This window comes from Sylvia atricapilla, chromosome 1 (genome assembly GCF_009819655.1).
Source record: "Sylvia atricapilla isolate bSylAtr1 chromosome 1, bSylAtr1.pri, whole genome shotgun sequence".
NCBI lineage: Eukaryota > Metazoa > Chordata > Aves > Passeriformes > Sylviidae > Sylvia > Sylvia atricapilla.
In genome coordinates, this window is record NC_089140.1 from 138,599,787 (window position 1) to 138,671,875 (window position 72,089).

Genomic DNA, 72,089 nt, shown 5'->3' on the forward strand with positions numbered 1-72,089 from the left:
TATATAATAAAGTCCTTCACTATAGGAAAACTGTTACTCCTCCCCAATGTTATTCTGAACAAATCTGTTCTGACACGTTCCCAATGGTCACCAATATGAACTCCTCTACACAACTGTCCCAGCTCCAGTGTACATCAATGCCACTGTCCTTGCCTTCACCCTGCAGGTCAGTCAGCATCTTCCTACACTCCACACATGGGCAGTACATGAATGGCTCCCTCCCAGAAAGCTTCCTGACACAGCTGTACTGGAACGAGATGTTTTCCTTCCCACTCCTCCTAAGACCAGAAGTACCAGGTTCTTCCATTCTTCCCTATGTTCCAGACAACAACAGATAGCGTTTTGTACCAGGGAACAGGCTGTGCAAAGAATGCTATGCACTCATGGAGGCTTTCAGCTTGACAGACAATCATAAAAGCTGGAATGCCATTTTAACACTGCTTCCATTGAACCTAAAAAAGAAAATGTCGGGGTCGGTGCTCTGGGAGTTTCCTCCCACCTTGCCTCGGCCAGCCCTGGCACCGGTGACAAGCAAGGTACAGCTGGGTGTGCGGACACACCTCGCTGATCCTGGGAGTCCTTGGCTAACCGCTGAGGGACTCCGGCGAGGGAAGAAAGGAGGACTCTGCTGAGGGTCTGCCACAGAAGTTTCCTGGCGCCTCAAGAGGAGCTACCTCAGCCTCAGGGTGTCCACCTCAGGAGAGCACAGACAGCCCTGTGACACTGACTTTTAACAGGGGGAGGAGTAAGGGGAAGGAACCAATCAGGGATACACTGGGAGTGGCTCTGGGTTGAGGGACTTCCCAAGGGACCAATCCTTGGGGGGAAGGAGGGAACTTCTTGGATCCTGGCCAATCACATGATGCTCTCCCTGGAACTTTCCAGACTCCAGGAGGGGCTCCAATGTGACTGAAAGGACCCAGGGGTAGGGTAACCAAAGATTGACAAATAACTGTAACAAGGGGTAAACCATAGAACAAACCACTAACATATATTTAACAAATGAAACTAAAAAACCACACCACTACAAGAAAACTAAGAGACAGTGTTTCATATAAGGAAAATACAGGAATGAATTATTTCGTGCTACTGGAACTGAAGTTGTGATGCTTCACTAAGCTAAGCATGGCCATGAATAACAGATCTGTGGCAGAAGTGACCTGGAATAGGAATTTATGGCCATGGAGAGACAGAAATTGCCACAAATGGTGGGAATCATAGAATCACAGCTATAGAATGGTTTAGATTGGAAGGGACCTTAAAGATCATCTCATTCCAACATCCCTGTCACAGGGAGGGACACTTTCCAGCTCAATGCCTTGTCCAGTTTGGTCTTGAATGCTTCCAAGGATGGAGTCTCCACAACTTTTCTGGGCAACCTGTCTCAGCACCTTCACAGAAAAGAATTTATTCCTTTTATATAATCTAACACCCTTAGAAGCACAGCTCCATCATCAGGAATTTGGTGTCTCCTGTCACTGGGAGTTGCCACCACATTCTTAGTGTGTGGATGACCTTGGCCTCTGGGATTTCAAATGAGGACTCCAAAAAAGCTAGTTAACCTAAATCCAAATCAAGCAACTGGACAATTACTTTGAAAGTTTTGTCACATATCTAAATTACACGGGAGCATTGTTTAGATGTGGTCTAACTAGCTGGGTGAAGAAACCTGAGAAAATTCTTTTGCCTAGAAGACCTTTCAGATAGAAGAACAGAAGAGAAAGTGAATAGAAGGAGTCTCACAATCTGTTTTGTATACAACTAAATCTCTCCATGGCAAAGAAAGCATATGGTATGAATGCAGAAACTCATTAGTGCAGACCTCTGGGAGACACTATGATTAAGCAAAACAGAGCCAGATGAACATTTGAGAGAAACAACAAATTGCCAATGTTGGAGAAAAATAACTAAAAGCCGTATTACTGCAGTCGCAAACTCACAAAAAGGATATTCAGGAATGTAATTTCTGGGAAATTCCTTTTCTGAGAAAGGTTTCTGGCTTTTTGAGACCAATCCAGACATGGAGGGATGGTTAGCTCAGTCCTCAGTGATGAAGCAGGGAGATATTTAGGTTGTGAGCAAGGAGCTGATGATATTTTTCTGTGGACTGTTTCCACCTCATAGACTTTAAATATTTCAAGAATGTAAGAGCCTTCCCTGGGTTGCTCAGATTCTTGGTCCTTTTTACAGTGAGATCTTCTGAAATTAAAATACCCTTGCAGAAATGTCATGAAGACAACTATCCTTCCACTTCCAGAAGGGAATATGGAGTCACAACAGAAGATTTGACCTCACACATATCCTTCAGGCACCAGGAAATTAACTGCTTTAAATCTTTTCCTGGCTTTTTGCCCACTGTTACATGGCTTTCATCAAGAACTGATACCTACCAGACAACTGAGCTTCTATACCCTAAACCTGAAAAAGCTCTAATTTAGCTGATTGAAGGAAAAAAAATTATGGAGGAAATACAATTTGTAGGGGACTAGTTTAAATGCTAGCTGCTTCTATGACATTTAACTGGAAGCTGTGGAGGATATGTTTTAAACATGTACAGACTACATTATCGTGATGATATATCAAATTATATATTCTGCAATCAAATATGTTGTGCTTTGCTATTTGTATCTTTTGGTTAAACTGGATTTCTCGATCCTGTGTTTGGAACAGAATTCTTTTGAACAACATTAATTAGAAGCTAAAGCTTTCAAATAATATATGGTTTTTATAGTAGGTTTGTGCAATGACCTTCAAAGACTAATTTTTTTCTTTAAAGTCAGACTCAAGTTTACTGTAGCATTTTAAGTGATGTTGTTGTATTTAAAACTTGGTGCCAACTTGTAACTTCTCCATTGGAGTAGGTGGAAAAGAATCATGGATGAGCATTCATTACTCCCATCTGTGTAACTTTCAGATGAGAACAGCTTGATTTTTGCTTAGAAGTACCTTGTCTTGGTACTCTAGTCAAAGCCTTTCCCAAGTGATGAAGACCTTTGACCTTTCCCATCGATTGTGTATCGATGCCTTTGGTGCAAGGACTCTGTCTTAACTGTGAGGCTCCTGGTGAGATGATCTCTCCACCCTGCTCCTCACCTCTGCCACTGGCAGGTTGTTCTGTGATGGGGAACGGAGTAGTGGCTCTCCCGTGCAGCTGTGATGTGCTTGAGGTGATGGGATGTAGGAGAGGAATATCAGGGCACACAGCTCAGTTGTCTTCACAGGGTTCTCTCACATGGGCTTCACCCTGGGTAGGCACAATTGGGCTTTCTAGTAGGACAGGCTTTGAAATTCCTCTGCTGGAGGGGAAGGAGGAGAGTGGAACTTCGAAGTCCAGGTGGTTTGCCAAGTGCTGTTCATGGAGGAGTGTTTATACTTGCACAGTGCATCTCTGAGGAAAATGTCTGCTTCTGTGGAGCTGGCAAACCCTGAGTCTAAGGCTGCCAGGGAGCTCTTGGCAGCTCACAGCTGACTACTAGACTTGGGGCCACTGTATAACAGCATCCATTTTTCCTCTGGGCAGAAGAACACTCAGGCCAAGATTTTGACCTGTGTAGCCAGGAATGGTGTGTTTCATCCAGTCACTACACTACTGCAATCCAGCAGTTCTGGTACCCTTCTCACGCACTGCTGCCTGCCTCAACCAGGCACAACCACTGATGCCATGTCCCATTTTCTTCACAGATCACAAGTGCTGCCTTGCCATTTACTCAGGCATTTTGCTGCTGAGCTCCTCTTACCATGAGAAGAAAGTGTGAAGTTCAAAAAAATTACTGTTGTTTTTTACTAAAACAACAGACATTAATACAAAAATAGAAGTACCACACTTAGGAGATAAGAGCGTGTAACCATGAAAATCTAGAAAGAGTAGTCTCGCCTTTCCTTCCAGTATGGTAAGCATGTTTTGGTTGTGGTTTTCCACTGATGATGCTTTATTTTGCACATGAGGTAAGAGTGTGCTTTGCTTTGCAGTATGGAAGACCTATGAGCGCACATAACCTTGGTTCCAGAAATCTTGTCACAGAAGCACAGGATCAATTAGGTTGGAAAAGACCTCTGAGATCATTGAGTCCAACCTATGACCAAACACCATGTGAACTAGACCATGGCATGAAGTGCCACATCCAATCTTTTCTTAAATACCTCCAGGGACTGTGACTCCATCACCTCCCTGGGCAATCCATTCCAATGTTTAATTACCCTTTCTATCAACATCTTGCCCCTCAAATTAGGCGGAAAACTTTGTTACTGCTGAAAACCTGGGCCTCCGGACGACAGAAACAGAGAGGGGTTTTGAGGAAAGACCACAGAGACAGCATGTTCATGTTTGAACTAGTGATCCTTTGAGCAGGTGGGTAATTTTCTCATAGCCTTGTCCCAGCAGCCAGACTGAAGGCCCCGTCTCATCCACCACCACAGCTGGCAGATTTTATGTCTCCACCTTGTTTGCAATGAAAACTCAACAGTTCTCTCACTTTCAGTCCAGCCTTAGGGAATCAGAGTCCTATTGCTCCATTTCACATACGCCCAGCACATCTGTCTGGATTTGGTACCTGCTGTATTTCCCTCAGGGCATGAATGATCTGCACATCACACTGAGCCAGAAGGGTCCTTCCCTAACAGAAATGGCACTACTAAGTCATAATAATAAAGTACCATGAATGCAAAATAATTTCATGTAAGGCTATATGTGCACCCCTCTTGCTGGATTTAACATTGTTCTCTGGGGAAGGCTCATCCTCCTCTTCCTCAGCTCTGTCTGTTGAAAGTAACATGCATCAGCCTCCAGGGAACAGCTCTTGCCCAGTCAGGTCAGGAGTACAAGTGAGATCTTCCTGCGCAGCTGTATGCACTGGGGCCTGAGCTGCTTGCTCAGCTGTGCCTCTCCAAAAGCAGCTCCTTGGTGATCAGCAAAACCTGTCCAACACGCCAATGGTCATGTCAGAATAACACAAGAGAGATGGGAATGATGGTGGCTTTGCTGCTGACATGAGGATTATTTAAATATTCCTGATAGATTCCTCTTGCCTGCGGTGGGTCTGCTCTTTTTGGGCTTGATTTTTAATTTTTTTTTTAGCAGAGAGCCTCTCTATAATTCTACAGGCTCAGTGGTGAAGGCAAGAGATCCCAGAGGTCTCAGCCCCAGCTCACACCCCAGGGAGCAGCCTGCCACAGTTAATGAACTGGAACTGCTTCTCACAGATGTGGAGATGAAACAGCAGTGGAAGCACTGGTGTCTCCTGCACTTATTTCAGTCTCGAGACATGATCAAGGCTGCAGCTTATGTTGCTAAGTAGCTGCCACCATAACAAATCTTTATGTGCCTTTTGTAGCTCATTGCTGCCTCCTTCAGTATAAGCAGGACGAGGTGCAAGTTTACATTCACGTAATTACAAAATGCAAAATGGTACCATTAGTTTATTTTCAGGGTCTCTCATTAGTTACTTGACCAGAGAAACATTCCTAAGCATCAAATTTGGCTTTGAAATCCAAATGCTAAGCTGCTTCTCCTTCTATTTTTTCTTATAACATTGACTGTGGTTTCTTATTCCTTAAACATCAGCATTTCTTTTATTTTGGAGATTAGTCCCATAGTCAAGAAATATGAGAAGCAGCTTAATTTGTACAAAGACAAATTTAGCTGAACTTTTCTGCAAAAATGCTCAGCAGTGGAACATTTTATGGTAATCTGATCCCTTCGTTTCAGAGCTCTCAGTCCAGTGTGATGTGTGGTACATGCTGCCTGTGAATTGACTCCAGTTCTGGCTTCCTCTCCAGTAACGTGAAGACTGGATATATTAACTTTCACAAAATGAACAGAAAATTAGTGCAGACACATCTGCTGGCAGAGGCTGGGCTTGGGCTCTGTCATAGAAATACCTGATTTCAGGGAGAACTTTCAACATCTGCCTTGGAAAAACAGAATATTATTAAGTGGTGTGCAAGCTGATGATGAACAGGCCATTACAGTTTTAGCCAGGGCTGGGACTCCTGAATTCAAACTGCAAGTTTGTGCATAATTTTCTTAGACTGATTTAACACACATGCAAAGTTGGCACAGCCATATGAAAAAGAAATCCTCACTTCCTTCTCTATTCTCCTGCCTAGTGCTCCTTGTGTTATGCTGGCACAAGTTTCTGTGTGGCTGCCCAGTGCACAGGATGTAGAAATTGATCCAGCTGGGGAAAAAAAAAAGTGTTTCTTTTGGTGGGTTTTACCCTGAATCAGTTCCCAATATCCCCAAACCTAGAAAACTAAACTGTACAATAATTGCCAGCAGTACCTGGGCACTGCAAGGCAGGGAAGGAGAAGGTGTTTCATGAACTTACCAAGACAGTTTAATTTAGAGAGGAGTCCCTGCATTGAGAACACTACTGGCTTTAAACCCCCATCTGCTCTAGAAGGATCCCAAGTGTCATGAGCAGCTCTGTGTTTCTCATCACATGTATTCTTGATCAGTGTCAAACATTTATAAACATCCATGATTAAAGGTCAACCATACACCCTCAATTATTTAGTGTTAGTTTCAGGCTATGTTATGATGTTTAATGTTTTTATTGAAAAGAATAATTAGGCAAACAAGAAAAGCAGGGGGGGAGCTGGGAAAGGGGAACACTGAGACTTCAGCTCATGACAACCAAACTACCTCTTGTATCTTTCCTGGCTGCTGGGGAATATCTAGGGCCAAATGAAATTGGAGGGTGTGTTCTCCCAGGAAGTTTCTAGCACTTTATTCTACTTATAATACCACACTAACATTAGTGTTTGGCTAATATGAGTATTTTCTCTGACCTGAGATTTTGGAATTTTTTTTATTCTGCATAAAGAAGTTTTAAGCTAAAACAAATATAAAAGCAGCTCCTGTTATAAGAACTAGAAAAAATCTTCATTCTACCTCCTGTCCTTATCTCTCCCATGGCTTTACTAGACCTTCAGAGGTCAGCAAAAAATGCAAAAACTGTCCTTTCTTCCTTGTGTGTTAGGACAGTTTATTTCTTGGTAGTTCAGCTTTTCTATATGTTCATGTTGTAGAAATTCACAGTATATACTCCAGCCACTTCCTGGAGGTGAAACAGAACAAAGGTCTGAAAAAGCACAAAGATAAACACAACTACTTGAGGAAAGATGTACAGCCTATGGATACTTAAGAGGTTTAGAAACAGAAAAATTTACCTTAACGGGCTAAAAAAAGTAGTATTAAGTACCCTCCTCCCAAAAAAGTAATATTAAGTACCATGACACAGACTCAGGTGTAGCAGTGGAGCAATAGGGAGTGAAAAATAACCCTTGGAAATTTGACTTCCCTTGATTTACCATTGTAGGATGTCAGCTGGAATGACCCAAGCAGAAAAGGTAATTTCATGCCCACAGGAGATGGGCACAGATCAACATCCTCAGCACCATATACTCAACCATCGAACAAAGTCCCTGAAGCAAAGTTGCACACAACAGCTGCCAGGTCATTGCCTTACAAGCTGGTTTAAATCATATCTTGTAAGAAAGAATCCTCTACTCATACCCTTCCCAGATACAGAGCACTACTTAACCTCTAGCTGTAGATAACATTACCTGCCTTCTTCCCTTCCACCCCAGATGGAATAGAACAGAGCAGTGTCTTCAAGGTGATCACACATGTAGAGCAGGAATTCATTCAACAACTGTATCTCACTGAATACTTCCTTAGATTTCTGAACAGTTCCCTATTTTACACACTAAGGAGGAGTAATTAGGAAAGCAGGGCATGCGTAGTACCCCAGTGTGAGCAGTTGAGCTTTGCAAACAGAACAAAACTGCCACCAACGGGGAGCACAGAGAAGCATTCACAGCAGTTCCTTCCCCTCACTGCTGCAGTGCAGCACTACAGTCGAAGGCTCTAGAGCCAATCCAGCCTGACTGGGAAGCAGTGAAGTAATACTCTCGATCAAATCTAAATCCCTCCCAAGACAGCTTTCTGGAGAGATGTTACTCACTGAGCTGTGACAAAATGTCTTCCTGCTATCCAGTAAACACTAAGTGAATGCTTATGGTTAATTTCTATAAAACCATTTTGACATTTGTTTGAGGAGGAACTGTAATGAAATGCAGATGCTGTACTTCTTTACCAAGATATTGAAGGCACTTAAAGAAAACCCAAACCAACAGCAGTCATAGAGAAAACAATGAATGCTGTGAAACAGACAGCTCTTCTCCATCTCATCATTTGTGTCCACAAGAGAAAAGGGAAATATCCTTCTTGTACTCACAGGAGCTATATAAGAACACCAATGCTCTATCACCATTCCTTAGACCTCATTCAACAGCTGATCAATGCATTACCACAGCGCCTCCTTTCCAAGAAATGCAAGACTGCTGGTACTACTTTTAAGCCACGGTCAGAACTAGTAACAAATCCTGTATGTGATAAAGCAGAGCTTGCATTCAGTGCCCCAGATTAGTGTCACCAGGCATATGTTTGAGCAAAATCAACTTGTCATGAGTGTTGATCACAGTGGTGCAACAAAGAGCCAAATTGGAGATAAAACCATACCAGATTATTAATAGAAAGAAAGCCAGAAAAGCTTTCATCCTAGTCCGAGCACCCAAATTCCCACACTTCCCTCTCACAGAGCTTGAACCAAAGGAGTGAAGGTCACTTTTCCAGTGCTGCACCTGCACACACACACTTGGGCTAGCACAGGACAGACCAGCCTGCATCCCACAGGAATTCCAGAACACACAGGATGGGCCTGGCTGCTTCCACAAGTCACTCAAAGGCAGGACAGTTCCTTGTGTGTGGAGCCCAGACTAAGTCAGCTCAGCCTAGGTCAGTCAGAATTCACTGCCCCTATTTATAAACTCTAGAGGTAACCAACTCACTCCATGTGCTGCAACCACAGGCTTGGATTCAAGTGCCTGGATATACCAGGAGCAGCATGCAACTTCAGAGGCACTGACATACATGCAGAGGCAATTCCAGAAGCAAGTGAACAGCAGAGCTAAAAGAATCCAAGCTGGATATGTTCTGGCATTCAGAAGGGACAGGCATGTAGATGAATAACATTTTAAAGAGAGTCCCCCATAATTTTCCACACACACGTTCCTAGCACAGAATCCTTGAACAAAAGCACAGTACAGCCAGTAGAGTTACACTTCCTTCCTAGTGGCAAGAAATCTATTTACATATTCAAATTTAACCTTTTGAAGAATTGTCTTTCCATACTTAATACCAAAATAACCAATCTCTTAGTGCTCACTCTCTCCTACATAAATGGGAGGTGTTCAAACAACATACAGAGCTAATACATAACAGCTTATAACACAACTTTTATTAGAAAAGTTATACATAACAGCATCAACTATTTTCAAGAATATTAACCTTGAAAAGCAACAAAAACAGACTAAAAATGTGTAACAAGAAACTAATGACCTTTTCTATAATTAAACATTCACGTTATCTACAATGTCTCTTTTTACAAAGGGGAAAATTATGGTTTTACAGGCACATCATGTTGAAAATAAAGCTGCAGTAACTTTACACAATTAACTTTTTCAAGGATTATTAAAACATGGTCATTATGTAGTCTCGGAGTTTTTTAAACATTCACATAATTTTACAGTTGAGTATACACTGAAATTTCAGAGTCCCAAAATTATTTCACGAAAGTGCCAACATTAAAACCAGAACCTTCAGTGTGAATAATTTTGCCCTAAAAAAAGTTAAGACAGGTCTCCATAATCAACATATTCACATAATTTCTGGTGCTACCTGGTCAAACAGTAAAGCTTCATTCTTTAGAAATAATATCAAACCGGATTTCTTTCATAAAACTGATAAAATGTTTTGAACATGGGAGTGTACATTATCAGAAAAAATTGACACTAAAACCATAAATATATCCAAAAAGCCATTAACACAATTAAGTGGAACTGTGCCCATCTGTACTCTATATTCAAAATTCGTTGCCCTTCTGGTACAGGTGCTATCTGAATTTAGCAATTTTTCTTATTCTTACTGTCAGATGCCTGCTTAATAAAAAAATCAGATAATTTACAATCTAGAAGTCTGTTTTAAAAAGTTTGGAGTTTATATACAGCTCTAACAAACCTAAAGCATTATGATTTCTTAAATGGTTAAATGAAATTACTAGTTTTCATGTGTCACTTATTAACAGTAATTAGCCATTATCAGTAGTGGACCATAACAAGGTGATAAGTGAAAAGGAATGTTTCATCTAAAATGCTTCACGTCCTGTCCTTTCATCTATCATGTAGAGGAAGTGCTTTCCACAGACACTCATTTCCCCTTAGCATCAAGGGCTACAAAAATCTGACTGCAAAAATGCAGTGACACAGCAAGCTGACATATCAGGCACTACCTTTCATATTGGCAGCTTTAAGAGACCCACGGTATGCACAAAGATCTAGAGAAGGGGAGAAAAAACTACTACTATGAGAAGCAGACCGAACATTTCAGATGGGTTTGGCAATGTTTTTGATCAGACAAAAGGTTGGCCATTCAGATTTACTTGTGTAGGTTCAAAATATCTCTATTGAATCACCTAGTCAAATTATTTTAAGACATTTTCATTGATACTCAACATCACATGCACCAATATTGCACACAACTGCTCTGAGCTGCTAAAACAATCTTTATCTGGGCGCTTGAGATGTCTGGTTTCTGCAGCTGGAACTCAAGTCACCCAACCCAGCCAGCAGTTTCACTAAAATTTTGAGTGGTAAAGTTAAAATACAAACCCCAAAATAACCCCAAGAGAAAACCAAGGACTTTATACAGACAATAAAATCTAAATTTTCTGCAATGGTCTGGTGGGCCCTACGGACGGGGCAATACACGCGCACTGGCGAGACGAGCGCTAGCTCAGCTCTAGGGAACCATTCAGATAATGTGAAACCTGGGACCAGGGGTGGCAATGATGTCACTGTAGGGCTCCTCCTGTGTCAGCTCTATAGCTTGCTGCTTCTTCAGTACCAGGAAACTGTAGAACTTTGCAGCTGCTTGTTTTCTATTCGTATTTCTGCACAGCTCAAGCAAACTGATAGATTCTGCTCCAGTCTTAGCAAGAGCTCTCTGAAAAACACAACATTGATACCACAAGTTAAATAGAGAACAACACAAAAACAACGAGGTCCCTTGGCAAGATTCTGTTTGTTGTCAACCCCAGGACACTGAGGGATTCAGAAGAATGGGAACATTACAACATGTACATAAAAATTTCTTTATGCATCTTAGCTAAATGAAACCTAGTAGGCTTCCCAGAGATGTGTGAAAAATCATTCTTAAATCTGCTGAATGTATTACAGAAACATCATTGTAGAGCACAAGATTTTATTTCTGCAGCAATAGCTACCCAGTCTTTTTTGTCTACAGGACAATTTTTTTCTAAATAGGAATAAAATAAAAAAAAAATCAAGTTTTATTTCTTAAAATAAATGTAATTTCAAGAATAATAAAGTAACATTTCAAGAGCTAACGTTCTTCAGAAGATGCATATGTGAAAGGTGAAAGCCTGTTTATTTCTAAAACTACTCTGTCTTAAACAAAGTAAACAAAGTCACTTAGATTTTCTCAAAGTCTTGGCAAAAATATATATTAAAAAAAAATCATGATAATACATCTTTTTGCTGGCCAGGACAAGAAGTGTTCGATTTAAAGAAGAACTGTCTGCCCTGGAATGAATTTCAACCAGATGAAAAGATATTTGGCTGGCCAAACCAAATCACTTTATATTAATCAGATCTTAACTCCCAATCTCATTGCAGAATTAATGTTTCAGCCATCCAATGTGGTACACTGGGTACACAGAAGAAAGAACTGAAAGAATCTAGTTATGGCCAAAGAGAATTCCAAAGCTCTCTTCAGAAACTGTGATAAAACATTCAGAGAGGAAAACATGACACAACACTACCAACTCAACATCTATATACCTCAGAAGTTATTTTTAAGCTATTTTTTATTTTAATCAGTTGTACTGATCTGGTCTGGGACAGAGTTAATTTTCTTCACAACAGCTTATATGATGCTATGTTTTGCATCAAGTAGGCTGGAGGTGCACGAGAAGTTGGGAGAGGCCACAGCCAGGACAGCAGACCCTAACTGGCCAAAAGGATAATCCATGCCACGTGGCATCGTGCTCTGCATTTAAAGCTGGGTGAGAGAAGAGACAGGTGTGTGACCATTTGGGATGTGGCATTCAGTGACAGCCAGGTCTCACAAGTTGCCGAAATGTTTAAGGGAACAAAGGAGCTACAAAACCAGCCTGAAAGGCAAAGGCAGTCCAAGAATATGTGGAGGACAAACAGAGACCGATAAGCAAAGGAACAGTTTGCACTTCAGTTCAAGGTGAACATTGTGGTGATCAGCCAAGTCACATTTCCAGGTTTTAAGTGATTCAGCTTCTCATGGCATTCAAGTTTTCAAACTAGCCTAGCTAGGAAGTAAATATCCTGTACAATGGTGTTGTTATCCCTAGATCCTCATGGATGTTTGCCTAAAGACACATAGCAAAGTCAGAGGTGCCATGGTTTCATTAAAAATACAGTCAATTATTTTAAAATTTAAATTTCTGGGAATCATAGTTGCACACCAAGTATGAACTTCAAGGTGGAAAAATATTTAAGTAAAAAATTTTACTTCAAATGTTCTCTGAACAGTAAGTGACAATTATAAAAGCACAGAGTCAATTTTAATACAATTATTTGATACAGATGTAATCAACTACATGCATTCTTCCCCCTCTAGGACAACTGGTATTTTATGCTGCAACATTGACTGCAAAGAGAGCTCCTTCTTGACCTTTTAACTCGGCTCAAAAGCATCAGTGGACACACTCAAAAGCTACTTTAAGAGAAAGCAAATGACCATGTGTACCTGAAGGCCATGGAGCATTTGCTGAGTCCTCTTGTTCCATCTCCTTTCTTCTTGATCCTGATCACCCCCAGTGCCGTCTTCTTCCTGGAAGCAGGTGTAAAATGAAAGACATCAATGAAGTTTGTTCTGTTTGTTACCACAGTATATTAAATACTGTAGCTAAGAGACAACTTAAGTTATCCCATTTGAGGACATGGCTGATTTTCTTGCATAAAGCTACTTTCATTAAGTAGCATGAGCTATTTAAAATGAACCACACTATTAAGTTCAAAAGTTCTTATCTAAGGCATTGCAAACATACAGAGTGGTTTAATCAAGCCATGGGTGAGAACAGAAGAACACTAATTCAAAACAGAACATATATGGAATTAACAAAATTAAATAATGTAAATATTATTAAATGGTCATGAAATAATTTAAGAATTACATTTCCAAGGTCTATTAATAAGGACAGACAAGTTATTTCTTATGCCTTTTACTGAATCCACAGTCAAACATTCATCCACTTCTGGGAAACACACAAACTGATTCTACACAGAGTTCTTACTTCTTCTTCTTCCTCCTCCTCTTTCTCCTTTTCCTTCTCCTTCTCTTTTTCTGGCAGAAGTTCTAGCTCTGGTATTAGCTGGCAGATGTTTTGGGGCTCCTCTGGAGGCATTTCTACAGGTGGTATTTCCAGCTGCTGTGATGGTGGATGCTTTAAGAGCACACAGTACAGTTAAACAGTATCATTTTGTCAGTTTTACAACAGAATGATGGTGCTACAGACCAGTTTAATAAAATCCAAGTATTTAATATTAGCCATTTGTCAGAATTTTTCATTTTTGAAAACCAAAAGCAATTTTGTTTTGCTGTCCATATGTGTATTTTCAATCCTTTAGATTCTACTTAAACCAAAAATAATACCACTGTAAAGTAAAAAGTCTTTCCAGTAACTTCACTTATGCCACCATCCAAACTACTGATCTCTTTCCTTGGATCAGCACATGCAAATTTAAAATCCCCCATCACCAGATGCAATGCTACATGAACACACTTTAACTCACTGGAACCAGTCATCTTCAAAATATCAAAATGCTGTTCTCATCAGTACAAACATGAAGGAATTAAAACACTGGGATCTGCAGTTTCTGAAAATGTAAGAATTGCTTTGCTGCTGAAGTATATTCTCAGAAAATATTTAGGCCAAGAGGAAAATACAGAAAAGCAATTTAATGGGATTTAAATTGACAGTTTTAATAAAAAAAACAGTAGACAGTTTTAATAAAATTAATACATGGTATTCTCCCCCCGAATTTATAAACATTAAGTGCTTGCCAGTAAAGTTATCCTGACACCTGAAACTGTTTCTACACATACCCTAAAATGGCTGAGCAACTTCGGATGTAGTCACACAGCAGGTATAACTACACGCTGTAGTTGCTGGAGGCCTGACCTGGCCTCTAAGATGATCACAGAATTCCCAACACACCAACACCCCCAACTACACCGACTTAGCACAGTCGATGCCAATTTCACCCTGTGCCATGGCCAAGAGGAGCAGCAGCTGCCACCCTAACAAGATCATGTAACATCTAGTAGCCCCGTTCTAGTGGACAACATGTTAGCCAAGAAATGTGAATAGTGAGGTTAAAAAATGCACAAATATGAGGCACAGCATAAACCAGGACTGTTCTCACCCTGCAAGCATTCATTTTGCCTATTTCCTTCCTCTCCCCTTCAGAAAAAGTCTCCTTTCACACTGCATCACAGCTAATGTCTATGAGTACTCACAACTAAACCAGGAAATCTCTTTAAAGTTTTTCTTTGAATTCTTAAGCCTGGAACACGAGGACTCCCTCAAAAGACATTTATGCAGCTAGCACAATCCTTGCTTCATGGAAGCTGTTCATATACATTTACCAAGCAGAACCTGGTAAGCAATACACTAGACTCCTTGAAGACTTTTACTGGAGGAAATAGTGTAATTTCTTTATTCTAGCAGCATTTTAAACGTTTCAGTAAGATTTTCACCTAACAAAGGCACCAGAATGACTACCCAGGGACAAATATTCTGATACTACCACAATGAATCTCAAAGGACCATCCAAAGCTAGGGCCTCAAATCTGTGTCCTTTCCTACTCAAAGACACTGCCCGCTTCTCATTCCCCACAAAAGCACAGCAAGAGCTTACTCACAGGTAACACTGGCTCTGGTTCAACTTGCTGCAGTTTGCGTTTCACACCGGTCTGAGCTGGCGGCGGTGGCATAACCGATTCATCCAGGTTGGTTCTGCTGCCTTCCATCATCGACTCCTGCAAACGGCTTGGCTCTTCCAGAATAGGTTCATCTGTATTCCACAACAAATCTTCTTTTAGATACTTAAGAATGTAATTAGAAACTGTACTGAAGTCCAACCTGCTATAAGAATTGAGCACTCTCAAACAGCCTGCACTTTTAATCCACTGGTCCAAACAATTCCTAAGCATCCCCTATTTCTAGGAAAAAAAGTTGTTTTATGTCACAGGTTGTACATCAAGCTAAACAAACTAAACTACCATTACAAAGCTCATTGCTTCATACATAATCTTTGATGACTTAATACAAAGCACAGATAAAGGAGAAAAAAATGCTCCAAGGGAAAGCAAAGCATCTTTGACAAGACACAAACCAATGACATCTCGTTGCTGCTGCTGCTGTTGCTGCTCCTCTCTGGGAACCTCTGGGTTTTCAAAGTCTTTAAGGAACTCATCAAGATTGTCAGCTTCTCCACCTTTCCTCCTCTTTCTCAGGTCTTCTGGTACCAGAGGTGTAAGACAGCGAGTAAAGAGCTACAGAGGAAAGGTTACATTATTCACTATTGCAGTTCTCGGTGTCCTTTTATTTCATTATGGATCAAGTAATCATGGGCCATCTTTCTTAGTTTTTAAGCTCCTCTCCAACTAAATTATCTTCTAAAAAGATAATTTATTTTTGTAATTAATAACAGCAACGTTTAAAATATTTACCTTAGTTATTTTAATGTTTTTTCTTCCAATTATGAATACTGCCACGACTCTATCAATATTTATATGTAATGTTTGCTACACATGAGGCACAATCCTGAATAGTCCATTTAAAAATGAACTTGCACAAATTACCTTTAGTAGCCTGTTATTCCACAAAGGCTGTGCAGGCAGAGAGAAAAGCTTTTCAACTCCACCGGTTTCTTTCCACATCATCAATTTCTTAGTAGGAGGTGCCAAATCCAAAGTAGTAACAATATCAGAGTAGTCACTTAATTGGGCTCGAATAGTCTTGCTGTCCAGTTCTTTCACACTGTCCACAATCAACTTTCTCTTCCTCTTTGCTTTGGTTTCCTTGACTGTTGAGATTTTAACAAGCAATGAAGGTTAGCTCAAATAGGTACCATGCTGTAGAAGAATCCTGCAAGTTCTCTATAGGTCTTACATGCTCATGTATAAAGCTGCCTCAAGAATCTAAGGCAACACTAGCTTTAGGAAGATTAAAACCTACGTGCAATATAAAATGTCAAATACTATGAATGCTGTCCCATAACCTACAAATTCAGTGGATTTCAATATACCTAAGTCTCAATGTCCTCTGTCCCATTACTTGCTTGTTAGGCTGGTGCAAACACTGGCCACTGAGTCAAACAGAGGATGGAGCACCTCTCTTATGAGGACAGGCTAAGAGATCTGGTTTCATTTGGTCTGGAGAAAAGGGAGCTTTGGGATGACCTAATTGTGGCCTTCCAGTAGCCAAAGGGAGTCTACAAGAAGATGGAGGAGACTTTTTACAAAGACATATAGTGACATGGTAAAGGGGGATGGCTGCTAACTGACAGAGAGTAGGTTCAAACTAGGTATTAGTGAGAAATTCTCTACTCTGAGTGTGGTGAGGCACTGGAATAGGCTGCTCAGAGAAGTTGTGGATGTCCCATCCCTGTCAGTGTTCAAGGCCAGGCTGGATGGAGCTCTGAGCAACCTGGTCTAGAGGAAGGTGTCCCTGCCCATGGCAAGAGAGTTGGAACTAGATCTTCATGATCCCTTCCAATCTCAGCCATTCTATGACACTAATGACAGATTTAGAATACCACACCCACTTTTTCTCCTAAGTCCTACCTGAGCTTTGGCAAAGTTAATATGGGTGGCTGTTTTAACTGTAGACTTCTGACCCTGTTCTAGGATAACATTACTGTGCTCACAGCCTGGTACTCTGCAGCAGACCCTGAGGCTCTGGCAAATGCTGTCTCTGCTGGTCCCAGCAGATGAACTGGTCCCCTGCTGCCAGCCTGCCACGAGAGGGCAGTGCCAGGGCTCTCCCACTGGCCAAGCAGGGAATCAGGGCCTGGAGCACAGTCTTTTATAAAAGCATAGGACAAGCTACCTTCTTTACAGATATTAGTTTTTTAATAAAGCAGGGGTCAGTATATAATGAGCCAAATATATTGTCAGTTAAAATAAGCAAGTTTCTTGCACTAAAGAAAAAGACAAGGAAAATCCCTACTTAGCAGAAATGCAAATACAAAGGTGTACCTCCTGAAATCGGCAATTCATTAAAGCTACAAATCACTAGAACAGCACTTGTTCTCAGTGTAAACAGTCACTCCTGCCCTTCAAACATAGCTTATCAAGAACTGTGCTGCACTACAGATACTACATTAGAATTAAAGACATGCTGAGCACCTTCCAATTCAGTGCATTTCAACCAGCATGTTTATCTAAAGCTACAGTATCATGCTGTTACATGCCCTGACTGCAGAAACTACAAACTAGTGTTCTCTGACACCATTCATGTAAGCTACTTCTCTGGAAAGTACTAGAGGGCTACTATTAGAATAAAAGGAATTCAGAACTTGATCCCTGGTTTCTCTTCCAAGTGAGATGCAGAGTCAGCAGCAGTGCTAGACATTCATTCCCACTCCATCAGGCTAAGGTGGTCTCTGACAAACTGTGTAAAATACTCCCCAACAGCTCACTCACCCGTTATGTCAATAGGCTCCAGAGCAAAAGCCTCCTCTTCATTGGGAACGAGCGTTGTCTGGTCAGTCATGGTTGGCAATGGCTCCACCGGATCCACAGAGTCCGGGCTGTCCGGGCCTCCCACTGCCAATTACAACAAGAACCTTGCACTAGGTCAGAACATTAACAGCCTGTGCTGCCCCTCCCATCCACTCCTCCACACCTTCAGGTGGTTCACCACATTTCATACTTTTGAGCTTAGTATGCTTTTAAGGAATTAGAATCCAAACGACATGAGTTGAAAGTAATTCCAGATCTGGTACCAGATCATACTCACTCGATACATTATCATCATCATCCATATCGTCATGGGGAGGCTGCTCTGGCATCATTACTCCACTTTCTGAGAGTGCAGGTGGGTCATCGAAAATACCACCATCATTATTACTGAGAAGTTTGTCATCTGAAGCAACCATATGAAAGAATCAGTTTTGCATCCACAAATTAATGAAATAAGTATAGACAAACTTACAGAGAAGTACAGACAAGTTTATCATAACACAGATGAAGATAGTGCAGAAGTTAAAAACCAGTACTTTCAATGCTGACGTAGAAGAAAGTAGCAGTGCTCTTTGAAGGGGCATTTAAGCTCTAATTCTGAGCTTACAGATAACCTCTATTACAATATACTTGCCACACATTTGCATCTTACATCTAATTTTTTAGAACTTTGTTTTAAATATGCCAGCACTTAATATGCTGTGAGTCATCTATACTGGTGTAGTACTTACAAACTGGAATTCCATGTACAAGGCATAACTTTGACAGGGATCTTGGCAACAAAGGAAACAAATTCCCCTCATCTACCCAAGAAATCATTAATTAAGACAAGAGGTAGGATAGAGGAAAAACAAATTTCTCAAACTTACCCAATATTCCACCATCATTTCCTTCTCCAAAATTATCATCTTTGTACTGGTCTTCATATTCCAGGTGATTAGATTTCTCATTGAGGTGACTGGTGCTCTGTTCAGGTTCCAGTAGGAGATTGGAAGCACTAGTGCTCACCAGCATGTCATCCTCAAATGCACTACCTTCTCTCATCATCTCACGATCATCCATCCCAAAGTCACCTGCAAGAATACAATTGCACTGAGTTAAGTGCTAAAAAACCAAGATGCAAGAGACCTTCCTAACTGATCAACAAAGGCCCATATGTAGGACCAAACTTTAATTTAATTTATCCTATCTGAGGAGTTAATGGCAAGATGTAAGGAATTGTGCCCTGCAATACCATCAAAATGCAGTGTGCCCTGCAATACCGTCAATATGCAAAAAATACTGTTCAAAAATTATAAAAATAACTATCTCCTTTTCAAAGCATCTTCTTGTACTTATTTGAATTGATATTAGCCAGATCCTACTAAACTTTATCTACACAGAAACCCACTGAATTCAAAGACATTTTGCCTTATGTATCGAGGCTGGGCTTCAAGTACTCATTGGGAACAAACCAATTCCCAGTCAAATCAATTTCTAGATTATTCCTTCCAAACAATTATTGATTTATGGATTACAATACTGTACGCTGGGAACCAGATATTCAAATAAAACTGTCTTTAGGCTTTGATTCAGATGTTAGAACATTCTCCTTGAAAAGATACCTAAAGTAGCAAACTTTTCACCAGTGACTGATTCAGCTTAGGAATCTCCCAACGGTTTCTGACTGAAAGCGTGCTTATGATTAAAGCAACAGCTCACTTCATATTCACACCGCATTTTTAAAATTATAATTGTCACAGTACTTCAATGATTAACTTGACTAAATATTCTTCAGCTTTTCTTTCTGTCTATTCTAGGCAGCTAGAAGTTTGCTGAATATTAGAGGACACACTTTCTGGAAAAATTGACATGAACAAACAAAAAATTAAACATAAAAATCCTGCAGCATGTTTGATCTAATTTGTTTAGTGCTTATTGGGCATTCCATAGTAATTGCAAAACTGTATCTTGCAATAACTGAAATTAGCTAGTAACACATAATAACACATGAGATCTTTACCAAAGTCATTATCCTGGAGGATACTGATGTTGCCTACTTCTTCTCTCATTGTAATTTCTTCCACTCTACTCTGGTTCAAACTGAACTGCTGAGCCACATCAATATCACTTAAACAAACAGAAGGCAATTATTAAAAATCTCATTAAAAAACGAACAACAAATAAAGCCTGCTAAAAGAAACATGACATTATTCAGTAAAAAGCAATTTTACATTCCAGCCAATTATTGAAAAAAGTAACAGTGAACACTGAATAGAAACTACTACCTAAAACAGTGAGACCATTAATGGTTCAAACCTATCGTCTAAATTGCATTAGCTTCTGGGAAATGTATCAGCAACCTCTCTTACTCCTTGCTGTATTGGGATTACTAATTTCAAAATCCAAATTATCAATTAAGAAAAACCTTCCACCTCTTCAACCTCAAAAGCTATTAATATAGTTTATCAAACACTGTATTTTGCACCACTGCCAAGTTAACACCCTTTGTGGTATATTAAGGTACATTTCTTATAAATATAGAAATTGTATGCAGTTTCAAATTAGCATGTACTCTACTTTGAATTTAAACTAAATTGAACACTGAATAAGTTCTATTCTAAAAACTCCCTTATGAATAACTCAAATTAAAAGAAAGGAAAAAAAAAAAAAAACTACACAACAGATTTTTAAAGATTAGGAGCTATTCCGGTTTATACTTGTTATACGTACAAAGTAACCCATGAGTATTAAGAACTTTGAAGAATTAAAAATGCCACTTCAAAAGGTCAACAACATTTCCATAAAAGTAATCTTGCCTAACCCAAGGATGTATGTGATGTAGGGTGACTTGCATAGAAGAAAAATAAAGTTAGTACAGGTATCTGAGTTTTTAAAAGCTCCTGTAAGGACACCTTTAACTTCACTTAAAGTCAATGCTACTATGAACTTAAAATCAACACAAAGAGGACTGTACACTTCCTTATCAAAAGACCTAATAATAAAAGTTACCTACAGACTTTTTTTATTTTTACATTCAGCAATGACTTAGCTGTTTAAAACTAAATTCTCCTCAACTAAAACCAATTATTTTCATAGAAATGAAAAAAACCCCAAGCTTACTCCAGATCAGGAAGCGGTTGGTCAAAATCGTGAAACTCCTCAGGTAAGGTAATAGCATTGTAAGCAGCCTCTCTGTTTTCCTCAGGCAAATCAACAACTCCTGCAAAGAAGAACACCCAGACATGAGTTCCCATTCCTTACAAGGACAGCATTTTTCACCATGCCATTAGCATTTCCTCTCTGCATAAGCCTACTGTCTTTAAATCTGTTGAACTGAACTGATGCTGAGACACCTACAAAGAAACCTTAGTTTGAATTTCACTTACTAACGTTGTCTAAATTCAAAACATATATCCTCAAGCCCTTGCAGTGTCTGTATAATCCCAGAAGCCTGAAATCAATCAGTAATGTTGGTGTGGCCCTCCGCAGAGCTGTGCAGCCAACACAGGCATCATGTGTTTCACAACACTACAGGCACCTGCTCCAAAATAATTTTATCATGATACACGGTATGAGCTGCAGGGTTCTACATTATAGCAGCAGCACAGTGTGACTACTTTGCTACTGGTCCTTTATTCAATTCCATCAGCTCCAGAAGCCCTAGAACAGTACTGATTGCACTTGGGGCTCACTAACTCCTAGGCATCTGCACATAAAAGGGCTGTATTACCAAAACCACACACATACCTTTTCTTACCCTTCAGAGATGCTTACTCTTATTCAGCAGGCATCCTCAGAGCATGACTATTAGACTGGGCATCACAAAACCAGTGCCAGTAGTTGGTCCCTCTCTTTTGTTCAAAGTCTTGAAAGGTCAGGGCACTTGAAAGTGCATGGGAAATGCAGGTTCAATTCCTTCTGTAACTTGCAGAAGATTTGAGCTCTACGCTCTGCCTTCTGACCCACACATACAACACAAGCAATTCTGAGTTACAGATACTTCAAAAACACTCTGCTCATTGTGCTCCCCTCTGCAATGAATAATCAAAGAACCACTGTCCACAGATACCAAGAACAAGCATGAGTATGTAGCTTACTCATCACAGCAGTTGACTAGGAATGAAGAAATCTAGTCCATCCTTACAGGGCTGTTCAACATTTTTACTTGTCTGCTGCTTAAAGTGAAACATGTAAATGATTCTCAGAACAGAAAGACTCAATGCCTAAGGCACGAAGCTGATAAACTGAAAATAAAGACCAGGGCCTCAACTTCTGTCAGGCCAGCATGCCACTTGTTGTAAATCTTGATTTTAAGGTGCTTCACCTTTGACATGCACTCTGTTAGGAGAGGGGAAATTGGGAAAACAGATTGCCTTTTGATAATAAAATAAATTGATGTTCTTATCACTCAGGGAAGTTAAACACAGTAGTAAACAAAAATTAGCAACAGTCAACAAATTGCCACTGAAAGCTATATAGCTATATAAAATTTAGTACTTGAATTCAATGCCTGAATCACAACCTAGATCAATAAATGAAGATAAAGGCATGACATACCTTAACTTTTCTCAAGTTACTGCTGCACTGGCTCTCAAGAGTTGCCTTTTTAAAAAACAAAAAGTCTCCTTCAAGTTCAGCTTTTAAATCTATTGCAATCACTAAATTAAAAAGGCAGAATATGATTTAGCAGCTGTGAGCATCCAGCACCATCACTGCACTTCAGCTGAGAAAATGTTCCCCAGGCCAAAAGTAAAGAGAACTATCTTTAAAGCCATGAAAGAATGAAAGCTGAACAATTAATTGACTACTGGATGGAAAAGTAATTTCAGATATTAATATGTCCCCCCATCTTCATGGAAGATATTTAAGTAAATGACTGTAGAGGGAGAAATTAAGTCACAAAATACAAGAGGACAACTATCTTTGATGCCCACATTACAGTTTACATTATTTTCAGAAACTAAAACGTGAAAGTGGTAAAAAAATCAGCTTAATTTCACAGTTTCTTTTGTAACTCACAGCAAAAGAATCCTCATCGTTGATGGAATCCAGTCCCTTCTGTGCTTCTATCCAGTAGGGCACTGGCCTTTTTCAGGCAGAAGGCAAAACTCATGTAGTGTATATTTCCATTTAACATCATACACCAGCAACAGTCAAAATCTTATGCGGGATTTTGCTGAATCAGCATCAATAGGAGAAGTTTTTGTTCAGAATTCAGTTAAAATGAGTTTTTCAGCAGACAACTCAGTCAGCCAGGCAACTGCAATAATTACTTCTCCTATAAGGTGTACCTTTCTAATTATACAGACACAAGAAGGCAGAATTGTATGCCTTCTTACTAAATACATTTATCAATGTAACTTTTCACAGAGCACTTAGATAAAGACAGATACCTGGACGAAAAGCCATCTTAATCTTAATGAAAGCCTCATTACAGTCTGCAAGAAGGTATTTTGCTTTCCTGTGGTAGATTCTAACAACGCCTAGTAAAAGATGTCCTGAGGTTCGAAGTGCCATCTTCACCTGAAAACACATTGCACAATCAGTAAATTAGACGTATCCTCACTTCTCCCTTAAATGACACCTCAGTCAGTTTCACATGAATTTTCACAATAAAATCAAGTATCCAAAACAAGTATAAAAATCAGCAGAAATCTGAAGAAACAAAGAATGCAATGTCTACAGTTCAAGATGATATGCTATTACATTATTTATGGATGACCTGGCAAATATCACTAAATTAATAACAGCTCACTCCAGGAATTTCCAAACACTGCTCTGTCTAGTTAAAAAATAAGTGACAAAGCCTATTTTTACCTCATTTCCTTTTCTACCACCTCTGCTACTTCAATTGGGGAAAAAGTGAAAAATACAAAAAGTTGGACAGCCAGAAGTGATTTGGTTAAGTAAAATCTGATTAAAAACTGTTAGCAACCTGTCAATCTTCTGTCCTGCAGTTAAAAAGAAAATCTGAGAGAAATAGTGGAAGATGTGGAGTGCCCATAAACAAGCACTGCCACACTAAAACAACTTTAAGTTCCTCTCCTCTTTAATCTCACTGCTTCACTATGTACTGAAGTATCTACTGTGGGAACATAAAACTGAAAAAAAAATAATTCACAGAAGGACTGTTCTTTAAGTATTTTAAGCTGAAAGAGCATGAAATTTGTGTTCAATGGTACATGGTATAATTGTTTCACAGAAAGAGTAAGTCATACAGGATCTAACATCAATCTGTAAGAATTCAAAATTTTTATTTCCTCCACTGTCTTTTTAATATTTCAGCTAACGAATTGTCACACAATGTTAAATACATGAAGAAATGCATATTAATTTCTCCTTTCTCTAAAAGAATGCTCTAGCTCACTTGTGAGTCTGTGAACATTATCTTCTTCCTAAATCAGTCCAAAAGTGATAATGAAGTAAATCAGCATTCTAGAAGAGTAAGCATCTCTGTGATTATACAATACACTTTTTGCTTACACTTAGCAGTTCTAAAATCTAGAGTAGCATTATAAAACCTTGTAACATTTATATTAACCAAAATAAAAGATAAATAAGTTCTTTTGTTTTCAAGTAGTTGTTTTTTAATAAGACATTGACATCTGTTAAGTGACAGAAGACACAACTGTACCATCTATTCTAAGATGAAAAATCTCATTGTCATCAGTAGTAGAGGAAAAAAAAGAAACATGTGAAAACATCAAGCTACTTAAAATTTCCTCCCGTTTCACAATAGAGCATTCCACATCTAAACAGACCTTTCCACCCGTTAAAACAGCAACATTTAGAACTTATTTGCCTCAGTGACCCAAACAGTAATTACCAGCTGCACACTCAAGTTCTTTTCACTACAAGGTAACATGACATTAGTGTAAAATAGGTACCTTTGGGGAAATGATGCTCTCCACACTGCTCTCCAGATTACATTCAAACACATGGGCCTTGGTCAGCTTCTTATCCCAGTGGGCCGCCAGCCAGATTTTGGCCAGCGGTCCACGTTTACTCAGGACAAAGTGGGCATAGAACATGGTCCCAGATGTTTAAAACAAAGTGCAAACCTGTAAAGAGAAAGGCAAATACTTCTTTCCACATCTTTTATTTTATGAGGAACATCCTTGTAAGCACGCCCCTTATCCTCAGAAAAAGTGCACATTTGAATTTCAACCACTGAGCTCAGACTATTTGTTTAATATGTTTATGAAGCCAACACTTACAAATGGTGTCCACGTAATAGCATATATATATATTTATTACAGAAGAATTATAAAACAGAAGTAACACGCACCAACAGCCACATACACAACTTAGAAATGTTTACCATCCCTCAAGAAAAAATTATCTGGTATCTTTTCACCTTCAGGGTAATGATACCAAACTCTCCTAATGCAAAGAAGCACATCTCAGTTTTCACTGCACAGTAGTTTTCACCGACTTCCATTTCTTTCTACTTTTAATTCAGTAGCTACTACTCTACTATACCAGTATATATTGTAGATTGTTCCAGCAAAAGATTCACCTTTATAAAATATATAGCCTTCAATCTTTTTTGACTTCACTATAATTTCCTAAGCAGAAAGCACCATCATGTCTTCATTTCTGAACAGACCGTTCTCCATTTCATTTTTTTAATCAAGTGTTGATAAAAGTAATGAGAAAACTGCATTATTCCAAACTTCCTTAAGATTCCACTTTCTCTCTCCTTCACTAGAGGGAAAAAAAAAAAAAAAGACATTCTTATCTATTTATCTAGTAACTACTTGTTGGAGATAATAAGATGCCAACACATCAAACCATGGGGAATCAGAACAGCATGATGTCTTATGATCTAAACATGCCAGTTCCATGCATGAGGTAAGCATATGATTCAGTTAACTGCAAGTAGAGAATAAAAAAAAGTTTGTTTTTAAAAAGTAGAAGACTCTCCACAGTTTTTCCAGTAGTTCCTATAACCCAAGAAAATGGATCAAAAGATAAGAACAGGAAAGGGAGAACGAGTGCATTTCAGTTTTTACCTCCTCTACGCCTACAGAAAAACTGCCAGAGGAAGCACAGCAAGTCCACAATTGTTACTGGTAGGAATTTAAGTACAGGGGCGAGAGAAGCTCTGACATTACTGATTCAGTGGAAATAAAGCCAACCTCTAGACATCTGGATAACAAATGAAAAAATGTACATCTCAAAGTTAAGTCCAAGAATTTTTTTTTCCATTTTGAGAGTTGCATAACAGAACTGATTATCAAGCCACTCTCTTAATGACAGACCAATTCCATCCATAACCAAAACAGCGGAGAGGATTTAAAGGAAATAAAGGCCACGTTCAGCTTGAACTCAAATTAATTCAGTATACAGAATTAAAATTACTCTTAGGAGTGAAGTTAATAGCTTTTAGTCATAACGAAAGTGCAAACTGACAAAAAGTTAAAATGCCATTTTTATTTGTTGAGATTGTGTGAGGGCTAAGGACAGTACTGCACAAAGATGGACATAAGTAAGTTTTTCCAGGAAGCATTAACTAAATAAATTTTGGATGAACATTATCTAAAGAAAGGTATTCTACTTTTTTCTCCCCCAGGATTTTTTGAAAGACATCACACTGTCTTAAGGCCAGCACACAATTCAATCCTTGCATATTTTTGAAGGCCTCAGTATATTTGTATATGCAGAGACATAACTTTGCAGCACAGCATTTTGATATATTGAGCTGCTACCAGTACTATGCAATGGTAAGCCTGCAATGACCCTGAACACGAGGAATAGGGAAAAACATAGAGTAAACAAAATCACTTGTATTAGTCCATTAAAAGCATCCAACAACTGTTGCAAAAGAATGTACTTTGATTAGTGGAGGATTTTAGTGGAGTTTAGTGGAGTTTGGCACAATTGTTAAAACAGATAACATGGGTTTCAAAAAACTTCATACATACATAAAGTTTCTTGTTAAATGTGAAACTCACTATTTGGACAAGTTGGACAAAAACAATTCATCTATCACTTTGAATCTGTTTCTCATCATCCATCACTGAACCTTGCCATACTGAAACACATGAAGGGAAACAGTGACAATCAGACTACAGATAGTTTTAGTGGGCTTCAATCTGAACTGTTCTTAACAAATAATGATTCCATCACCTAAAGCAATCACTTCTTGTCATGAGTCCCTGTCACTTCCAAATTCCAGCAGACGCTCTGCCTGGCAATAACTGGGTTACAGAAACTGTACAAAGCCCACCTTTGCAGATCAGCTGTTTAGCACCTCAGCTCTTCAAAGCGGGGCCCCAAAGGCTGCTCCTGCTTTCTCCAGGTTTTTTTCTTTCTTTTCAGATACTTCCTTTCCTGCATTTCAGACTTTTTGTCTGATCTTTAATTCATAGCACAGTATGTTGATGCAATGGCATAAAAGAAGAAATAGATTTTCTGGCATAATTTGACACTGAGATGAATGTTAAAGGAACCAAAAATTTCTGGAAGTGGCAGAGTGCTCAGGCAGACACACAGAATATGTCATTGGCTGAAAAAGCTACTCCTAAGAAAAGAAAAAGGGTAGCTGATGTCTCTTTAAAAGCTTGTAAAGTACAATATAACTGTCAGGTTTTGAAATTGACTGGATATGAAACAGGACCATAAAACTTGCTAAGAACTTAGGCATTTTTCTGTTTGCTTGCATTCCTCTAAGGCAAAAAAGAGTAAGTACTCACACAAGGCCAGGTAGGACCAAATCCTGATCTTGGCAAATCAGCCTATTAAAATACCTGAAACTTTATTGTCATTAACTTTGAATTTACTTCAATGTGCCACAATTTTTCTCAGGTTTTCTCTGCCTAACTTGGTCAACAACTGCACAATTGTAAGAAGTATTCTTCTTCCTATAGAAGTGTAAAAAATGCTCCACTTCTATACAGAAAGTAAGTGAAATGTAAAGCAGAACTAATATAATACTGGTCATACACAGAGTCTGATCCAGAACCTGACTGTTTCATTCTCTTATCTGAAACTCTGGTAATTGCCCCTTCCAAAGTAGCACTAAAAATTTTCATAAATGGTAACTATGAGCTTCATCCTCACCCTCAACTTGCATATATTTAATCTTAAAATCCTTCCTCAGATTAAAATGGCTAACTAGCTAACCTCTGAAGAGCACACTGGCATAGCTAGTCCCATCCTTCAAGGCATGCAGAAAGGTGGTCAATGAACTAAGAGCTGACAACAGACAGAACATTCAGCACATTTTGATTTGACTGTGGTTCACTCTAGCTCACTTGTCAGCTGCTCTTCCTAGGTTAGGTTATGTACACACACACCCACCACCAGTCCACAACTTAACTTCAGTCTTCTATTTTATTTACTGTCACCTACTTTTGTTCCTTGTAAAGCTAATCCAAAACCACAGTCATACACAGCTGAGTAGACAAACTCCACACTATAGTTTAAGAAATCCGCCAGGCATTTTAATGTATTTGGCATTTTAATTCATTATGCTATCCTTTAATTTCTCTTCTCTGCTGGTTTCCCCCACCTGCACAATTTCCTCCTATGCTGTTTCTGCTTTGCTATGCCCAGGCAGCCCTAGGTGATCTGGAGAAGTGTGAGATCACCCTGTGCACCTGCATCAGTCTGAGCTGGCCCTACCAGACTTCAGAAGTTCAGAAGAACTACTGTGACCCTGCAACTGTACTTTGAATTCTTCAATTTTATCTCCTCTTCCTTCACTCTCCAGTCCTTCTTACATGACTACACTTCCCACATGTGGGCATTCACTAACACTGCCTCTCTGGCAGATTTTGGTACTACTCTGAACACCTGGTGCCACTGAAAAAAAACCTCATCACAAACTCCACTACCATCATCTTACAGCTCCATGCCTCTTTTCACCACTACCTTATCTGATCTCCTTCCTTCAACACTTTTATAATTGTGTGGTTAATCTACATTTATCTGAATTTTAATATATTTCTTGGTGGCACCTGCAGCTTTACTAAAGCTCAGTGTCAAGTCACCTTAATTTCTTATGTCCACAAAAAATCAATTATTGAAAAAGATGAAATTGAACTAGTTCAACTTGACATACCCTTGATATATAGATACAGCATCTTCCATTTGTCTCCAGGTCTTGTTTTTTGCACTAACAATTCTTCAGAAACTCTATGGCTGAGGTTCCACTACCAGGTCTATTAATTACTCAAACCACACCACTCCGTTACAGGAACTGCATTCACTCTTCTCCAATTACAATATACTACACACCTACACAATCAGATAGAACCAGCGCCCCACTAAGGTTACTAATTCAAAAGGCAGATCACTCACAAGTACCATAGGGAGCTGGAGATGACTAAACCCTACGAACACTGCTGTCCTCCTCCCTCAATTCCACACTCATACCTAACCCTCAGCAGGTAACCTGCCCTTGCCCCTACATTCGGAATGCTCAACCAGTAGGGAAGAAATCTTTTTAATTTAAGGCGCTGTGTCCATTATCCCAACCTATTTTACACAATTCCAGATCCAAGTCAAACTAATAAACTTGCAGAAACTATGTACTAGCACTCTTTAAAGGCATGCAAGTTGAACAGAATTCCTTATGTGACTTCATCTTTTGCAGTTCTTATTTCTCTGCACTGTTCGTCCAAAGAGCCCATATGTAAAATACTTTTTAACATTCTGCCTTTAGAAAGTTAAACTGATGTGGTAACTAAAGAAAATACTCACATTTCTGGGGGAAACCCCATGGTATAAGTGAGACATGATTAATTTGTGTGGTAATTTAAGTTTATTGTAGGTCTCACTAACTTTTTGCTCCTCCTTTTATTACCCCCATCACACCTACTTCCTCTCAAGTTAAAACTTTAAATGAGTGGGCTTGGCTGTACCAAATTTTGTAATATGGCAAATATTTACAAAGGAACCTTCATAAAATAAAACAGAAGCCAGGCCCTAATAACACTTTGGTGACCCCCGGTCTTGATAATACGAGTTTTACTGAGTAAGAGATTATGGAAAGTGTGTTTATGGCCCACATTCACACAATGTGGGCCTAAATGGTAACTTCTCCAAAGTTATGTGTAGTAGTTTATGTGTCTGAATTTAAAGAAAAACCATTTTCAGTGAAAGATGCCAGTAAATCACAATGACCACAAGCTTCCTTTGTTATTACTTAAACCACAACGCCCTGCTATACTAAGAGAAGCGTTTCTAATCAGGATCAATGAAATCTTTAAAATTATAGCGAGATTTCTAACAGCGTCCGTAAGAGCAGGATGTTGCTCATTCAAAAGGCTGGCATTTTTAAAGGGCCCTTTTATTTGCAACTGAACAGCCAGTGTCCAGAATGCAGTTCACTGCCAACATTCAGTATCCTGCCCCATCCATGGCAGAAGGAAAACGGCACTTAAACCCAGAAGACTGGCAAATGAAACTTCTCCGCAGAGCGCAGCAGCCCCGCTGTCCGTTCAGCGAGCCCACCGCCAGGATCAGTGACACCGCGGCGGCCCCGGGGCCTGCCCACGGCTGCCGTGACCCGGCTCCCCCGGGGAGGGTCTCTGGAGCCGCGCCTGTGGCCGCTCCAGGTGCACGGACCGCGCCCCCCCATTCCAGCTCCCCCTCGGGCCTCGCCGTGCCGCCGCCAGGCCGCGCTCAGGGCCCCGCTGCGCCCGGCCTCGCCTCAGACCGCCCCGGACACCCGGCCCCGCGCAGGATCCCGGGGCAGCCCTGCCCTCCCGGGGAGCGCCAGGTGTCGCGGCGCACCAGGCGGGCCCGTCCCGCCGGGAGGGCTCGGCCGAAGAGCCGGCTCCGAGCCCGAGCACGACGGCAGCACCCCAAGAGCCGGGCTGCGGCCGGGCCCCTTCGGGCGGCGGCAGCGACCGCGGCGGCCGGAGCCACTCCTTACCCTGCTCCGGGCCCGCGGACCGCTCGCTGCTCCTGCCGAGCCGAGCCGAGCCGAGCCGGGCCGAGCCCGACCCGAGCCGAGCGGCGCCGAACCGAACCGAAGCTGAGCCGAAGCTGAGCCGGGCCGAGCCGAGCGAAGCCGAAGTGGAGACGAGCGGAGCCGAGCCGCTCTCTCAAGCAAACAAGATGGCGGCCGCGGTCCTTCCTGCGCGCGAACGCACCGTTCAAACCGCAGGATGTTTACGGTCAAATTCCCCCCCGGTCCCGGCCCCACCAATGCGCATGCGCGCGGCCCCGGGAGGCGGGGCAGAGCCGCGGAGGTGACGAACGGCCGCTGAGTGACAGCGGCGCGCGGGTCCCGCGGGTCCCGCGGGGGGCGGGGCCTCGGCGGAGAGGTGCGCGTGCGCGGTAGCCATGGCGAGTGTCCGGGCTGTGCGGGCCGCTGGCTTAGGTTCCGCCTGACTGCGCTCTGCGTTCTTCGCTCTTCGTTAGCTCGGGTTAAAACGTGCGAAACAATCGTTCTCTTCTTTCACAGCCTGCTCCCCGTGAGGTCTTTCTGATATCTGCAGCTCCCTCCTGCTGCCGCGGTGCTGCAGGTGTTTTGTGCTGTGGGGTAGTTTGTTGGCATGGGGAACAACTCTGTTTGGACCACTTTGATTTCGACTGTATATAGAAAGGTTTTCTTGGTCCTAATTTACCAATTTATGATGGCCACATATGGTAAAATGGAGAGGGAAGTATGGCTACAATAGGACTAAACAGAAGGAGTTAATCAGTAGGTAAAAGCATTGGAAAGGGAAAACAAGAACTGCTTTGGGGAACAGGGATTTTTCTGGTCTCTGTCAGGCACTAGGAAGTCTGATGCTGAGTACATACAATTCTGGATGAAAACCAAACAGCCTTTGGCCCAAAGAGACAAAAAATTCAAAAGCCTCGTTAAAATACCCTCTGAAACAATACTTCTAGTGCAATGGATCATCAGTTTACACAGATAATGTCAGAATACCCAGAAAATCTGCCGACTGAGGGTTTAAGGAGCATTACTGCTGTTTGTGACACTCAGATAATACATCTTAGGGGATGATAACGTCAGCAAATAATATGTAAAATCATGCATGTTCAGTCTCCTGATTGTCTTCCCTTCAATTCAGTTTTGAAGATTTCTGCACTCATTTTCATTCCTAATGTCTATCTAGAAGCTTTATTGAGAATAAACATTGATTCTCTGTGTGTCCTACATGGATTCCTGCCAGGTGTAGTGATATTTCAAGGGTTTTCATCTGCAAGAAAACATTTGCTGTATCACTCCTCTCCTGTATCTCCATATGGAGTTAGAGGTCTGGGCTTTGAACCGGGGAGTGCCCAGGCCATCGACCATTGGCTTGCTGATAAGATACTTGCTGATACACTGGATTGCATCAAAGTCCACCAAAAGTGTGGACCAGCAAAGCTGCATCATTTGCTGCTATAGGAAATAGCCACTCCCCAGTAGGGGAGAAAAGCCGCACCAGCACAGTGAGTTGGAAACCTCAGAGCTCCACACCCTGAGCCGTGTTCTGTGACAGAGGGTCACGCTTGCGGCTGCTGTTAGGAGCACGAAAGGACGAAGCAGGCCAGCAGGAGGTCAAGCAGGAAAGCTTCTACTTTATTTTTCTGACTCTATATTATATACAGTTTTACAGACAGGCCAAGATTGGCTACACAGGTAGCCACCTCTTCGACCTCGTTGGTGAACATCACCATCAATTATCTTTCTCCTCCTAGAGAGGAGAAGTATGAAAACAAAGATAATTTTCTAAAAACATACATAGTTTACTTGAAGCTGCGTGAGAACAAAATGCAAACAGTGAAAAGCAGGCAAACTTGAAGCAACAGTGTTCTGCTGAAGTATCCACTGCACAGCCTGGCTCTGGCTATTGCCCTACTGCTTGCCTCTGTTGTGTCCATTTTAGTATGAAATCCTCTTCTCTGGCTCAGCACACACTGAGGATTGCTCAAAATTGCCTTTCTAGGGACTATGGGCTAGTATGTGCCAGTTAGCTTTTTAGAAGCCCTACATCATATTGGCATTGACTGAGCAGAAATTAACAATGGGAAGGAATTATTATTATTTTTTCTTTAGTTGTCACTACCAGTTCCTTAATAGTTGCACATTTTAAGAAATAAAATAATAAAAATGTGTCCGTTGTTTTTCTCATGCTCTCTACTGTTTGAGCAAGCAATTCTTTCTATAAAAGGCATTCTTTTTGAGAACAAAACTAGGAAGTTCTAGTTAAAATTTTGGTAATACCTACCATGGAGTTAAAAGCATTAAGCTTATATATAGGTCCAGTCTTTTCCAGATGACTCTCTGTAGTAAGTTTTCAGTTTTTCCGAAGTTTAGTTTCCAGTTTTTCCATTCTTTGTTATAATAGGGCTTTAAATGTACATACTTCAAAGAAGCAAATATATGCAAATCCCAGAGAGTTTATAGTCTAAATTTGGCTCAGTTTAAATCTGAAGGATTTGAATTGTTATCACATCTGTTTCTCATGGCAGTATGTGACTACTGCAAAGATCAGTCAGTAATCTTGTCCTCTAATTTATTCTTGAATGTGTTTTAAAATGATGCCATCTAATTTAATATTATTTATTTTTTCCAACGTCTATTCAGTTTGATATTTTCCTGTATCATCTCAGAAGAATGCTTTCTTCCATCAAAATTAAAAATCAAGACAATTCATTTTCATGGTCTAAAATTAAGATTAATTGCCTGATAAAAAAATGTTTTATTTGTGCTGTGGAGATAAATACACCTCATTAACAAATTGGAATTTAGCTTCACCATAATTTTCAGATATTCTGCTAAAAACTGAAGTAATTACAGTACAGTAAATAAGGAAGATCAAAATACAGTGTGTGTTGGAACTCATGTCCGTTGAGTTCCAGCCACTGACCTTTCAATTTTAAAACACCATAAATAAGTTTTCTTCGTTATTAATAATACATTAAATTACTGCATGGCTCTTTCAAATGTTTGCGATTAAGTCAAATACTTTTCAACCTTTTGCACTTAGGTTCTCATGAAGGTCTATTCTTAAAAAAAAAAAAAAAAAAAAAAAATTCTCCATTACTAGTGTTTTTTGGTAGTATTGGGGTTTTTTTTAACCCTGCTTGGAAAGTGCCCTGAATGCCCTGGCCTGAAACAGACAGTGTAACTGATCTTCCTGTCCCCATTTTCTGTTTCTCAAGAGCTGCCACAAGCGCTGATTTGTATGCGGTGCTCCGTACTTTGCTGGATTTCTCCTCCGGCTCTGCTCAGACACATGCATTCCAGATGGTACTTAAAAAGCGAGTTTGTTACTATGATGTACACTCTTGCTAGCATATAGCAGATCACATTATGCAGTGACATTTAGGAAGAAACTGAGGCAAGAAGCCTATTTTTGTTTTCAGTTTTGGTCAAGTGTATCTGTCAGGCAGTGAAATAATTTGCAAGTACAGGACAACTTAGTTCATATATAAATAACTTTCTCTTAGGAGGAAGGACAACATGTTTTAATTACTTTTGATTAATTGAAGTAATCATTTTTCCCTTAAAAACATTCTCCCTTGAAATTTGAGATCCAAATCCACTCTTGAGTCACACACCCATTCTCCAGTTCCTTCCAATCTAAGCTGCTTTTCCCAATTACTTCGAAGTATTGGCAACAATAAATTGCTTTTTTGAGCTATCAAACAAGAAATCCAGGATAGTCACAGTCACACTTCTACTATGTGAAATAGAAGGAAAAATACCATAACTTGTGATTTGATTAGAACCTGTGTGCTCTAAGAACTTCAATATTTTAAGGCAGATAATCCAAAGTTTGTCCAATACGTTGGGACCTTCTCAGAGGAACAGTTTCAGCCTCTGTTTACAGTAAGTCAGCTTTGCTGCAGCTGTACAGAAGAGGCGGAGGTCCTGGAAAGGGACCTGGTGTGCAAGTGCATAAGGGCAGAAATTTTCAGCTATAAGCCATGACTGCCCTTAGGTGATTGATAGGTGAAATGGTTTCTGAAAGTGGCATTCAAACATACCACAGAAACACCATGGTACTCTGTTCTGAACATTAGAATACATATATTTGCACTCTAGTTGGTAGTTTAGACTCTTTAGATTTCAGTGTGGGCCATAGATCCCATGTGAAGTACATGAAAAATAACTGAAAGCACTGATTTATTGCCACTTGGCCTTTATTTCACAATACATCCTTTCACCAAAAGCACCAAGCAAAAAGGGGCTATACTTGTTAGGAATTCTTTACATGGCAAGTCAAAGTTGTTTTCTACCAGTGTATTTAATTTGAGGTTTGGACTGGGATAGAGTTAACTTTTTTCCAGCAGCTGGTATAGTGGGGTGTTTTGAATTTATTATGAGAATAATGTTGATAACATGCTGATGTTTTGGTTGTTGCTAAGTAGTGCTTACTTTAAATCAAGGATTTTCAGTTTCCTGTGCTCTGCCAGTGAGGAATTGCACAAAAAGCTTGGAGGGAGCATGGCCAGGATGGCTGACTGCCATATTCTATACCATAGGACATCGTGCCCAGTATGTAAGCCAGGAGAATTTCCCAGGAGCCAGTGATCACAGGGATGGGCTGGGCATTAGTCAGTGGATGGTGAGCAACTGTACTGTGTATCACTTGTTTTTCATGGGTTTTATTCCTCTCTCCTTTTCATTACATTATTTATTATTAATAATAATATTAAAATAATTATTATTTTATTTTGTTTCCATTATTACACTGTTCTTATCTCAAACCGTAAGTGTTACTTTTTCCAATTTTTCTTTCCACTGGGATGGGGAATTAATCACTGTGGGGTACTTTGTTGCTAGCTCTGATGAGACCATAACAGAGGAACACAAAGAGATCTGAATGAGGCAAAGAAAGATTTCTGAAGTTGCACTAGAAATTCATCTCTCAGCATTTGCTAATCCTGGATAGATGCAATGTTGTTAGGATCTGACACAATAAATCATGCATCGCATAATCAGTACAAGGAAACTTGTTTCTATTGGGGTTTTTAAGGTTTCTGTGATTTTGTTTCTTAAAATACGTATTTTTTCCCAGCTGAGGAGAAATAGTATAAGAATTTCAAGCTATCTATAGACTCAGCATTCTTGTAGTGGCCTTTTTGATTCCATTATGTATCAGCCCACTTCTGCTTAATTTAACTTTATGGCTATTCAAGAAGAAAACTTTGAAAACATCCTTCCTTTTTCTTCCTAGCACATTTTATTTCCAGTAAACTGAAATATGTGTTTAACCATTCATAATACTAATTATTTGGAAAGGCACCCCCTTTTTTTTTTTTTTTTTTTTTTTTTTTTTGTGGGTGATCCAGGTGCAGTTTTTCTTTCTGGAGCTTAATAGGTTTCAGATTTAACCAGTAAACACCTGTAATGCTTCCTTGGGCCTAAAGGTTTCTACTTGCTGCTTAATTTCAGTCTTTCTTCTCTCCTGTCTTCTGTTACCCTCTCCCAGGCATTCTTGGCTTTCTCCTCCCAGCCTGCTAGCCACAGTTTGTGGTCATTTTTAACTGCTAGAGTTGATCAAATGGTGGAACTAAAGAGGGAACTGGCAGGTAATAAATGATCCAGGGAAGAGAGCACAGGGACAGCTCTGCAGGGAAGGGAGAGACTGAAGGCAAGCATCAGAAATACAGAAGACACATTGATTTTTATATGTTTTTTCAGTCAAATATGCCAACTTTTTCGATACCTTGAATGCTAATGCTCTACAGCAGTTTAATTGAGAGCAGTCTTAAGTAATGTTAGTCTTGCAGAAATGAAAGTATACCTTAGATCTCCATCAGCACAGTGGTACTCACATAATACTTGCCCTGGGAGCAGTTTGATACTGAAATGCAGTTAGGATAGTTTTACCTGATCCATAGAATTAGAAAGGCATGTATTGCTGATGTATGGGAAAATTTTCCATTATTGGTAATGTCTGAAAACATTCCCAAAATGGAATACACAAACAGTTTAATAATTTTTAACAACTGTAATCCAACATATATTTCATTAAATAGAGAATCTTTTAAAAAAAGTACATAATTAAATTCAGTAAGTAATCATGAAAGCTTTTTTAACTTTTGCTCTGAGGCTAGTACATTTCTGGAAGAGATAAATACAAACTAACTAGATTTTGTCACACTAGGAATTAGATGGATCAGAAAATTTTAGCATTCATGAGAGAGTATATACTGTTGGTCCAGTTGTTTTCAGGCCATTTGATATGACCTCCCTTTCAACTGACTTCTCAGGCTCATGTGATGTCAATTAATATAATTGATTTTTGTGTGTTGACATGAAAGCTGTATTTAGATCAAAACTACTGTTTAACTAATATACTGTACTTATACCACTTGTAGTACTTACTTAGAGTACTTGTGCTTTGTTGGTAGGCATGTCTTTTGAGTTAATTTTGTCACAGACAAATCTGTTCTTTGGCAAGTTACACTTGTCAGCTTTCCAAATTATGCTTTTCTGCATTCCAGCATTTGCTCAAAGTGATAACCACAGTGCAGGCAATAACCATGGAGTGATCTCCCTTCTGGGTACTTTGCAGCTCCTGTACTGAATGTACCTGTCAGTGCTTCACAAGTCTGGAAGCAGCTTTGCACAGAATGAATCTGCTCCAACAGCCAATTCCACTGTTGTCCCTCTCTGACACCACAGGGACAATACAGGTGTTACAGAATATGTACAGAATATTCTGAGCTGGAAAGTCAGGCCCATACAGGGATTAAATCCATAACGTTGGCATTATTAGCACCATGTTCTATCCAGCTGAGTTAATCCCAGGGTTAATACATAGGTGCTGTTTTGGAAACCAGCATCGGCAGCTGTGTCTACCCCCCAAAGGTGCAGTCATGCCCTGGACATATTGAAGGCAGAAGGTACAGGTTGTATCCTGGTCTCAGACGTTGTTGCAGCACAGAAAACTCTTTTAAAAGAGTATGAAAAATTATACCAAGATTATGCTTTGATACAATTGTAAGTGATGTCTGGAAACAAATCCTGATTTCATACTCAGAATTACACTGGTTTCCAGCTTAGCTTGTTCAGTGTCCTTCAAGTCTTCATTGAAGCTGTCCTGCAAAAAGTGGTGTTTGAAAGGAAAGTGAAGAGAAAAGCAATCCTCTTCCACAAGCTGACAATGTAATTCAAAATAAATTCCATTTTCTGTATGCAGAGGCATCATGGTCAAGTAAAAATCATCACATTGAACATGGACGAAACATCCCCATTACTGTGACATGAATAAAATGAATATTTGTATTGCAAGGTAACCTTGTAGGCAAGGCTGAAGTCTTGACAAAAATTGTAGAATAGAGATTCTGAGTCAAACTATGTAACATTAATGGATGTTGAGCAAGGTTGTCTGGTGGCATAAATCAGCCCGCCATTAAATCAAGTACTGGAACTTAGTAGAAATACAGAATTTCATATCAAATTAGTATCAGATCTTAAAATCTTTTAGGAGTGAAAAAGCAGTTCCCTCACTGAATTTATCCTTTTTTTAGCTATGCACTTTTTCTTTGTGTGTTCACAATTTCACAATTCCTATTTGCAGTTGCTTTACACTTCAGAGTTGTAATTTAAATATTTTTCAGTACAAATTGTCTGGGACTATCTGTTGAAATTTTCTTCTGGGCATTTTACTGTTATGTATAGGTATGGCTGTACTTGTTCCTTTGATCAGTAGGACACTAAATTACAACATTTAAGTGGATGATGTGATTTATAGAGAATGGTGATGGAAGTTACTGCGATGTAGTGGATGAAAATAGATATTAAATAAAGAATGAAGCCAAAAGCTGTTCAGCCATAAAAACCTATATATTATATATACTGTATAATAGCCATACTACTTAATTTCTGGTACTATTAAACATGTCAGTGTAGTTTCTCTATCTTAATAATCATGAAGGATTTTTACAGGATGTTGTAATTTCATTCTGTTAATAATAAAGATCTGTTTTATATAAGATAACCCCACAAACAATAAATTTTTGTAGATAAATGAATCATACTTTATATGAAGGGTGCATCTATAAATACTTCATGTAAAATTAATAGATGATCAATAAATGTTATAAGTGAATTACATATAGAGTTAGCTGAAGGTGCCTGGAAGCATGGAAGTGGAAGATGTTACAGATTTTCATATACCAAGGTCATAAGGAAGCCATGGACATACTGGCTGTTATGGCAGTCTTGAAGGGTGACCAAGATGTAGTTTGATGTACATTTGTAGGCTGATGAACCAGAGAAGTCTCCTTTGGTTGTCACTCTTCTACATACAAACGACGTGACCTGGAACTGATCAGCGATGGTAATCAAGGCAGAGATGCTCAAGAAATGGAGAACCTCTTTTCATTTGTCCTCTGTTCATTCAGTCTTCATTTTCCTTGTCCATTTTCCCTCTGCTTAAGACTGGTGAGGTCACATCCCAAGCACTTTATAAAGGCTGGGCCTGGGCCTGTACCAGGGAGTTGTCAGCATACTGCAGAGGATTCTGAACCCTTTGGTGAGGAAGCTGGAGTATGTGGCAAATGCAGATAGGCAGAGCAAAGTGGACTTCAGCCAAGGGAATAGCAGGTTCCAGTTGGCTCCAAGAGCAGTCTTACAATGTTGAAAGGGGCTTTAGAAGAGACAGGGAAGTGAAAAAACAAGAAGCAGCAGTTGCAGCAAAACAGGATTAGAAGGTGATTTATTTTAAAACATTGCTGATTTCACACATGCTCTCTCAGACTTCCACAGACAAGCACAGGGCATATATACCCAGGTAAGTCTGTCCAGCACGCAGGCATCAGGGTGCTTGAATACAGGTGTCCTGTTGTAGGACAATGACACTGGCTGTTGAGGCCTCATCTTGTCTCCTGGTCTCTGCTTAGGTTGAGAGCTAAAGCTGATTTTTACCCATGCCTTTATCTATCCTTTAGAGTATCTAAACAATCAGTTTTTTAGTCCTATCCCGTCTAACCTCTATGAGCTGTCAGTATTTACTCACTCTTTTTTGTCCTAAGAATCTGCTATCTATGTGTTAGGATTGTAATGAACTGCTAATCTCTAGATGTATTCAATAGATTCATACCCTCTAGAGAATGGGCCACTTCTCTCAGCTCAGCAAACATACTGAGGAGGCTGTTATGTCCCACCTCTGAGGCAGAGAGTAATTGAGGTTCTTGTTAATAGATCCTTTGGGGTGAATTAAAGTGAAATAACACTGAATAACCAGTGTATGTATGAAGCAGGTTTATTTTAAAACAATTCGGTTCAAGAAAAAGGAGAGAAGTAGTAATTTTGGTTTTCTATAATTATATAGTTTTTTATTGGTTTTTTTTAATTGTCTTTTTAATTTGTTAAATAAATTCTGTTATTTTTAATTAACTTCTTCTCATTTATAACAATATAAAATACCATGAGGAAAAATATAAGGAAAAGAAAGAAAAAGAAGGAAGGGACAAGAGCAGATAGTGGAGAGGGAAGATGTCACCACCTGTGGATCCAGTGACAAGACTTATCCATTGCAATTTCAGTGTCCTTGCAGTCTTGATCTGTTGCAAGTGGGGAACCATGCAACAAAGAGTTCAATGGGTTACATATGTTTATATATATGTATAATTCCCATGTGTATATTTCCCATATATGTGGGAATGATCCAATACCTCTCTTGGAGGAGTTTTACACTGCAATTATGCTTTATTGGGAGGGAAGAGACTGGAATGTAACAAGCATTACCCCACCTCGCAGGATCTGCTTCTTATCAGCATTTTCTCTCAGCTGGCACAAACCCACTTCGGGGAACAATAGGTCACAAGCTCAGCCAGCCCATCCAATCAAAGTTTGGTCCATCACAGAGGCACTCCTCATCCAAGTAATCAGTAAGTTAAACAATACTGGGCCCAGTATTGAACTTCAGAGAACACCATGAGTGGCAGGCCTCCAACAACAGCATTATGCCCCTGATTATGACCCTCTGGCATCTGCTGTTCAGCCACTTCTCAGTCCACCTCACTATCCACTCATCCAGTCCCCACTTCCCGAGTTTGCATATGAGGACATTGTGAGTGACAGTGTAGAAAGCCTTGTTGAAGTTAAGGGAGACAATATCCACTGCTATCCCCTCATCTATCCTGATAGTTGTTTCATTGTAGAAGGTAAATCTTTTCACTAAAAGTAAATCATGTTTGAGCAATCTGACTACCTTCTTGTCATCCGTGTGGATAGAGATGGCCTCCATAATCAGGTGCTACATTCCTGTTCCTAGGGCATTCCTATTGCTCCTCTCCCATGTTTGATACTTGCTGCTGCTGCTTCTGCAGCCTGTCATCTGTCCTTGCCCTGAGCAGCATGGTTAGATTTGGTGATCTGGTTGGATCTGATGATCTACAGTAACTTCTGCAGCTGGCCTTTCCTGTAATTATGTGACAGTGACAGGAATTGTCTTTGTGGGAAAAAAAAAAAAAAAAAGACTTTGGGATATCTGTCTTCAAGAAAATGTTTATGCTCAGTACTGAGCACCAGGGATACTAGCCTCTTGGGAGTCTGTTATGTGAGTGATGAAATGAGAAAAATTGCAAGGAGTGGAAAAGACATCTGGTTTTACCAGAAAGAAAACCAAATTTGATTGAAAAGTACACAGACAAAAATATAACAGGTTCAAGAGTAGGAAAACATTCATAGCTAGAAGGATGTATTTATATTAATTAAAAGGAGCTTTAACAAGGACAGTGTCTTGTCTGTCTGAGAATTTTTCTATAAACAGCAAAAAGTAACTGAAGTATCTATACAGTAATTATAAGGGATCTGCACTAATGCAAGAACAACCAATGCAGAATATGAAATGAGATGTTATAGGAACAACAGGAACATAGTGAATAGCAGTCATCTTTGTAAACCATAAAAAGTTCCGAAAGAAATAATTTGAAATCACATTTTCAGAAGAAATAGTGAAGGCAGTTTGTAGTGGAACAGATAGCTAAATGCTAAAGCCCATAAGTGGATAGTCCCTGTAAGAGGGACCTTGAAAAGAAAAAGAAAAACTTAGTTTTACTAATTTACAAATTTACTATTCCTTTTGATAACTGATTCTTAAAAAGAGCAAGAAGTTTCCTGAAGGGGGTAGATGAAATTTGCCAGAGATTTCTCCTCAGATTTCAATTTAGACATAGATTCAATTCACTATAGTGTCTGTCATTCTGGTAGAGACTGGAAAACAAATGTTAAAGTCTAGATATTTCAGAGCCTGGTATTATAAGGAACATGCATCAAACATTTGCAGAACCCATCAGAAATGGTATTATATAACACTAACTTTGTGTTGTGATGTTATTGAAAAGGTGGGTCATTGAAAAATACTTTGAAATGAGTGATCAGAAATTAGTTAAGTATAGTTAAGCTGAAGTGCAAACCAAAGCAGCTTCTAAGGGCCACAAGGGCAAAAGGTCAGTTGATGTGGTATCATTCATGTGGTGTGTTCATGAAAACAGAAAATTGAATCAGAGTATCTCCAGCATTTAAATGAAGTGTCATTGATGTCTGAAATATTGTGGCTATGCCTTCATACGAAAATAAATGTCTCATAAACTTAAAATACATTGACTCTTCCCAAGTGCAACACCTAAAACAGAAGTCCAGGATCCATCCCAAAGCATCTTCTGGAAATGCCCATGACTTGCTCTGTCCCTTGAACCATGTGTTGTCCAGAGGAAAACTGGATGGTGTGGGCTAAAGTTATGCCAGGTTAGTAGTTCAGCCTACGAGGTGGGAGTACTGAGAGAGTCAGGAGAACAGGGAACCCATTTATATCACGAGAATAAAAAGGATTCTTGTATTTAAGTTAATGAAACAAAACTAGAGAGGGATACAATGCAGTTTGGTTTTGGCAAGAGAGGCAAATGCCTCAAGGTGTCAAGTCAAGGTGAAAATTCACTTCAGCCAACTAGCAGCAATGGCTCAAGAACAAACATGGAAAAAAATTTCATAAGAAAACTGAGGCTAGAAATTAAAATTTTGAAAGTTGAGAAAACTGTGATTCTATGATAGGAAATTTAAGAGTCAAAAGAACTCTGGAACTGTTTTTCATACAAAATTTGGTTAGTTTATAAAGGAGGTAATATAACAGGATTGGCAGATGGTTTTCTATTTGACAATCCTAAAACCTGTGATTTTATTTCCTAAATATTTACAGACAATTCAGGAAGAGCATTCAGATTTCAAATACATATAGCTGACAAGTGCATAAGCTGTTTTGGTATCACTTCAGTGCAAAAAAAGCATTAGTAATTTTTCTGAATTGTAACTTTTTCTATACTCACACTGTGATGGAGATTATTATATTTGTTCCTAAATTATACTCTGATAGGCCTAGTTCTGAACTACTTTCTCAATCACAGCTCCCTGTAAGCTGTGAGAATCCAGTCAGCAAAGGAGCAAAGCAATCAAACTGTGATCAAAAGACAGAGAGTTTGGGACTGAGTGGTCGTTAAGCAAAGAAGTACTGCAAGACAAGATACAGGAGGAAAATATACACCATTAGCCAAGTGCAGACCCAGGGTGCCAGGAAACAGAAAGGGTTTTTTTATGTCTCCAGCTACTATTCCAAAAGATCAATGGAAAAAGTTTTTATTTGTATCTTTGGGATTTGAAGTGTCTGGTAGAATTTATCTACCTCAAGTTTTCCTGGACTAAGTTTGTAAACTTGGCCTTCTAGCCTTAAATGAGATCAATAAAGGAACAAGACTGAGAAGGAGATGAGAATGTAGCCTGCCTCTAGTCTGTAATAAGCTGCCAAATGTAGCCACTAGCAATAGCTTGCAGTGGAACCTTCCATACAATTAGAAGGCAATATTTATAAAATTAATTAAAGAAAACATGAAGCATTTAATGCAATTACTGACCCAGAGCACTCATGATCAGACTTCGGTCAAGTGCTGAGTAAGGTAGGTAAAATATTGTTATTTATGTATATATTATCCACCCATTTAGACAGATTTTTCTGCAGCATTATAAACCCTGTATATCATTACATAAAACCACTACTGCTGTGTTAAGAAAACATTTTCTCCAATATGCAGGTTGGTCTCCAAACTGTCTGCCTCACAGTTCTTTACTTCAGGACTTCCAGCATCTTCTGTTGACAGGTATTACTAGTCAGTGTTTTATTCTGTGATATTATGATAGCAAATTATAATACAGAAAAAATTTTAATATAGAATATGCATTGTCTAGTAGAAATAGCAGCAACATGAAAGCAATAGGAGAAAGTAAAATATGATGCACAGCAGTAAAAAAATACAGTCAAATAAATTGGCACTACCATACTGGTCTCCCTTTCTTGTAGTGTTGGGAAAGGTGAGACAGGAAAAGCTTACAAATATGATTGCCTGGCAAGAGATACTAAAAGTATAAAACTTGAGAGTGAAATAGAAATGACAGCTAGCTTTGAGATGTAGGCATGGCAAGCAGGAAAACAGCAATTCACTGGAGATGGCTTGAGTGATAGCAAACAAAAGGGACACCAAAAGCCCCAAGGGTGTAGCCATGTAGTCACCAAGGTATCTGGGAAAAGGTAGATAAGAGAGTAGCCTTTAGAGTTTAGAATACAGAATGATATGGTAGTATAGCAGTTCTCTTAGGCTGTATGCAAAGTTTGTAGGTTTTGTATCTTGCACAGGTTGGTCAATGCAAAGTAGAATATTCAACACAAAAGGAGATAGAATGTGTTGTAACAAGGACTCCACTCTCTTACCCTGATCTCGCCTCTTACCTCTTACCTCTCTCTCCCTGGGGCTTCCCTTCAGCCGAGGCTGGTGGCTGTAGGCAGGCCCTGTTACCCACGACTCTTGCAATAAACCACGTGTTTCTGTGTCTCAGGTTTGCAGAGTTCCCTCTCCCTGCCGTCCACAGGTGCTCCTACATTGTAGGTCTGCAAACTCGTCTGTTACATTGCAAAACATTTTTCAAGCTTTCTTTCTTTTCGAGGTCGTGCAAAACATGAAGGAATTCCTGACTCTGGTGATCCTGTAGGTATTTTAGAATCAGTTGTAATTTGATGGAGGAGCTTTCATGCTCTCTGTAATAGTTATGTGAAAAAAACTACAAGCAGTAATTTCAAATCCAAATACTGCAACCCCAAACTTCATCTTACAGATAGTAGAGAAAAAAGGATTTTGTATTTCTACCTCTTGTATGCTCTTCCTGTTACTACTAGAAATAACTTTATGTGCCTGATGTTGAGATAAAGTGGGGTTAATCAGATCTAAATATGTACATGTATAGATCAGTTGTATATAGATGTATATGTTTATTTGCAGAAGCTCAGGTCAGTGAAAATGCTTATGTATAGTACTGTGATGATTATATTTAATAAGCAGGAATCCACATTTAAAATGCACATGCAAAAATACTTAAATCTCATTTCCTGTCAATTTGTGTCTCTGTTACTACATATTCCCTCTAGCCTCACCTGGGAGAGCACTATCCTCTCTCACAATCCGTAGCACTTCCTCTTTTCTCAAAATGTTCCTCACTCATTTCCTAAAAGCCTTTCTTTTGCCCACTTTGTTCTCAGTTTTCTCCCTTGGGCAGGGCAAAAGGAAACATATACTGTGGCTGATTCTGTGCTGCCAGGATGCTGGTTCCTTGGATGTACTGGGATACTAATTCCATGGGTCATACTGTAGGTATTTTAGAATCAAATTTCATTTTCTGGAAGAGCTTTCATGCTCTCCATAACAGTTATATCAAAATAAGCTGCATCCAGTAATTTTAAATCTAAATATTGCTTCTGAGGGGCTGCCAAACACAAGTAATTTGAACTCACTTGTCTTCTCCACTGGCTATGCAATATTTAATCCTTCCTTCTTTTTGCATTTACTGCTTTTCCAAAATCTTCCAGGAACTTCCCAACTGCAGAGACTTCAGTCCCATTTACCTTTCTTTTTTTTTTTTTTCAGATGGCCATCTGCTTCAAAACTTATTAGGGAAGGATTGACAGTGAACTTAATTAAATAATCCTCATTTCCTTTCAAATTCAGGCTATCGGCTTGCTCTGCTGTAGGCAGCATTTCACAGAGAAAGCCAAACACAGATCAGTAGGATCATGCTTATATTATGCCAGACTCCAAATTCCTGCTTCAAGTCATTAGAAAACTAAAGCTGCTAAACACATCTGAATTCCTTAACATGTGATAAATGACTATTTTTCCTATCTTGTGACTCCCTCTATTGCAAGAAAGAGACAAATTGACTTTGCTTGAAATCACCTACCTACTTACCTATGTGTGTTCTAGTTTCAGTCTAGAAACTCCTGCTTTTCTCCAACCAATATATAACAGTCTCAACATCAGGAGCTATTTTTCCAGTTAGTAACTACATCTATTAGTGTGAATATTTAACAAGCTAACTGGGTGGGGCACAACAATCCCAGTTTTTTTCTTCCTGATATCACTGTAATGTTTTGAGAAGGAAGACCATACATGTGTACACACCCTCTCACATCCTATTCTGAGGTCTTTATACCCAAAATAAGGTCTTGCATAAACCTTCTTCCAACACAGCAGAGAAGTTCAGCAAGTCAGCACATTATTTTTGATGAAAATTAAGTTTTTCTTATATAGGAACAAACCAATATAATTTGCCTTTTATTGCGATAATATTGCTTTGGAGATAAAATTGATGTCACAAAAACCCACCCGAGTTCTGATTCTAAATCTAAATATTCCTAGAGATGTCATAACTAATATATTCAAATCCCTGAGCTCTGAGCTTTCCAGTAAACTTTCTGTATATAATATCCTCAGCTTCCAGCTGTTAAACACCACATGCTGTTATAGATTTGGTTTTAATGTACTTTCAAAGTAAGGTAAATTTACCTTAGCACAGAAAAAAAAATCAGACTGTAGGAAAGCACTTGCAAATCAGTGGTAATGGGAGGATGTCCACAATGACCCAGGGAGAACTCCAAAGTAAATTTCTATGAAACCTAATTACAGTAATATTAATAGTAATTATAGTAACATTATTTAGAAGCACAGAAATCTCCACCATGTGTCAGGAGGGAGAAAAGTAGCTATTAGTCCTATTCACTTGCATGAATTGCACTACTTCATAATTTATCCTTATGTATTATTTGCTTATGTTTTCCTCAAATATCAGTGGAATGCTCTTGTCTTCTTAGTAAGGAAAGAAAATGAATGAACAAGCATATGGCATGCTGCATGACTGTATGGACAGTTTGGTAAGGAGGAGGAGGAGGTGAGTGTCTGATTTTAACTAATGAGGTTTGCAGAGTTAAGCTGAAGGATTGGACTAAACTGGCCTTGGGTCTTTGCACACTAGAGTCCAGTCTAGGTTAGCAGCAGCATTGATTTTACTTTTGTGATCTAACGGGACTGAGGTAACAGCAGTTAAAGCAGTGAATGCAGAAATAGCCAAGAAGCTGCACTTCAGAGTTGGGCTTGGATTTCAGAAGACTGGTGAAAAAAAAGGTATTTTTTGCATTCACCTGTGTCTGCTTACCTTGAGAGTGATGTTACAGCTGAGCAGAGTGTGTGGGGTGGACAAGAAATGCTAAACCATAGCAACTTGACTTTACAGGTCAAGATTGAATTGTGCTAGTTTGAACACTTGTTTGGACTCTTGACTTCGATGCTTTCGAACAGAAACACTTCAGTATCTTTGGTCTGACACACCAGCTCTGTGCATACCTTCATGCACCACGTTACTATTAGCAGAAATATCAGGGAATATGGTGCATAGACCTGAATGTCAAAAACCAAAGCTAAATGGCTCTGTACTGAAATTAATAAACATCAGAGATGACCACTTGGATCCAGTACTTCATGCTGACTGATACTTTTAAGTTGCCAGTTAAAAATAAGCAGAAGCATGGTCATTAAGGGCAGATATAGATATAGATATATCTATCTTGGATATAGACAGATGACTTAGCAGAATCTGTCTGAATAGCTGACATCCTGTTGTACTATGGTTTTTAAAACAGTTTATCACTTCCATAAAATCAGCATCTGGTTTCCTCTGCTATAAAAAAAAGTCTCTAAGAGCTACCATTTCAGGCAATTATGAACTTGCCTTATACTTATTTAGGTATTGTTTTTCTTATGTCAAGGTATGAAAATATATTTAGTGCTATACATTACATGTGAAAATCCAGTTTAGTGGAGTTTAGCTGGGATTCATCACACATTATGCTAACCCCTTGTGCAGGTTTGCCTGAAATGGAACAGAGTCACACTTGGTTCAGCTGTAGTCTCTCAGCAGGTCTTTGGTGGCCTGGATGGAATTTGAGTGTTTTTCTTTACATTCATTTGTGCAGTCCTGTGGTATGGCTCACTCTCAGGATGTGCCTGTCATTCTCCAGTCTTTACAGAAAGTGCCTCAGGCAAATGACTTCTCCCATAGGTACCTTAGAAGTTTACCTAAACAAAAACAGAGTGAATCTGAGCCTTACAGCAGCCCGTTACATTTGTGGTGAGCTTCATCTCACCCGTGTTCTGGCATGCAGAAGCTGAGCTTCTCTCATCTAGCTGTCTCCACATTTAGTGAGCTGACAGAGATTCATCCACAAGGCAATTCCTCTTATTGGTGCCAAATACGCTTCTTGAGGTGTGTATCTTTGCCTTGTGAAGACATGTCTCCCTCCACTGACTGGAGAAGTTCTCTGCTCAACTGGTTTGGACTAGATGACCAACTTTTAGGTTAAAAAATGTGAAGATAAACGCACCATGGATGACCACATAAAGGATCATTTGGAAAGTTTAGAGAGACATTACCACTGATAGTGCTGGCTGCAGATGTACGTCTTAGGAAGAGATCTGTATGACAGGCAATGAAAATGTAGCAGCTGTATTTTCCTCAAGTTGATCTTGATTTGAATATCTGTCAGAAAAGACATATGAGTACAGAAGAGAACTTCATATTTTTGGGCCCTTTAGTATATTTTTTAGTTTATCTTTATGAAAAAGTATATATATCTAAAGTTTACTTTCCATGGCATCTTTTTGTATCTTGTTTTTCTCCCCTCAGTTTCCCCAAAGAGTGTAACACACGTTTTAAGATGATCATTGAATATAAACTGACATCTGACTTCAGCCCAGATGATTCCTAAAACTGTGCTGAAGTAGTGTGCCACATCACATCCTTGACATGATACTACATTGCTAACCTACTTCTCCCCACCTAGCAGAAACAGAGAACTGAGAAGTCTTGAGATATAAAGGATTTAATGGGAAAAAATATGTAGTGGAATCCTTTTACAGAAAATAACAGATTTTTAAAGGTGACTGGCAGAGAGAATCACTTAAATGTTGTTTGTAATCTTACCATTGTTGTTTGTGTTCCCTTACAATGTGCAAAGAAAGCTTGAAATGTGTTATTTTTCACAAAGCTAGCAACAATTTCAAAAAAGGAAGTGTCTTTTCAAACAGAAAAACAAAAAACAAATTTCATGTTTGCTGGGTAACAGCTGTGCGGAACACATGCCAGGCCCTGAACCCTTTTGTGCCAGCAGTTTGTACTTCCAGCTCACTCATCAGCTTAACCACAACCACTTGAGTGTCAGCATATGTTTGTTCAGAGGGAAGGAGGGTGGCCCTTGTCCTCGTGTGTACTGTTATTTTGCAGCATGAATAAGAATGAAGAGAAACAATGCTTTCACTAAGCATAAATGTTTTCCATAGACCATACATTTGGGAAACCAGTTCTTATCCAAGATTATATTTGCATATCCTTTTAGAAACCAGGAGAAAACTGTGAAGTTTGGGGCTGGAGGGAGGCACATAGTAAGCTTCATGAGCCTTTTTTTGGGCAAAAAGGAGTGATGATGGGAGAGCAGAGGGCAGAGCAACAATTCAGCACCCTTCTGGGCTGTGCTGCTGCAGACTGCATGTGTGCAGTGCCTGCATCAGCTGCTCACTCGCCCTGCTCCCTGGGAACTGTGGACCACTACTATGGCTTTGTTGACAGGACCTTTGCTAGCGATTGAAATAAAGTTCTATCAGAGAGATTTAATGTGCTTTCTTCAGTAGTGCTGCTCCCAGTCACAAATCAAATAACCTTAAGAATTACATCCAAATTAACCTCTCTATTACCTCCTAATTCATTGCAAAGTCTTCACTGAAGATGTTTTTCTTCAGGTAGCGATAATATTTGGATATTATTATTGTTTGGATTTTTTTTTTTTTTGGAGGAGTGGGGAGGGATTACTGTGTAATCTTCTGATGCAATAAACAGCAAATATCACAAAAGCTGAAAACACATGGTCTTTCTGCTTTCTAGGGCAACTTTCCAAAATGATTTTCCCTCTGGAGATAAGAAAAGCAAGAAATATGTAACAGATACTCTAATTTATTTTTTCCTATACTCAAGCTAAGGTCTGGTAACTCAGACACAGAGGCTGGAGACTTAATATCTGTGATGTCAGTTTTACACCAGAATAAATCTGAATGAGTAAAGAAGTCCCAGTATACACTACAAGACTGATGCCAGGGGTATCTGAACTGTTTTAGCCATTCCTGATGAAAGAAATCCAGAGAATCCCTGTGGAGTTGGAAATAAAATGGCAGCTATTTAATATTGAAGATTAGGATAATGTTCAGGATTAATGTCAGAGCTTATGCTTTAAATCCTTGCATAGAAGGACAAAGCTGGTTTTAAAACTTCTTTGGTCAGTGAGGGGCTGTACAGCATGACAGATCTTCAAGGCACGGTGTCCTTAACATGCCAACTCCCCTTGCTGCTGACAACTTGGCAAATTTCACCCATCTCCTGTCATACCATTCTGTGCAGACACCTATGCTTTGCCCATTGCACTCTTCCAGTTTTGCCCTGTCTCTTCTTGGGAGTTAATCACCCCTTTCTCCCAGTCAAAATGCCAATAACCCAGTGCAGCCATTCTCCATAATGGACCTCAGCTCCCTGAACCCCCAGATCCCAATCTTGGCACACAGTGTCTCTGTGTATGGTGTCTGTGACCAGCTAGGGATGGAGAGAAAAGCCCACACCACTTGTAGGAGCACCTGTGGTCGGCAGGGAGAGGGAAATCTGCAAACCTGAGACACAGAAACACGTGGTTTATTGCAAGAGTCGTGGGTAACAGGGCCTGCCTACAGCCACCAGCCTCGGCTGAAGGGAAGCCCCAAGGAGAGAGAGAGAGAGAGAGAGGTAAGAACTAAGAAGTGAGAGCAGGGTAAGAGAGTAAGGTAAAAGCAGGGTAAGAGAGGTGGCAGGGATAAGGGAGTGAGTGAGGTAAGGTAAAAGAGTAAAGTAAGAGTGGGAGGTAAGTGAGCGAGCTCCTTGTTACAATACATTATATCTGCTCTTGTGTTGAATGTTCTGATTTACATTGACCAAATGGCATGAGATACAAAACCTACAAACTTTGCATACAGCCTATGAGAACTGCTATACTACCATATCATTCTGTATTCTAAACTCTAAAGGCTACTCTCTTATCTACCTTTTCCCAGATACCTTGGGGGGCTAAGCTCGAGCTCCTTTGTTTCCTATCACCCAACCCATCACCAGCTAATTGCTGTCTTCCTGCCTGCCATGCCTACATCTCCAAACTAGCTTTCATTTCTATTTCACTCATATGTTCTATATTTTCAGTATCTCTTGCCAGGCAATCATATTTGTAAACATTTCCTGTCGAACCTTTCCCAACATCTCCCCCATTCTGTTGAACTATTAAAATACTAGAAATTGTCTTATTCAATAATTTTTGCACACACTGAAGCACCACTGGTCAACAGGGTCAGGTGTACAACCCTGAGGGTGAGCTCTGTGGAAAGCCACTTGAACTGGCTTTGCAGAAAATGTTTGTCTGGTGTTTGCTGTCAGCATAACAGAACTGGCAAAAGTGGTTTGGTTGTGATGGGCAACAAAACAAAATACAGTGGGACAAGTGATAATGAGTTTATCCACTAAGCAACAGCATCAGGATTGTTAGATGGCAGTACCTACGTGATATGCACACTCCTGGTCCTTTGCCCATCTGCTTAGTCCTTCCTCCTGTCCTCGAGGCATGTGAGGAGTTCTGGAGTTCTGTCTGTCTATGGCTCTCATGCTAAGCTCTCCTCTCTCCTCCGAGAGGCTCTGGGGAGGATTGCATTGGGGCCACATCTCCAGTACTCAGGTGTGAGTGTGGAGGGGACCTCCAATGCCACCTTATAGGCTAAAACCTCCCTGGGACAGCTCTTAACCCCAGCCAGGTCAGGTCAGGTTGAAGAAAGAGTAACAGGAAAGAAACTATAAGCACAAAGTAAAAATTTGTAGGTTCCACACAGATTATGATGTTAAAAATAAGCATATCCTATTTTTTAAGGTGTATAATTAGACTCAAGTAGAATTTTAGCAATTTTAAAACAAATGAAATGTAAATCCCAGAATCCTTCTATTTGTTCTCCCTAGGTTTAATTCTCCTCATTTGAAAAATGGTCATGTACAGAGTTTTGTCACTTAGCTGGTACCTAAAGGTGCCATGATAAGGAAGTTGAAGAGCAAAATCCTATGATGATTTGTAGAACAAATACAATGAAAATTTTGAAACTACAAGTTACCATGTGCCATAGTGTAGGTGCCCTAGTAACATTATGTGAGAAAACCTTGCAGCTTTGTGCCTGTGTGGTTCTTAGCTTCTGGAGAGCCCCTATCAATCACCATTGAGTACCTGGTCAAATGCTGTGTTGGCTTTTCCATGCAGGAATGAACTCACACGGTCTTGCAATTGGACCACAGATGGATTTTTTTACCAGCCAGCCATTATTAATGAATTTTGGTCATTAAAATCCAACATGGATTTGTCCTGAGTTTGTGGTGCCCAGAATATTTTTCAGCTGAGATGACTGGTCTTTGAGTAATGGAAAAAACTGCAGGTTTGTGAGAAGTATGCAATGCATCTTCTCTCTAAATTTCTGATGGATCTCAGGATGCCATGCCTTTTCATCAATCATGCATGCTTTTGGCTTTCAAGCATTTTGTGGTAAATCTCATCTGACAGATTTTATCATCCTCTTATATTTCCTTTACATTTCTCAGACTGAGGATTTCAAAGGCAAAGTAGAAGTTCTATTAACATCTAGATGATAGGCAAGAGTAGGGAAATTACATCTTTCTGTATTTTCCTCTAGGACAGAATGGTGCAATTGAGAGAAACTGTGCTTTTTCTGGAAAGAGATTCTGGGACTTCTTCTGACAAGAAGTTTTACAAAAGTTCTTGCCTCTTAATAGATATAAGTTGATCTGAGTTGTGAGAAATTCATACACTATTAATCAACAGATGTATTAATGTATAGATTTGTATAGAGTCTCTGAAGTTTTTGTCAACCCCACTTCATAACAAGGCTAGGCTGTTTCTCTACTTAGACCATAAAAATATGTAGTTTTTGCAAAACAAAACAAAAAAACAACCTGAAAGTCTCCTCCTATCATGCTGTTTCAAAATAGAAAGCTGACTGCTGTGTTGCTCATCTTGTGTTGCAAAAAAATACTAATTTTCAAAGCAGATAAAATTCAGTCTTTTTGTTTGAGTGATTTGAAGAGTGATTGCTTCTTAAAAATGTATTGTTTAACTTCTTTACCAAGATCAGCAAGAGGCTGGATAGAAGAGGCAAGTGATAAGGTTAAATGAACTTAATTATGCTATGTCATATTTAAGCAGGTGGACTTTTTTTAAAAGCATTTTTTATTCTCATGTGATCTATTATTTGGTACTCTTCTACCCAAACAAAAGAGAGCAATATATTTAGAAAGCTCATTTCACCATTTCTTTATCTTGTCCTGTGGCAGGGGAATTAGGTGTAATTTGCAGGGATATATTTCTGGTTGGTTATGGGGAGAGTGCTCTCACATTTTTTATGCTGGATACATAAATTCACTTTTATATTTCAGCTTAAGACATAACAACCTTAGTGGATTACTGTGGGTCAACTTCTATACTCATCTAAAGCAATGCTCTTAGTCCTGCTAGCACTTCACTGCATGCCATGTGAGGGTGTGACCAACAGCAGCTGCTGCACTGCAGTGATGGATATTTTAGTGTCTGGGGCAAACTTACTGTGATGCCTTAAGTTTTTAGCTTGTACATTTTTTCAGATTCTGTACTGCATTAGCGTATAACTCTGACCTCTGTATAGAATGCTAGTTAGCTTTCTTCACATTTTGGTCAGACTAAACGATCCTTCTGGGCCTGGAAACCAAGGTCACACCATCAGCCTCAGGCCCCAAAAACTTTAAACAAATGTGAATTGCGGGGAAGCAAATCAGGGAAATATTACTTCATTACCTGAAGCTGTAATTGGACAATTAACCTCTGATACACAAATAGACCAAACTTATATCCATCTGAAAAACTTGTGACCACCATCCATCTTGGGTGTAGGCTCTGTGAGGCTTTGCACTGCCCAAGGTGTATCCTTTGAAGGCCTTTAAATAAATACCTACTTTATTCTTTTAACTTTTTCTAGCGTCTGTTCTAGGTAGGCTCTCCAAGGCATCAGCTGCATCTATCAGGGGGTTGTAGCCTCCATGGCAGTACAGGTCTATAGCACTGAAGTAAAAGCGCAGGACATTACATCATTATTACCTTGCCATGGAACCAGGGCATAAAATAGTTGATGCCAATGTGCAAGTAGAGCTTGTCTCATCAGCAGCCCTTCTGAGCAACATCAACTGTCTGGTAAGCCACAAATAGCTTACAAATTGGGAGTTGGGCTCCTTTATCATGATCATTTCACAACAGAAAAACCATGAAAGATCTGTGCTGACTTTCTAAACTAATAATCTAGGCACAAGTTCTCCATCCAACCCCCACCAGGTAACTCAATCTTCTAGTTACTGAGCAAAACCAGCCTGCATTGATACTTGGCTGGTATGGATGGCCCCAGTGGTTCTATACTCTCCTCAGAAAAAGAAAGCCTGAAAATGGGGGTTCCCATAGAGTTTTATTCTGCAATTCCTGGGGGTATAAATCTGTTATTCAACTGTAATCATTCTCCAAAATGTTTTCACCCCAGTGCTAATGGCTAGATTGCCCCATAACTGAGGCAGATTTTATGATATTTTGTCTAGTTCAATTGTGCTTTTAGTGGCTGGAAGGCTTCCATAGAAATTAATCTCATCTCTCCTTCAGGAAACAAGGTCAACTATAGCATCAATTTAATATATGGGTCTACATCTATTGAGACTCCTGGATCTTGCAGTTGCAACTGACAGCTTCAAAATGTGCAATCCTTTGCTAATATTAAAGAGCAAAATCTGCTTTAAAACAATTAAAACTATTTTGATTTTCCTACCTCCTCTGTTTACTCTCAATTAAATCCAAACCCATCTTGCTTTCTCTGCCTTGGAGGGTAAGATTTCTTTGGTGTTTCCTCTCTACTCTGTGTTTGACACAGTCCTAATGCCCTTTGTTCTTTTATTCCACAACACTTTCTCTGCTGCCCTGCCTCCTTTCTCCTGCTTTTATCAGTCAGCTTGGAACCATGGTTTCACTTTCCCACTGAGCTTTTCACACACTCAATTAGACTTCCAAATATTCATTCCTGTCTTGTATTTGTCAGAATTTCTGTTTTATCTAGTTTCAGTATCTGTGCAGACCCCCTTCACCTAGGTTCTTTCCTAGCCAAGACAGAGGGCTTCTTTCAGTTTGGATGCCCTATAATATAGTCTTCAGGACCACTGGCACTTCCCCACATCTTCTTCCTTTCCATCTTATCTTTTGGTGAGCCTGTGCTTTCTGCTTGAATATCAAACACTGTTCTCTTCAGCATCTCCTCTGGTATATCCACTCCCTCTCCACTATCTGTTCAAGTTTTCACCCTTGATCTTAATCCTTTTATCTTTATTCTCCTTATCTTGTAACCTGTTGTCTTGGTTTAGATAGACAGGTATCTGACAGGGAAAATTGGAGTTTCTCTTGGAATGTAAGCCCCCCTCCTCCTCTTTTCCAAATTATTATAAATTTGTAATTAAAAGGCTGTCAGGCAAAGATTTTGGGAATAGGTAAAGCAGTTCTTTACTAGGGATATTAAAAATACAAATGTTGTAGTACAGAAGAATAAGCAAATAAACAAACAAAAAATAAATCGTAGAAAACTCTGAAGAGTCAGAAATACAACCTGACACCCTGTTGGTCAGGGTGTTGGAAACAATCCAAAAAGGAAGCCCTCCTGGAGTGGCAGATGTGGTCCTGTTGGAAGCAGAGATGGTCCTGTGGAGCAAAGGGTCCAGAGATGGGCCTGGTCTTCCTTTGGGAGTCCCGTGGGAACACTGGATGTCTGGTGGCACTCGTGGCTCCTTTTTATCTAGGTGAAGATGGTTTGGTTCCTCCTCCCTGGGTAGAGCATCTTAAAATAGGATGATGTAATGTGTCATGTCATTGGTGAGCTTTAATGGCCATTAACAGAAGATACCCCCATGGGGGTAGTGGAAGAATGAACAGAGATAAGCGACACTGCTCCACCTGGTTTTAACAGCTGGCTTCTTATCAGAGAGGCAGTTACTCCTCCCTTCTGGAGTTACAACAGATAAAGGAAATCTCCCCAGCCGAGTTTCAATAGATGGAATTGAATAAACATTTTTTTTGCTTACAAAACCCAAGACACCATGCTGCCTTTGTTTTCTCATTCTCTCTGTCTCTCCATCTACTCACTAAATAATTGCTTTATTCTATGTAACATAACTGAGCCTATTCATGACAATTTATCTTTATTGCCAACATACATATCCTTTTCTGCCCTCATTTCTAATGATCCTGAAACAAATTTGCTAAACTCATCTTCATCTTCTCTTCTAACCATGTCCTCATTCAATCTGAATCATTTCACCTGCTTCATGAGTCCAAATCTGTAACCCTTTTTGACTACGTTGGAAAATCTGTCTCTCCAAGAACTTCTCAGAATTTACCTACAAGCTGCTGCCTGCTCTTCATCCTCTCCCTCCCCACCCACCCCCAAATTTTTTTTTCTTTTTACTCCTGTGATAAATGTAATGTATAAATTCGTGTATATAATATTGTATCAAAAGTTTGGACAGTTAAAAGCTACTCGAGGGCGTCTCCAAGATTCCAAGGCCTATTGTGCAAGCTGTGAAACCACAAAATTTGCAACAGAAATGACAGGGCTGGACTGGAGATGGCCCATTCATCAAGGGCCACATCATGTGTCTCCACTTCACAGCTGCTCAACACCTGATATCAGTCTTGGTGGGGGATCCGGAGGATGATCAAATCAACACCCCAAAGAAGAAATCTGAGAAGACTATTGAATCATCTTTTCATACTTACGGGAACCCCTTTCAAAACCTCGCTTGGAAATAAAGGAATATATGAATATTTGGACTTTCAATGGACTTAGCCTCGGGACAAATACTGTATAAATACTGTATAAAAATACTGTACAAAAACTGTACACCAAGACCCAGTATTTGTGGTCAAGGTTGGATGACACCTTTGCTGCTGTGACTCTGTCCACCCAGCATTTGATCGATGTTGTCCGATTTTATTGTGGCCTTTCAATTTGATTTTGAAAAAATTGCTAAATAAATTCTTTTATTTTGAATTGGCTTCTAATCATTTATAACACTCCCAAGCTCTTCATTTTTTTGTCCTTTCTTTCCAGGCTTCGTTTATGGAGAAATAAATATTCTAGGTTCTGTTTCTTCATCCTCTCTCTGACATGAGCAGGCAGATGAATGCCTTTAATGCCCTTGTGGTGGTCACACCTGCCACCAGCTGATATACTAAACATCCTATAGACTATAGGGACCATGGAGAGATGCAATGGAGTGAGGCTTCTCAACTGAATTTATTATATCCCTTTGATTAAACATTGATTTATTTACAGTGTTTTCCAGAAAGTCTCATATCAGTGCTAGTGATCTGTAATTAGTATACTTTTGTCTCACCAGTCCAGGTAGATGGGGAACAAAAAGGTAACAGGAAGACACTTTTTCTTTGTTCCCTATATGAATTGTATTACTTGAAGGTATAGTCTCATTCTTTCATGAGAAAAAGTAAGCATTTCCCTGCAGAAGCCAGCTGGGAACATTAAAATAGGGAAATTGGAACTTGTAGCCAGCATTTTAGCCCTGAAATAAGCAATGTGACAAGTAGTGTCTTTGTCTTTTTATGTATTGTTTATAGGACCATCCTTCACTTTATCTTACAGCAATAATGTTCATGGCATTCCAGCAAAAAATGGCTTTTGCAGTTATTAAAATGCTGAGGTGTTTACTTTCAAATTCTCTGTTACGGCATTTTTTTTTTCTCTTGGGCACCAATCTTTAAAGAGACACATCAATGAAATTCAGTAGCATTGACTTAATTCTGTCTCTTTCTGAGCCTAATTGCTCAAATTGGTATAACGTCCTCCTGGAGACTAAACTTCAACTGCATTTTTAAGGACTGTATGAATTAGCACCTTTCTTAAGCATCACCCTGTCAGCCTCAATGACAGGTTCAGGTTACTACCACAGAAGATGCACAGTGCAGATTTCCTGGTCCTGTGTTACCTTCCTCTGACCTGAAAGTGCTGGCACCAGGAGCTAATGCAATAGTTTTGGGATTTGCTGCTGAGTTTGCCAAGCAGGCTATCACCTGTGATACACAGTGTTGTGATACAGATACCATAATGCTTTAAACTAGACAACCCTAAAAGCTTTGGAGTCCTTGTAAGACAACTGTAAAATTATATTTTCCATTAACAAGTAGTCTGTTCTAGAATTCAACAGGGGCATTTTGGAGGAAGAACACTCTCATGTGAGATCTCTGGCTGCATGATCTCTCCATTCTCCGCTGCATTAATTCTGCTATACCTTCAGATGCTGCCAAGATCATATTTGATTTGCTTACGGAGCAGTGTTAAGTTGGCGTAGCAGAAGTGGATTATTCACACATTTTCATAGCTTGTGACTAAATGACTGTATAAAATAGCAGTGAAAGAAAAAAGAATTAGAAGTATGTAATATTAGCAAGATGCCTCCCACCTACCAGCCTGCAATAATTGAAATTCTTTTATTTCACTTTTGGAGGGAAAATACCTTTCACTTTACACTGACCAGTTAAATGGCTGTTTCCTGTTCTGTGTCTGTAAAATCACAAAATTGTTTAGGTTGGAAAAGACCTTTGAGATTATTGAGTCCAAACTTCGAGCAATCACCATCTTGTCAACTACACCATGGCACTAAATGTCACGTCCAGTCATTTCTTGAACACCTCCAAGGATGGTGAGTCCACCACCTCCCTGGGCAGCCTGTTCCAATGTTTAACAACCTGTTTCATGAAGAAATTCATCCTGATATCCAACCTGTATTTCCCCTGGCACAGTCAGAGGCTATGTCCTCTCACCCTGTCACTTGCTGCTTGGGAGAAGAGACCAACTCCGCCAGGCTACAGCCTCCTTTCAGGGAGCTGTAGAGAGTAGTAAGGCCTCCCCTGAGCCTCCTTTTCTCCAGGATAAACAGCCCCAGCTCCCTCAGCTGCTCCTCATCAGACCTGTGCTCCAGATCCTTTCCCAGCTCCATTGCCCTCCTCTGGATGCGCTCCAGAATCTCAATGTCCCTCTTGTACTGAGGGGCTTAGACCTGGACACTGCACTCGAGGTGTGGCCTCACCAGTGCTGAGCACAGGGGCACAATCCCTGCCCTGTTCCTGCTGGCCACACTGTTTCTGATCCAGGCCAGGATGCCATTGGCCTTCTTGGCCACCTGGGCACAAACTGGCTCATGTTCAGTCACTGTTGACCAGCATCCCCAGGTCCTGTTCTAAAGGCATCTTTCCAGCCACTGTTCCCCAGCCTGTAGGATTGGATGGGCTTGTTGTGAACCAAGTGCAGGACCCAGTACTTGTTGGACCTCACACAGTTGGTCTTGGCCCATGTATCCAGTCTGTTTGGATTCCTCTGCAATGCCTTCCTACCTTCCAGCAGATCAACACCCACCCAAATTGGTATAGTCTGCTTAGTAGAACCTGTCAGCATTATAGCCTGACAAAAAACTGTAGAGTAAAAATTACCAGCCATTGAAATTTACTGGTAACAGACAATGGAAATTGTTAACATTCAAGTGTGGAAACTTCACCCATTTTTAAAATTTATCATATGCACAAATGTTAATTACATTTGAAAATGCCTGAAGCCTACAAATTGTGAGAGCATAAAAGAAACTATAGTAACCTGTTAGACACTTGTCTTTTTCTTTTACTTTTCTTTGGCACACTTGATAAGTGAGTGCTAATAGAGGGGCTGACAACACAAGTGCATTTCTGATGCAAAACACCAAGGACAGGGTGAACGGTCAAACCTTGAAGAAAAGAATGGAGTCTTTTTGTTGTGGAAATGAAACTGTGATAATGTTCCCAGACTATAAACTGGCAGCCTGGTGTGGCAAATCCGTAGGAGCTTTTTCAAAATCTTAATCAATGTCAGCAGACTTTTTTTTCTTCCTGTTGGGGTTTTAGTGAAGAAAAACGTGAAATTTTATGTGAAGAGTTTGTTACTTATATAGCTCTTAGCAACAGGGCTGGAGAATATAAAGGCAAAGATTTTACTGTCCATTCATGAGCCTATTAGATCTATTAGTGAGATAAAAATTCTGTGGACTAAAATGTTCTGTTTCCAAAAATTGAACAGCACCTAAAAATCGGTCTCTGCAAAAAGTCAGTTGTGAACAGGAATTCTTAGCAATCTTTGCATGACTCTCTACTTATGTGTGCTTTATACACCAAATGAAAGAGGCAGAACAGCCTGTAGCACCATCTGTGTAAGGAGTTTGGTAATTTAATGCCACCATTTTTGTTAATATAAGTATCTATTTCTATCAGTACCTAGATGTTATGAGTGACCTCTAGGTCAGGTCAGTAGGCTCATACCTGGGATATGTTTCTGGCCTCTCCTTCTCTGCCCCTGTAAAAGCTTTCCTTTCTCCTGCCTCACACTCCAGAGCATCATCCCTGCCTCCCCAATTCCCTACAAGGACTGTATGGAATCTTCTTTGCACTGTCTGCTTGTCTCTAACTATGGGGGAGAAGGAGGTAATTTTTCCAGACAAGTCGGGGGGAGATACAGATTACAACCAGCATTTATGGGAACACATTTTATGAGTTTCACAATTGTTAATAAGATAATAAGGCAGTCACTGTGTGAAAAATGAGATTCACTTTTATGTAAATTTTAAGAAATAGGTTTAATAAAAGATAAGACAATTAGGAGATAAAAAAAGCAAAGTACGGTTGGCCAGTTGACTTGGCATTCAGCCATGTCCACACCCTGCTACTTCAGAGACTTCTTTAAATACCCTTTCTATTGTATCAATCTGTTGAATATTCATATTTTTCCATAAACTAGTTTCCATATTCCAGGGACTATTTTGCACGGCCCCTCCTTGGGTCCGCCTTTTTAGAGCTGCGTGTTTCTTGGCTGTGTCTTCATTATCACCTCCAGATTGGGCTTTGGTCCATGCTTTCTTCAGATGGGAGATGCTGATAGTTGGTGTATCAAGAGCAGAGTCTTCTTTACATGTTCACTGGATGTTATCCCAGCCAAACAGACAGTTTAAGCATACTATATCACTACTACCACTATGCCTAATTTTCTTTACTAACAGCAGAAGTAAAAACTTATATCCTTACCACAAAGTTATTAATCATATAGCACACATCTTGCGAAAAGCCAACTTTATAATAGGCATTTATAACAACTGTTAACAGCAGGTAATTGTTGGTACAGTTCACTCAGTTACCCCCTCAGCCACTCATTTTACCCAGCTACAGCAGCAGTGGGAAGGCCAACTCTGGATATTTACTGAGAAGCAGAGGTTCATAGTAATGCACCAGTAGCTTTACCAGTAGGAAGGTGTTAAGAAGTCCCTTCCTTCACTATATCAATGCTGTAGACTGTGCTCTGTCTGCACATGGCAGCTACCACCTCCATGACTGTGGTGAGAGTTATAAAGCCTGGTGCGGATGCTCTTGCTGTTCCAAGGCGCTGGCCTTGGATTATCTGAAAGCTCTTGCTGTTCTGAGTTTATCAGCTGTATCAGATTCAAGAGAAACACAAGCCTCCAGAGCTCATCACCTTTTATAAGACTCCCACATGCACACTCTCTCCATACCCTTCCTCTTGCTGTTTTCTGGTAACATCACCTGTGCACACACGTGTGTCTACAGCGCCCATTCCCCTAATTCACCAAGAAGAGTGGATTGTGACAAGGATCAATAAAGTGTAAGCACCCCTTCCTCTGTCCCTCTGCAGAATGAAGTGAGTGCTCTGTTTACACCATCCTGTAGAAAATTCCCACATCTATGCTGCATATTGCATCATGGCTCTGAGCTAACCAAAAACATTAAAAGGGTCTCCAACAGTTCAGCATGATCCTTCATGCCTCTCAGAGAAGCCTGGTGACTTTGCCTGTAGGAGTGTCCTCTGTAATGAGACATGTACTTTAAAGCTAGCACAGATGTCTCTGTCCTGCATGGCTACTTTGCTGTACCCATCCAGCCAGATAGAGCATTTGCCCTGAAGAAGACAGATTTGAGGACAGTACATAACAAAAAAAACCAAAAAAACAAACCAAACCAAACCAAACCAAACAAAACCAAAAACAAAACAAACAAACAAACAAACAAAACAAAACAAAACAAAACAAAAACACCAAAAAAAACAACCAAAAAAAAAGGGCAAAATGGATATAGAGAAGGACTGAAATACACTGAAGGTCTCTTAACCCAGCCTGCAACATGACCCTACAGGTCACTCTTCAGTGAATCAAATCTCTCCTTTTTCTTAACATTCACGTTAATGATTTTTTTTTTTTACCTTAAAGACATAAATCAGACTCACAAGATATAATCAAGAAGTCAATGACAGATCTGGGCAAAAAGCCCAGAAACATCTTGTACCCTATTGTCTGTCCTATGCATTAAAAATGTGTTATTGTTTTTAATTTCTTTTTGCTGAAATGAAAACGATTCTTAAATTCAACATAAAAGAAATGCCACTTCTAAAAACTTCTGCCTTGATTCAGCTGAGACAAGGCACAGTCACTACAGAGAAGGTCTGAATTTAGTTCTTTCCGCTTTTCTTTGATGAATTCTTTCACCAGAAAGTCCAGCATACATCTACCCCGTTAAACAGGAAATACGAAGTTCAGATTTTTCAGCACTAACTACCCAATCAGACTTACCACGTCTACTAAGTCCCCCCATCTCTGCAACTATTTGAAGACAAGATCAAACCCCTTAGCAATCAATGGGATGGAAATATAACTCATTTGCATTTCTCTAATATTGCCAGTTGAAGTATGAGCTAGCTCTTAATGCATTTTCGCACTGGAGGTGGCCAGAAATTGATAAAATATGTATTTTGCTAGTAATTTTACAGAAGCTTTGCAGGTATGGCATGGCAAAAGATTGAAAATAGCTGTAAGAGACAGAAAAGCTGCTCTCCCTAGCAATGCACAATCATTCTCTGAATCTGTTGTTCGGGGACTGAAATGAGCAGTATAACCCTCTCGTTTTCCCATCTCTGATTATGCGTAGTCATATTTTTTCATTTGCATCTGTATTTGTAACCAAACATGAAAACTAAAATGATTTTTGACCAAATCATCAAGCAATATATATGCAGGGAAGATAAAATACAATTTTTGCTCACTGACCTTTGAGTCCTGGAACATATAAATTGTGTAAGAAAGCCTGCTGAATATTTTCTTATCTTGTGTCACTGGAAATTTCACGCTCCCAGTGAGACTCGGTAGGATGTTTAATATAGACACTGCGTGGTACGCTGATTGATGGGACACACTGCAACCCCGACAGCTTTCTGTGATTTAAAACATAAAAAAACCCCACAAAAAAACCCTAACAAGCATATATTTCAGAAGCACACGGGGTTTGGCGCCTCGTTTCATCCCAATAATGACGGGGGCTGGTTTCAGGGTAGGGCCCCTCCCCAGTCACCCGGCAGCAAGTCCCCACCACTGTCCCTAGGGCCATAGGTCCAACCCATCAATACATCCTTCACCCCTAGGATATGAGAGGAGAGATGGTGCTCTGTAAATGTGCATCTCCAGGCCCATATTCTTGTGTGGCAAAAAAACCAGGTGAGCTGTAAATGAGAGAGCCGAGTCCTGGAAGCAAATTGGTTGCAGTAGTGCTGTGTTTTACATCAGTAGTCTTGAGTAAAATTAATGTGGATCACTCTTATAAGGCAGCAGTGTGGGTTTTCCAACCTGTATTCTTATTTAGAAGTAGTTCGGTGCTGGCGTGTACCGTGAAGCCACCCCGGGTCCATGCAGCTGCCTCAGTTAATGGAAGGGAGGGGCTGCACTCGGCAGCAGGTGAAGTGGGACTTGAACTGCGGCATGCTGCTGTGTTGTTACCTTAACCTGTACCTTTAATTTTGTCTGTCTCCTACTAGAAAAAATTATTAGCAGGTGATGTTTTGACTTCAAGGAAACTAAGCTGTTATGACAAGCTCAGTCGTAGTCAGCAGCTGCAGCTGAGATTACAAGAAGTTACTCATGCTAAATCCAAGAATTCTGGTTACAACTTCACGTGCTTAAGCTAATTGAGGAGCATATCTTAGTACTTGTGAGCTCGCCAGAGGCCAGCTAGGGTAAAAAGTTACTGTTCAGGTGCATAAGAAAGGTTTAATTGAAGTGGAAGCAGCTGATGAAGGACCTGCTGTGCTAGCCCTGCTCCCAGGTGTCAGCCCATCAGAGGGAGCAAGAATCCCAGCCCTGCCCAGCACAGACATCTCAAGATGAAAAATGCCAGGGAGCTCGGCACAGGGCACACTCCACAGCAGAGGCTCTTGAGGCAGCCAAGTGTGGCACAGTGTCTGGGGAGGGTCCTGTGAGCAGCTCTGAACGAGCCCCTTGCCAGGGCTCCTTTCCAGCAGTGTTTCCTTTCCATCCGCCTCAGGCAGCTCGCCTTTGGACACTTGTGTAAGAAGGTTGCCTCTACACTGATGATGCTCATAACTGGAATTCTCCACCAGGCAATGTGATCAATATAGTGTGTGCTTATGCCATTTATTCTGCATTTGCTTGGTAGTTTGTTTTGATTTGTTTTTTGGGTTGTTTTTTTGAGGAATCTGTTCCATTTAAAACATAGAAAGGCGCTAACACGAACCCTTTGAAACCCAAAGTTTCTTCGGTAATGCTTCCACTATGTCAGCAAGTACTAAACCTCCAGTATATCTCTTTGCTCTTAATTTCCCTTTCAAGAACATTCTGAGAAATGTAAATGTCTGTAGCTTTGTCGTATTAAAAAAAAAAAGGAATTTCAATTTAATTTGAAGCAATTATTCAAAGAAAAGTTCTAATAAAAAATTTATAGACACTAGTTAAACATTAATAATATTCAATATATTAAAATACTGACAATGATTTATACTCCATCATAAAATAGAAAGAAGAGTCAAGTAGCATCCCCATCCCTTTTTGCAGCCAATTTCATAAATCTACATCAGAGAAAAGCACATTCCTAGTCCAATTAAATGTGTGTAATGAAATATTTACATGTACTTTATGACTTTGGGTTATTGAATTTTTAAGAGTTAAATTTAAAACTGTGATTGTATTTCCAGTACATATATTTTATTAATTGTGCCTACAAATACAATGTACTTTCAGAAAGATCCTTTCAAAGTTATGCTGGGAAAAGGAAGAATGGATACTGTAGGAAAAAGCAAAATTTGGAATATACAGTCCTTGTAAGTCAGAGATGTCATTTGCACACCTTGATTATGACACATATGATACAATCGCAAAATTAGTTAATGCTAGAAGGTTGAGGGTGTGATACTTCCCTTTTGCTCCACCCTGGTGAGGCCATACATGGAGTGTGCTGGACTCCCAGTATGGAGGGAATCCAAGGGATGGCCATGGGGATGCTGAATGGCCTGGAGCATTTTTCCTTTGCAGAAAGTTTGAGAGAATTGGGACTGTTTATCCTGGGGGGTAAAAGGCCTGGAGAAGAGAACATGGGAATATTATCAATGTGTGTAAGTCCCTAAACAGAGGGTACACAGAGGACAGAGCCAGATTCATTTCAGTGGTGCCCCGTGACAGGACGGAAGGCAATGGGCACAAACTGAGAGGTGAGAGGTTCCCTTCGAACAAAGAGAAACACTTCTTCACTGTGAAGGTAACCAGGCACTGACACAGGTTGCCTAGGGAGGGTGGAGTCTCTAACTTGGAGACATTAAAATACATCTGGACATAGTTCCAGGCTACTATCTCTGGGTGGCCTTGCTTAGGTGGACAGCTTGGACCAAGTGACCTCCTTCTGATCTGTCACTTCCAACCTCAACCATCCTATGACTCCTTGAAAGGGACAGAGGAGATGAATCACTCACTCCTGTGTTCCCAATCACCTCAATTAAATGTGTTTCCTTTGTTCTTCTTGCAGCCGTGTGCTAATCTCCAGTGATTTTTCTGCATAATTGTTGTCTGGTGGTTGGTTCAGACAACTATCGTGTTCATGCAGTTACAGGCTTTCAGGTGGTAATTGTTATTGCCCCTGTCCTCCACATCAGACCTATTTGCAGGGAGATTCTTCAAGATAACAGGGATAACACAGAGCCCACCACACATCTTTTAGTCCAGCACATCTTTTTCCAAGTGACAGTTTATAAGGAACCTCCTTAATTTTAATATTTCTGTCTTGGAATACTCAGTCTTACAGACAATGTTGTCTTCTAGCATTTTCAAAATTTCTTAGAAAAAGGTAATTATTTTACCACATCTATTTTCACTTAGTAGATCCACAAAGGATAGTCAATAGATGTTTAGCTACACAGCCCAGGCTTCCGCTAGATGAATTCAAGAAGCAGCTGGTAACAATCATACACACTGGCTACCCAGCAAATGTTTGAAGAACACCCTTGGGATTGCTGAGATTGGTGTGTCAGTCATAGGTAGCAACATATATCATCAATTGTGGGTTCAGTTCATGGTTTTTGAAGTGAATCTTACTCTGGTTTTTACAGAGAAGCATGTAGTGCACTTGGAGTATTAAGTTACTATGGTAATGTAGCCGATCTCTGTTGGAGCCATGTGGTGCTGAGTCCCCTCTTTCCAACAGAGGAACAATGAAGTCAGCTTCTGCAGTTGTGCAGTGGCCCTCTGTTGATCTCCCAGGAGTGCTGTGGGCTGGAAAAATCCAACAGGTCAGGACAACAGGAGTGAAACCCAGATGAGAATGCTCCAAGATGTGCACTGGGATAGCAGAGAGACTCAGGGAAGCAGATTCCCTAGAGCTAAGAAGGTTTTCCTTCTTCCCCTAGCATAATTGTTTGTTTTTCCTCATCAAGACTGATTTCTGAAGAGAAAATTCACCCAGTTATGAATCTTTTCCCAATGGATGGTTGTATAACTGGTATTTATAAGTCTTTTTAGGGGGGATGGAGCATACTCAGTGCAGGTGAGATCCCCAGTAATTTTCAGCAAACATCGTTTCAATCTGAGATATATATACACACAGATTGTATTTATTTATATAATGAATATATTGAAAATGTGAATATAACATATTGAGTATATAGATTTTAAAATATATATATATATTTGAAACTTATCATTTGCCCAAAGCTGAGTTTTTTCATGTGCGCAGCACAGATTTTGCAAAGTTGTAGTTCCCTATTGCTATGTGTAAACATAAAGAACATGTAAAATGTTATTTCAAACTCTTGCAGAGTTATTGACTCTTTTCCCCAGTTCTTCTCAGAAACAGCTGAACTGGCTGTTCAAAATCTTAGAACCAAAGCAAAAACATAACCACCTAGAGTAAAGGAAGAAAATGTACTCCAGTTGGTTGTGTTTGGCAAAATATAAGCCACTGAAAGCAAGAACTTCATGGCAAAACATCAGACAGCTAGAATTATCAGGATCACCTATCATCATCCACTGATGATTTAGTAGAGTTAAAGTGGAAATTGGTGTTGACTGTATTGAAATCACGTTATGGTTTCATTTTGCATTTATAGGAAACATCTGGTAATGCTGGAACTTATTCCTACTTTAGGTCTCCTAAATCTCATACCTCATCCCTGAAGTTTCTGAGACACTCATACTAGTTGGCAACTTTCATCCTTGCAACAGAACTCTTGCCCACACCTAAGTCAACATGAATTTACTAAGAAATTAAAGACATGCAATAAGCATTAGAAAATGTGTAATATTTTCTGTGGCATTTAATTTTGCTTTAAGACTTTGCATGATAAGCAATGTGTGGTAGGTATTGCTAAGGAAAAAAAGTTAAAGAAAACAGAGAATTTTGGAAAAGGTACCTCTTAAGGGAAAAAAATTTACATAGAGGCTGAAAAATTAATTTTCAAAGGATTTATGACTTGATGTGGGAGCTGGAGGTGCTTTTAACAAAAAAAAAATAATAATTTAAACCTAAACTCTGCAAGTTGGGACTGTACAAACATTTCAATTAAAATCACCATTATATAAGTAGACAAGCAGACTTCTGTATCTGCATGCTTGTGTCTCTTTTCCTGCAGTTACTGTGTATTTGGAAGGTATATGCAGTCAGATTTCACACTCCAGGACACAGAAAACGGGCATAAAGGGTGCAGTCCTGAAAGATGCTGGTACTGTGTCTCTATTCATTGCCACACTAAAATGGCTCTCTCCAGTCACACCCCAGTGGGTCTCGTGTGATGTGTTTAGCCAGGAAATGTGCTGAAGGGATTTGCTGGGCTTGGTTCAGAGACCAACACGTTACAGCATTAAGACTGTATTAATTCACCCACTTGCATTTGATTCTATATTTCTGCTTTCAGATTGTTAACTTTTTGATTCTACTTATTTTTGCTTCCTTTTCAGTTTATTTAGATATCTGATAAATATACATCCAGCGGTTGGTTCTCCAGTGGGGGATTATTTTGGCTGCCCTGTAGCTAGCAGGAATGCTATATCACTTGAAAATGCTATGAGAAGTGTCTGTTTTTCTAATGAGTTTTATGGCAATCACTTTTATGTTTCCACCCAAATGTATCTGTCTGTCCTGAAAGAGTCATGGTGTAATTTAGTTTGATGGTTATCTTCTGCTAATAAAAATCTTTTCCTTGTGTCTTGAGCTGAAGGTGCACTCACTGAGTGGTCAGCTTGCCAGAACTCAGCTGGATTTGAACCCTGAAATGCAAAGACTGAGCAATGGAAATGAACTGTCAGCAGCTTTTGAATCCAAAGTGCTGAATATTGCCCTGAGCCCAGAATAATAAGCTGTGTTTCAAGATGTACACCCTGAGGATGAAATATATGTTCGATAAATGGTTCTGAGAACAATATTATGGATAAACTCCACAAGCTTCTTGATCCAGTTTGGTAGCAGAACACATGGCATTCTTTTGAAATTACAGAACTATTTCAGCAAGGGCATAGGGGAGAGTGATGTTTATATTAGAGTTTGCAGGTTTACTTTTCTTTTGGGGAGAAGAGTTTGCTTTTTAAAAAATAGTATATAAGAAGTATGCATGTATAGGAAAAGGCCTTTGTTTCACTCTTAAGTTATTCTTCATATATTTACTTTTGTACAATTTTTAGTTATTTAAGTGCCTATGCTGATTTCTTCAAGATACATGTCACTTCAGGTTTTGATTAGTTTGAACTTTCTTTGTTGAAAATGAATATTTTAACTGTGCCTCGTAAGTTGATTAAAAAACCCCAAAACTAGCAATGTTAATACCAAGCAGCATTTTAACTTTCATCCCTAGATTCAAGTAGCTAAAGGATCTGAGGATGATTCATAAATGCAGAACTGGGTAAGCAATAAAAAACAGTGCATATAAAATGTATGTAACTGTAAAATTTAACATTTAGTCATAAAAACTAATGTCTACAGGCACAGGAGAAGCTGAGTTATTAACCCTTTTACTGCCTGCAGGGCTTTTTAAGAGGCTTGTGGAATGGACAAATTTTATATTCATTTTAGTCAACGTGCTGAGGAAAGAGTATATTGTATTCTACAGAAAAAAAATCCATTAGAAACTGTTTATTGTCTTCCCCGTTATTTCTCAGAGAGGGCCACAAGGACAAGGCTGTCTGGCACTTGGAATTCATACATTATCCCACAATTCAAAGATTCTCTGGCAGGTCTCTGTACTTGTGTAGTGGTTGAAAAAAGCTGCACCTTATGATCCAGTCATTGGATTGTGTGTCAGAAAAAACACCCCAAGTAAGTGAAAACATGAAAACCAGGTAAAAACAAAGCTCCAGGCAGGGCAAGACAAATTTAGGCAGAGTAAGTCTTGCAAGCCTTTGCTCTGAGACTCTGTAATCTTCGCTCATGTCCAGCAATGGCAACACTGGCCAGAGACCATGACTTCATTTCAGACAGGGCTCTGTGCTGGCTGGTTTTGCCTTGCCTTGCCTGTCTATCCCTCTATGGAGTGGCTGAAGGAAACAGAGAAGACAAAGCAATTCATATGCTGCAACCGTTTCCTCTCTAAATGAATGTGAGTTTTATCTCTGCCTGGCAATGATAGGCTCAACTGCAGATTTGATGGGAGAAGCTAACAAGCAATTTACTTAAATGGGTACATATTCAAGGCCCAATTTGTTTCTGACTGATGGCAGTAAGTAGTCTACCACTGGCTTCAAAGAAAACTAGATGAGTATTGCTCACTGACAGCAATATTGCACCTTCTTCTGTATGTTGCAATTAAAGTCCTAGAAGTATCTCTATAAATGCATAACAGTGTAATGTAGCTTTTGTCTTTGCAGAAGATTTCACCTTAAAATAAACTGGAAAGTGTTTTCCACTTTATGTGTAGGAAAAAGCCTTACTACTTTGATCATACATCCTTAGAACTTCTCTGTATGTCTTTTGCCAAATGCTGAAGTGTTTAAATGCATGTAATATATTTAATATTTAATGCATTTAATACATCATCAATGCCATGTTCAATACCTGTCCCAGTGAAGGGATCTCCTCTTGCTCTTCCTCTCTCTCCTCAGAGGGTTCCTGAGCCCATCTGTGCTTTTTTAAGTCCTGAAAGCTCGGCCTTTGAGAGATGTGACTGCTGTATGCACCAAGTCACCATCCTGTCTATATTGCTGGCTGCCAGTATCCATCCTGTGCTTTTGAGAAGGCAAATCAAATTCTGTGCACAGACCTCTCCCAGAATGTTAAAAACTTTGGTTGCCTGTGCCCACAGGGCTTGCCTGTGTGCGTGCATGTGTGACTGGGCTTGCTGGCAGTGCACCCCACAGCTCTGAGCCCTCTACACAGAAGCAGTGCTGCAGTCCTGCCCTGACATTTCCTCAACTGATGTTACGTTATCATAAAATGTTTATTTGCCCAGGATGATACTTAATTTTGTCCATGGATAAAGGAGATAAAGTACTTTAGATAAAATGCACTAGAGGATATTTTCTTAATGCCACGTGGTATGTTTATGATGTGTGAACATTTTTTAGAGAGAAAGAGTGGCTGAAAGAGCACCAGAGCATTGCAGGGATGTTGGGTTGGTGGCAGAGAAGAAGTAGAGGGAGTTATGAAAGATAACGGATATTGTGGTTGATACCCTATTTTCATGCTTCCTGTTAGCATTTCTGGAACAGTACCAGTGTGATATGGCTGAGATCATGTCCCTCTGTGGAGAGGAGATGTTCAGCAATAGCTCCAGAACTTCTCCATAAAGAAATTAGATAGAAATGACTGAAGACAGTTTGCCCCCAACACATCTAGTACCCCAGGGCCTCCCAGTGGTACTGCTCTTAAAAGTCCCTCATTTGCTTGGACAGGGCATCTTTCCACAGATCAGGATGTCAATCTTGCCCTTTCGAAATTCTCTGCCACTTTCAGCACTTGCAGATTTTGGAGCCATCTAAGAAACAAGGTGCTCAGCTTCTCAAATTTGTTTGAATGCAGATTTTGAAGGTGTAGTATGTAGATGATGTGCCTCAATGCAGTTTGCTGGAATCTCCTGACACCACACAGCTTCACTTTAACATGAAGAAAGCATCAAATAGTTCAAAAACTTACTTATATGGGTGGAAGACATCTGTGACAGCATCCCAGGCCCAGGGTGAAGGAAAGCAGGAGTGGGGCTCACATTATCTCATCTCTGATTTAAGGAACAGATGATAAAACATGTTGTTCATGACAGTGAAGATGGGCTTTTTCCCACTGTTATTTTACAGTGCTTTCACTGCTAGTTTTGTATAGTTCTTTAAACATCTGATGTGAGGAAACAGGGAGTTCATATAAGGTATACTGAACCTTGTTAATTAGATTAAATATATTGAAAGGATTGATTTATTCACCATGTTAAATAACCACTT

The 72,089-nt window shown here is 39.8% G+C and overlaps 1 protein-coding gene across 4 annotated transcripts; it reads right to left on the reverse strand.

The window, feature by feature from the left end:
• Positions 1-9,280: 9,280 nt before the first annotated feature.
• Positions 9,281-30,989, reverse strand: RAD21 (RAD21 cohesin complex component). 4 transcript variants are annotated; one of them, XM_066335039.1, is made up of 14 exons: positions 30,738-30,989; positions 24,739-24,912; positions 23,245-23,374; positions 20,972-21,071; positions 19,872-19,978; positions 18,739-18,942; positions 18,147-18,272; positions 17,831-17,953; positions 15,986-16,209; positions 15,517-15,676; positions 15,044-15,195; positions 13,413-13,562; positions 12,866-12,949; positions 9,281-11,065 (listed from the first exon to the last, which is right to left on the reverse strand). In XM_066335039.1, exons 2-14 carry the CDS (start codon positions 24,880-24,882, stop codon positions 10,874-10,876), a joined length of 1,896 nt encoding a protein of 631 aa, XP_066191136.1. In that variant the 5' UTR covers positions 24,883-24,912; positions 30,738-30,989; the 3' UTR covers positions 9,281-10,873. The 4 variants fall into 4 exon arrangements, with proteins under 4 accessions (XP_066191136.1, XP_066191153.1, XP_066191144.1 ...); XM_066335056.1 differs by lacking the exon at positions 30,738-30,989 and adding an exon at positions 27,084-27,279; XM_066335047.1 differs by lacking the exon at positions 30,738-30,989 and adding an exon at positions 25,371-25,394.
• Between the last annotated feature and the right edge of the window lie 41,100 nt (positions 30,990-72,089).

What these genes read in the sequence shown, in the direction of transcription:
- RAD21 (XM_066335039.1), bottom strand. Translation starts at nt 24,882, where the DNA reads ATGTTCTATGCCCACTTTGTCCTGAGTAAACGTGGACCGCTGGCCAAA. An exon ending in TAAGATGGCTTTTCGTCCAG is followed by an intron (nt 21,072 to 23,244) that starts GTATCTGTCTTT and finishes TCTTCTTTGCAG; the next exon opens with GAGTTGTTGATTTGCCTGAG. An exon ending in AACCAGAGCCAGTGTTACCT is followed by an intron (nt 13,563 to 15,043) that starts GTGAGTAAGCTC and finishes GTGCTCTTAAAG; the next exon opens with CATCCACCATCACAGCAGCT.